Raw genomic sequence first — 72,089 nt, 5'->3', positions numbered from 1 at the left:
CGGTGGATTTTCTTATCTTTCTCTTTTATGAATTTGCAATGTTACTGAATTTTGTATTGTCATTGTGTTTTCATGACGATTGTTATGATCCTTTAATTCTTTTTGTAAGCATCTATTGATTAGATTCTTGATTCTTTTTTAAAGATTTATTTTACTTATTTGAAAGACAGAGTTACAGAGAGAAGTAGAGACATAGAGAGAGGTCCTCCATCTTCTGGTTCACTCCACAGATGGCTGCAATGGCTGGAGCTGCACCTATCCGAAGCCAGAAGCCAGGAGATTCCTCCAGGTCTCCCACATGGGTGCATAGGCCCAAGGACTTCGGCCATTCTCCACTGCTATTCCAGGCCATAGCAGAGAGCTGGATCAGAAGAGCAGCAGCCTACTCCAGAACCAGTGCCCATATGGCATGCTGGCTCTTCAACCCAAGGCAATAACCCACTGGGCCACAGCATCAGCCCTGATCCTTTAATTCTAATGTAGGTCTCCCTTCAGGATTCTTTGTCTGGTAATGATGAATTTTCCCAGTTTAGCTGGTCTGGGAATGATTTTATTTCTTTTTTTTTCAGATTTTCAAGGTTTTATTCAGACTGAAACATTTCATGAGATTTAATATGCTTTAACACATAGGTGAGGTAGTTAGGTAAACAGTACTACCCATTTTAATACATACTAAACAAAAGCTTAAGAATTAGATAAATCATAGAAGCTTGGGGTCTTCTCTCTAGTCCCAAACATGAGGAAATGGAATTTAACTTTTTAATTTTTCTTTTTAAAAAAGTATTACATCATTTAAGTTTTTTTTTTTAAACACTTGTTTTCTGGTAGTATACTTTTCTGAAGTTGGCACCCTTTTCTTCAATATGATTAACTGGGCACAACCCTTAATTCAAACTAAGCCTTGCTTCTAACCTAAATTAGTACAAAATTAAGACTTTTTTAGAAAACTAAAATTGTATTTGACATTTTTGTTTTAGGCTGCAAAAACAAAAACAAGCAAAACAAACAGTAACAAAAAACTTGAAATAGGCTCATCAAATGATGTAAATTCATCCTTTCCAGAGAAGCAGAAGGTAGACCCTACCACAAAGAAAAGATGTTTAGTGGATTTAATGGAGGTTACATTTAAAAGTACAGTAAGATATCAGGCTAACTTGAAAATCCTACGTTTTGTTGACCTCCATATGGGCAACCAATAATCACTATGAATTAGAGGTTTTTGTTAAAAATTATATGCTGCCCAGACTGGCAACAATGTACACGGCACATTATGTTAGGAAGTCAACTTTGAAAAAAATGACATACAAAAATGTGGCAATTTGAGTCCTTGGATCAAAATGGATATTTCTGCAGTTTCTACAGTCTGTTTGTTTTTCCTAAGTAAATTAAGGCTAAAATAAATACATACATACATACATAATTAATAGATTGGAAGGTGAAACCCAATTTAATGGTTTAAAACACTGTTTTATTCTTCCCAAGTGGTCATTCTTATATACTCTAGTACTATTAGCCTAATTTAACAAATGGGTTTAATAGAAAAGACAGGGGCTGGTGCTGTGGCGTGGTGGGTAAGGCCGACACCTGTGGGTAAGGCTGCCACCTGTGGTGCCCAAATCCCCTTCTCCACTTCCCATCCAGCTCTCTGCTATGGCCTGGGAGGGCAGTGGAGGATGGCCCAAGTTCTTGGGCCCTTGCACCTATGTGGGAGACCTGGAAGAAACTCCTGGCTTCAGAATGGCTCAGCTCCTACAGTTGTGGCCAACTGGGGAGTGAACTGGTAGATGGAAGACCTTCTCTCTCTGCCTTTCCTTCTCTCTCTGTGTAACTCTGACTTTTGAATAAATAAATCTTTAAAAATAAAAAAAACAAAAACAAAACCAGAAAACAACTATTTACAAATACAAAGCAATATGGCAAAATATGTTTAAAAGATACTATAACTATATAGTAATGTCAGTGTTGCCTTGGAAAAAAGTCATTTACTTTTTCTGATGAAAGTTCCATTTTCCAAAACATTTTTGAGGATTTTTTGTTTCTAAAAATATTGATAATTATCTGCAGATACAGCTTGTACTCTGACTTGGAAAGCAATTCCAAAATGTGATGACCATATAGTCTGAAAAATAACAGTACTACTGGGAAAAACATATGGGTTGGTAAGGAAATTCATTTAAAGAAAATGAATATTTATTAAACTCCTACTTCATGTGAGGCACTACACTGAAGGCATTTATATTGTTTCATATGCATAGTAACTATACAGAGCCACAGAGCAAACACTTGGCAGTAAAAAATCTGGGATCTTACTGAGACGTGTAACTTGGAATATACTTTGAATTAAAGGAGGTTAAGTACCTAGAGATCTTCTTTGGAAGTACACATCGGAGCAAGTCCTCTATAATTGCATGATACAATTCACCCTAATAACTGCAACTGAGTCAACTAGACCTGCAGTACTGGGGAGAGAACAGAAAGCCTAAACCAGATGAAAGCTGCCATCCTTGGACTGCAAAGGTTCTGCACTGACCTCAATAAGAAAAGTACCTAAAATTTCTTAAGTACTGGAATGGTTAAACCGAAAATTATTTCATAATGAAAAAACAGGAAAAGATTATGGTTTAAACAGCAAGAAGCCAATGTAACCATTATTTTAATGAAGTGAATAAACATATATAATATGGATCAGAAAAAAAAAAAAGTTATATGCTGCCTAAAAATAGAAAAGTCCATTAACGATCTAACAGCTATTGGTTGTGGTCATACTGGAAATTCTTCACCACAAATCTGGTCTCTTTTTTTCTTAAATATGAATTGTTTTAGTATAAATCATTGTATTTCTGTAACAAATTAATGAAAGGCACAGCTAATGCAAGCAGACAAATTCATTCAACTACCAACTGAAGAAACACTTTGGTTCTTCAGGAAAAAAAAATGAGCAAAACAAAAACAGCTGCAATTCAGAATTGTACTCCAAAAGCTACACTTCAAAAAACTTCCAGGAAAACCAAACTATGTAGCAATGAATGAACACGCATGAAAGAATTTGAGCATTCAACATATCTTGCAGGAAAACTATTGTTAAAATGCTAGGTAGAACAAATTGATCTTTAAAGTATGAATTCCTTTCCCTTAAAAAAATTACTGAATCTACCAAGGAAATACAAAAACATAAGGCTCTAAGTAAATAATAGTTGTGTTTAGGCTATTACAGTGCAGGTTATCCTCAAGGCCACATACAACCTGCTTCACTGCCGCTTTCACTCTGCTGGGTTTTGATCCTTCTTTGGGTCATAGTCTGGATCATTTTCCTCATCTCCTTCTTCTCCCCCTTCCTCATCCGCTTCTTCACCTTCTTCATCATAATCATCATCATCATCTTCAGAAATTATGGGTTGTATGGGGTGCCAGATAGATTGGAAAAAAGGAAAGAATGTCACTTTGAAAACCATTAAGAAGAAGCAGAAACACAAGGGACATGGGACAGTTCGTACTGTGACTAAAACAGTTTCCAATGACTCTTTCTTTAATTTTTTTGCCCCTCCTGAAGTTCCTGAGAGCAGAGATTTGGATGATGATGCTGAAGCTATCCTTGCTGCAGACTTTGAAATTGGTCACTTTTTACGTGAACGTATAATCCCAAGATCAGTGTTATACTTTACTGGAGAAGCTATTGAAGATGATGATTTTATTTCTGATTCACTTTTAAAAGGTAGCTTACTGGATAAAGCATTTTTGGTTGGAATTTTGTTTCTCAAGACCTGAACATATCATCCTATTCTCTTCTGGTCAAGAGGTTTTTGCTGAGAAATCTGCTATTAGTCTAAGTGAAACTTGATGTCTATATTTCACTGTCTTTGGGATTCTGTCATTTAACTTTTTTTTTTTCGACAGGCAGAGTGGACAATGAGAGAGAGAGACAGAGAGAAAGGTCTTCCTTTGTCGTTGGTTCACCCTCCAATGGCCGCCGCGGCCGGTGCACTGCGGCCAGCGCACGGCGCGGATCTGAAGGCAGGAGCCAGGTGCTTCTCCTGGTCTCCCATGCGGGTGCAGGGCCCAAGCACTTGAGCTATCCTCCACTGCACTCCCGGGCCATAGCAGAGAGCTGGCCTGGAAGAGGGGCAACTGGGACAGAATCTGGCGCCCCGACCGGGACTAGAACCTGGTGTGCCGGTGCCACTAGGCGGAGGATTAGCCTGTTGAGCCGCGGTGCCGGCCTCTGTCATTTAACTTTGACAATTTGGCTACAACATTCCTTGTAGAAAGTCTTCATTCGTTGAAACTTGTTGAGGTCCTTTGAACTTCCTGTATGTGGTTGCTCATATAAAATACAAGACTGGGGAAATTTTCAATAATTATTTCTTATATATATGTGTGTGTATTTCAAATAATATCTCAATTATTTCATTTAAGAAGTTCTCAATGACTATTCCTATGATTATTCCTGTAACACAAACATTTGTTTACTTAATGATAGCCCATACATCCCCTAGGCTATCTTTTTTTTTTTTTTTAAACTTCTCTCTCTCTATTTTTGCCTGATAGGATGATGGCAAAAATCTTGATCTCAAGGTCAGCAATTTTTTTCTCCTACTGTCCAATTTTATTTTTGTTCATTGTATTTTTATTTCATTGGTGTAATTTCTCAACTCCAAAATTTCTGTTTAATTCTTTCTAATGACTTCTTCTGTTTGCTTATGACATGTTTAATATCATATATTGTTTCCCTAATTGTTTTGAATTGACCATCTGTGTTCCCTGATATCTCATTGAGATTCCTAAGGATCATTATTTTGAATTTATTTTTATTTGTTCATATGTCTCCTTCAACTCAGTATCTATTAATGGAGAACTGTTTCATCCTTTTGGAGCTCTCATGCTTCTAGGCTTCTTCATCTGTACTGTGTTCCTACACTGACATCTGTAAATGCGGTGGGACAGTTCCTCTTTCTTTGTAGAGTAACTTCAGTTGGAAAACTTTTTTGTTTAGATGCAATGTAGGAGGTCAGTTGTGTGGTTACTTGGGTTTTGCTTCTCAGTGAGCCCAGAATTGAAACCTCTAAGTCATCTCTTCATCTATAAACAATGTCATCAGTATCCACGGGTCTAGAGTGGTCTAGTCTGTGGTAATTCATGGGAGCTGGCCCTGACCAGCTTCACTGTGGCTTTCCTAGCCAGGAATCTGCCTGACACATTCAATGAAGCCAAGTTCCTGACATTCAGCATGCTGGTGTTCTGCAGTGTCTGGGTGACTTTCCTGCCTGTCTACCACAGCACGAAGCAGAAGGTCATGGTGGCCGTGGAGGTCTTCTCCATCTTGGCATCCAGTGCAGGGCTCCTAGGCTGCATATTTGTCCCCAAATGCTATGTTATTCTTTTAAGACCTGAGAACAATTTGAAAGACTTAAAGAAAAAAAGCAAGTTGTAAAGGATTCTAAAGTTTTCCACTTGTTTTGCTATCAAATATTTGGAGTTTAGACCCAACAATCTACTCTGAAATATCATTCCAGAAATATGAAGGACTAAAATTAATATTTCCTTTAAAATCTACTTGTGGATTGGACATTTAGCCTAGCAATCTGAGTGCATGCATGGCATCTATTTTTGGCTCTGGCTTTGGCTCTTGACCTGGACTTCTGACTCCTGGGACCCTGGAAGGAAGTGGTGAATCTTCACATTAACTTGATCCTGGCCACCCTTGTGAAAATTTAGGTGTTTGACTACCTGTTATTGGTTGTAGCCTCAGCCCAGGCACAGGCATTGGGGGTGTAGAGGTGTGAGGCATTGAATGGGAGGTCTCTATCTGTCACTAACCTTCTGTTTCTCTCCATCTCAAAATTTGTTATGGAATTTAGAGAAAAATTTTATACTGAGTGAAGATAAATTATGGTGTAAATGCCCATCAGGGCAACAACAACAGTGCTACTTTATTTTAAAAGGCTAGCCCTGAAATGGTAAAGACTGAATTACTTTCTATTTATTTATCAATATACAGACAATGTAAGCATTCATATTTGCTAAGACATCCCATTATACATGCTTTACATTCTGTTTTCCCTGGCTATTGAGTGCTTATCATTTCTTTGTTGACATTGTCATTTAAGTGAGATTTCTTTTCCAGACACAGGAGGTGCTTGGTCATACAGTGTTCCTCTGTAGAGATATTGCGCCTCGCCCCCATGGCCCCAGTATGGCCCCCATCCCTGCTCTCTGCCACTGCGGGCTGCTCACCCTCCTGGGGGTCCCCTTTAAAAGTTCCGCTGCCATGTTCCCACAAGGGTTTTGTGGGGTTGGGGTCTGCCCATGACCAGTGGCAGTGGCAGCACTGGGGTTTTCCCCGTGTGAGGACACGTATTTTGTGGCTGTGGTTGAGATATTGTGTTGCCCAAAAATATCTTAATAAATGCTCATTGCTAAGATTTTTGAAATGGTGCTTTTATCACACATATATGGGATATTCATTTACACATGGCACTGACTTAGTAACTGTACATTCTTCTGTCAATGTATTAGTTTTTGTTTTGTCTTTGTTTTAAGTTTTCTTTTTCCAGTTGCACATGGGACACAAGGCTGGATTAATGTGAAATTCTCATAGCAAAGACAAACCAATTTTAAACTGGACAAGTCAAAAGCATTTAAGTGCATGCACATTCATATTGAACATGCAGATTGTGCACAGTATGTTCACACATTCGTGCAATAGTCTTCTCTATGTGGAGTGAAGTGATTTTCATCACCGTAAAAATTGTATTATGCAGTAAGAAATCACTTTCAAACTCATATCATGGAAGCAATCATCTCCTTCAGTTTCTAATTACCTTTTTGAATAATTCTGACAAGTGGCAGCAGTCAATATGTGGCATAAGAGTCTGGCTTCAAACCCATCCACATTGCAGCAGGCTTTATCAATTCCTTTTTCAAACTCCATCTTACTGATTTTTATCATTTTGTTTTGCAATTTTATTCTCTTTCATTGTTTTTGTTCAACCTAATATTTTATTGTTATTTTTTAGATAACATAGTTTTAGTTTGCATTTGACTCAAAGGCTTAATGCTCCACTAAATAAAGGGTCCAACAAGCACCAAGCAAAAAGACCATAGTACTGTAGGAAAATAGGCAGGGGCTATAAACAATAATCCAATGAAAAGATGTTCAACTTCCCTCATATACTGAAAATTTTAAAATTGCCATAGAATATTAATGCTAGAGTACTGTTTAGTTCTTAATAATTCATTCAACAAAGATTTAAAACAAAGTATTGCAAAAACACTGTATTTGCAGCCCAAATGGTACACACAGACACATTTCTCTCCTAAAATTTCTGTTTTTTTCACAGACAAAATGAATTTTCTTTTATTTCCCCAGAACCTTTTTAATTAAGGTGTCAAAACTTCATGCATTGCAGAAATATAACGTTAGGAACATTGTGATTTTTCCCACCCTACCTGCCCTTCCACCCACACTCCTACACTTCTTCCTCCCTCCTACCCAATTCCCATTCTTATTTTTACTAAGATATATTTTCAATTAACTTTATACACATAAGGTTAATTCTATACTAAGTAAGAGTTCAACAAGTAGTATGAAAAAAAAACAAACCGTTCCTCAACAATTGAGAAAAGGGCTGTTCAATGGCATCACATCTCCAAGTGCTTTATCAAATTTTCATATTGTGATTATTTTAAAATTAGCTCCCACATTTAAGGGAGAATTTGTGTTATTTGTCTTTCTGTCTACCATATTCATTTTATCTAATAGTCCACAGCAGGACATTCATTTTTTTCCACATTGTTACTGATATAAACTGGTGCTCCACACTCTCTTATATAGCAGCTTTACCAGCTCACATTCCCACAAACAGTGGATTAGGGTACCTTTTTCCACACATCTCACCAGCATCTGTTTTTTGTTGATTTCTGTATGAAAGCCATCCTAACTGGGGTGAGATGAACCCTCACTGTGGTTTTGGTTTTCATTTCCCTGATGGCTAGTGATCCTGAGCATTTTTTTTCATATGTCAGTTGGACATTTGATTTCATCTTTTGAAAAATGTCTCGAGTCTTTTGCCACTTCTAAACTGGGTTGTTTATTTTGTTGTTAAATTTCTTGAGCTCTTGGCTGGCGCCGCGGCTCACTAGGCTAATCCTCCGCCTAGCAGCGCCAGCACACTGGGTTCTAGTCCCGGTCGGGGCGCCGGATTCTGTCCCGGTTGCCCCTCTTCCAGGCCAGCCCTCTGCTGTGGCCAGGGAGTGCAGTGGAGGATGGCCCAGGTGCTTGGGCCCTGCACCCCATGGGAGACCAGGAAAAGCACCTGGCTCCTGGCTCCTGCCATCGGATCAGCGCGGTGCGCCGGCCACAACGCGCCGGCCGCGGCGGCCATTGGAGGGTGAACCAACGACAAAGGAAGACCTTTCTCTCTGTCTCTCTCTCTCACTGTCCACTCTGCCTGTCAAAAAAAAAAATTTCTTGAGCTCTTTATGTATTCTGGTTATTAATCCTTTATCAGTTGCATAGTTTGCAAATAATTTCTCCCATTCTGTCAGTTGTCTTTTCATTTTGCTGATTGCTTCTTTCACAGTGCAGAAGCTTCTCGATCTGATGTAATCCCATTTGTCGATTTTGGCTTTTATTGCCTATGCCTCTAGGGTCTTTTACAAGAAATCTTTGTCTATAACAATGGCTGACATAATTTTTAAGACTTATTTATTTATTTGAAAGTCTGAGTCAGAGAGAAAGAGAGAGAGAGAGAGAGAGAGAGAGAGAGAGAGAGAGAGGTCTTTCATCCAATGGCTCACTCCCCAGATAGCTGCAATGGACGGAGCTGTGATGATCTGAAGCCAGAAACCAGGGGCTTCTTCTGGGTCTCCCAAATGGGTGCAGGGGCCCAAGGATTTAGGCCATCTTCTACTTATTTCTCAAACCATGGCAGAGAGCTGGATCAGAAGTGGAGCAGCTGGGTCTCAAACTGGCACCCATATGGGATGCCAGTGCTTCAGGCCAGGGCTTTAAACCACTGCACCGCAGAGGCACACCCTGACATCATTTTAAAATCAGTACTTGATGACTGTATGGTGAAGAAGAGGAATTGATTAGATCAAGGTACATATCCTTCCTTATCTCTGGGAGAGAGCAATGGATTCACTTGTTCTGGCTATAGCCATGCTCACTGTGACTGTGCTTACATCTTTAGTGATATCCCACACAGAAGTTTCTGCTGTCGCATGATCTCTCAGAGCTACTTATCTCAGAACTCTGGTTCTATAAGTAGCAAATGCTATGGAAACCTAGCACCCCAACTGATTTCTCTGTTTTATAACAAAATGGATAGCAGGCATTTTAGCCTAGTGATTATGACCATGTCCTAAATGGAGTTTCTGAGTTCAATCCCTGGCTCCAGCTCCTGACCCCAACTTCTCAGATTCAGACACTGGCAGGCAGTGGTGACAGATCAAGCATTGGTTTCCTGTCATCTATGTGCAAGACTTGGATTTATTTCTTGGCACCTGGTTCTGTCCCAAGCCCAGCCCCAGCTAAGTGGGAGATTTTTCTCTCACTTTCTTTTAATAGGTGATTTCTTTTTTTTATTTTATTTATTTATTTTATTTGACTGGTAGAGTCACAGACAGTGAGAGAAAGAGAGACTGAGAGAAAGATCTTCCTTCTGTTGGCTCACTCCTTTAAATGGTCGCTACGGCCAGCATTGTGCCGAACTGATGCCAGGAACCAGGTGCTTCTTCCTGATCTCCCATGACGGTGGAGGATCCCAAACACTTGGGCCATCCTCCACTGCCCTCCTGGGCCACAACAGAGAGCTAGACTTGAAGAGGAGCAACCGGGACTAGAACCCGGCATCCATATGGGATGCCGGTGTCACAGGCGGAGGATTAACCAAGTGAGCCATGATGCTGGCTCTGAGATTTTTCTCTCTCTTCATAGACTTATTAGGAAATAAACATGACTAGGGAATGTTTGAAATAAAAGAAGAGTAATTATGTGAAGCTATCTTCAGCTGCCTAGCAAGGATACAAACAATAATGTCATTTTATATTGAACAACTAACCCTGAATTTTGGAATATTGAATTAATATCTATTTTCTTAATCAATTTACCTACACTACAATCACTCATACTTGATATGATATCTAAACTACATATGCTTTGTGTTCAGTTTTCTCTGGGTCATTTGAGTTTGCTATGTCATAATTTAAGTGGGGTTTCCTTCCCAGTACCAGAGTCAATTTATGAAGCTATTATCCTGAAATGGATACTGTATTGTACACAATCTCTTGAATAATAATCATTTTCCAATTATGCATGATGGTACTTCAAAGACTTCTTGGTGCTTGTTCTTATCAACAGCACAGTAGATGACTGTGGGTTACTATTTTCTACTCTAACACCCAGCCCCTACCCCAAATTCCTACATACTGTAACAGAGAATATGCTTATGTCAAGAATCTGTTTTAATCATAATTTACAATGCTTTCTTCCTGAAGGTCACCTTCCTAGGATTTCCTGAACCCACAAAGCTGCTAACACAATCTTCAGGTGAAATAGCTGTAGAATCAGTATTTAACTAACAAACTTATCTATAATCATCCTCAAAAAATGAAAATAAGATGGTATCATTATCACACTTATATGTAGTTTTCATGAATACATACAAATTGAATACATACAAATGATTCTGTAATTAAATACATAGGACTAAATCTATCCATTGACTGCTGTTTATTTTTGACTTTGCTTAGAGTTTTTTCTATAATTCCACTTGGAGAGAATGCTGTTTCTATTGACATATAATTCGCATAGCCAATGTGAATCACTTTAAACTGAAAATCTCAGTGGAACTGAAGCACATCCATACTCATACTGTACACTCACATTGTATACAGTGTGTTTACAGATTTGTGAAAACAACATTTCTATGTAGATTCAAAACCACTTCCCTATCCCATAGTCAGTCTCTTCACTAAGCAGTCAACAGCAAGTCCCCAGACCACAGGGCAGGCAACCATCATATCCTTCAGTTTCCTTTTTAAAATTTTTTAAATTTGTATTTATTTATTTGAAAGGCAGCCTGACAGAGAGGCAGAGGCAGAGAAAGAGATAGAGGTCTTCCCTCTGTTGGTTCACTCCCCAAATGGCTGCCATGGCTGAAACTGGCCGATCCCAAGCCAGGAGCCAGGAGCTTCTTCCAGGTCTTCCACATGGGTGCAGGGGCCCAAGCACTTGGTACATCTTCTACTGCTTTCCCAGGCCATAGCAGAGAGCTGGATCAGAAGTGGAGCAGATAGGATGCCGACCAGCCCCCATGTGGGATGCCAGCACTGCAAGTGTTGGCTTTACCCTGTACACCACAGGGCCAGCCCCTTTCCTTCACTTTCTATAGGTTTACATATATTTGACATGCCATAGGAAACATTCTGAGACCATATTATCTATCGCAAAGTGCTTGGACACCACCCTTTAAGCGTGGTCACACATAAAAATGAAAAGGATGTGAGGTAATGGACAAGATAAATAGTTGGATGGAGCCAATCCTCAATGTATGAAGTTGCAAGTCATTCTCATGGAACCATAAATTGTTACGTTTTAATAATCATATAAAAGTATTTAAGGGGGCCGGCGCCGTGGCTCACATGGCTAATCCTCCACCTGCAGCACCAGCATCCCATATGGGCACCGGGTTCTAGTCCTGGTTGCTCCTCTTCCAGTCTAGCTCTCTGCTGTGGCCCGGGAGGGCAGTGGAGGATGGCCCAAGTGCTTGGGCTCCTGCACCCACATGGGAGATCACGAAGAAGCACCTGGCTTCTGGCTTTGGATCGGTGCAGTGCCATCCATGGTGGCCATTTGGGGAGTGAACCAACAGAAGGAGAACCTTTCTCTCTGTCTCTCTCTCTCAGGGTCTGTAACTCTACCTGTCTAATAAATTTTAAAAAAATTTTAAAAGTATTTAAGAAAATTCTACTGAGATGCTTTATATGAAATGTGAGGAAACATAGATATGACCAGGAAATCAATGTTTAATAAAGAATACAGTTCCTGTCACTTGTCACAGGATATGTCACTTATCACAGTTCCTGTGACTTGCCATTTGCCATGGGATGTTGATTCAAGGTTGCTGGTGCAGAATACTGAATTTGAGAAGTATGTTGGGGAAGTGGATTAATTGTTTGGAGTGGTAGATGCAGGGAGATGAGCTCCTACAGTTCTCTGGATGTACCTATTCATTTAGCAATTAGAAACTCATGTTCCTAGCAGAGTTCTGTAGGTCTGAGAGAGATATTAAGATGCAGTAATGAAGACAATGGCTGGGGTGTACACAGAGCCATCAATGAGTGACACCAGCCCTTCACTTCTTTCTAGAGAAACACGTGTAATGATGCAACTTGCTGTTTTGTTTATCTGAACACCAACTCTTTCTAAAGATGCCAAATCCTCCCAAGCAAACTATCGAAATAACCACTCTTGGTCCCTTGTACACACAGGTTTACAGGTCTGCTGTGTAAACCTGGGGTGGTCCCCAAAGCCCTGATCGACCATGATGAAATCATAGAGGACAGGTTGGAGGGACAGTCAAAGACGTGTTTTCTTTTTTTTAACTTTTATTTAATAAATATAAATTTCCAAAGTGCAACTTTTGAATTATAGCTGCTTTTCCCCCCATAACCTTCCTCCCGCCTGCAGCCCTCCCATCTCCCACACCCTCTCCCACCCCATTTTTCATCATGATTCATTTTTAATTATCTTTATATACAGAAGATTAATTTAGTATATACTAAGTGAAGATTTCAACAAACTGCACCCACAAAGACACACAAAGTATAGAGTACAGTTTGGGTAGTAGTTTTACCATTAATTCACATAGTACAACACATTAAGGACAGAGGTCCTACATGGGGAGCAGATGCACAGTGACCCCCATTGTTGATTTAACAATTGACACTCTTATTTATGATATCAATAATCACCCAAAGTTCTTGTTATGAACTGCCAAGGCTATGGAAGCCTCTTGAGTTCACCAACTCCGATCTTGTTTAGACAAGGCCATAATCAAAGTGGAATTTCTCTCCTCCCTTCAGAGAAAGGTACTGCATTCTGTGATGACCTGTTCTTTCCACTGGGATCTCACTCACAGAGATCTTTCATTTAGGTCATCTTTTTTGACAGAGTGTCTTGGCTTTCCATGCCTCAAATACTCTGGTGGGCTTTTTAGCCAGATCTGAATGCCCTAAGGGTCGATTCTGAGGCCAGAGTGCTGTTTAAGGACATCTGCCATTCTAAGAGTTTGCTCTGTTTCCCACTTCCCATGTTGCATTGTTCCCTCCTTTTTAATTCTATCAATTTATTATTTGCAGACACTGGTCTTATTTATTTGGTCCCTTTGACACTTAATCCCATCTTTTTGATCAATTATGAACTTAAACTGATCACTTTGACAAGTAAGATGGCATTGGTACTTGCCACCTTAATGGGATTGAATTGGAATCCCCTGGCACGTTTCTAGCTCTACTATTAGATGTAAGTCCAAATGAGCATGTGCAGAACTATACATCTTCACACTCCCTTATTCCCATTCTTATATTTAACAGGGATCACTTTTAAGTTAAATGACTAAGAATAATCGTGTTGTTTTCCAAAGTGATTTTTCCACGGAATGGAGGGTTATAGGTGCAGAGCTTCCTTGCAGAATGCTTCCTTGTGTTTCCAGAATGGACACAGATAAAAGAATAAAAAGACTCAGAGGTATGATCTGCTCTGACCACAGTGACACACAATCTAGGTCTCTGTACTATGACTGACTTAGAAATATCTCCCTTTGGCTTCTAGCCATGTCCTTGTCTGGATCATCAGACTGTCATGCACATTATATAGGCTGAGGACACAGCAATCCCAAGACTTGGCTGTGCCCTACACAGAGACAAGTTCTGCCTGCAGAGGTCTGACCCTGCAGGCAGTATCTGCCCATGTTCTTCCCATTTCAGCTAAGACTCTGGTCTCTGACTCTATGCTGAGGAGATACTGGATGTCACCATTTCTGATTTTTCTCTTCCTACTCCCACACCCTTTACACACTTGATTGAACATGTCGGTCAGCAGCTGCCAAGTTTATCTGAAGATAGATGTCCACAGAGATGGAGACTTGGAGCTAGGTGGATTCCTCCCACTTTACTACATGGAACCAGAATGTGAGATGATCCAATTATCTTTTATGGTCAAGCCATGGCATAAAGTGTCAGCATCTCGGTAAGTTCAAGGTTGTGACTGAGTGTGAGTACATGCTTGTGCCCGTGTGTGTCCTATCCTTATTGGCAATTTTGAGAAGTATACAGAGAAGTGACAGAAATGCAGTCCAATGAAAGTTGAGTTCTCTTCAATTGTTTTCCTTTCCACAGCAGTCACTTCCTTTTTCTGTTTGCTCCCTGGTCCCTCAGAACAGAAGAGAGGTGTCAACATAGTTAAACCTACCAATTTGGACACGTCCCTCTGATCCAATTTTTGGGGTATTGGAATGGGTGAGACTGTTGGGACCCACAGTTGAGTCCTGCTGGAGTCCATGGAGATGGTTCAAGTTGTCCTGAGACACTGATAACCAGGCATAAGGTCATGGTTAGTTCCCAAGAGGCTCAAGCTGGATATCACAGTCAACAAGGGCATAGTTGAAATGTGCCTGAACTAGAAACCGTGAGACCCTGAGAACCACCACTCTAAATGGACTCTGTCCCACCATCAATCAATAATTCAGTTCTACCAGAGAGGAAGCATTGGTGTTCCTGATCATCAAAATAAAAAGGAAAAGAAATCATGTTTCCTAAGGAGTCAATGTTTTTTTTCTCTAGGATGCTGATGGTTCTTTTCCAGGAACAATACAGAAACTGCATGAATTCTGGGATTTGCACACCTGGTTTGTGCATGCTTCTAGTAACTGGGTTGCTACTTTGCTGCTTAACAAGGGGGTTTAACACCTTGTTGGTCACAACAGTGCGGCATGCTTCTCAGACATTCAAGAGATCCACAGGCTCATGTGTTCAGAACATGGTGAGGAACACACAAGTTGTTTAATTGGAGTCAGTCTGTCCTTGTGAGTTTCTTTTGGAATTTAACACCTGTCCCCTCAGCAGGTCACCTTGCATAAGAGAGAGCTCATGGTGGGTCTCCTCACTTTGGGGGCAGAATTGCAGCCTTGCAATTTGCCTAACCAGTGCCTTCACATAACCTATCCCTTCTCACTGTTTCATTTTGATGTCCTAATCTCTTTTAGTGACTCCATTTCTAGCCAAAACTTGAATGAGACATTTTTTTGGGAGGTTGTTCATGTGTGTGAATTTCTTGGTTAAGTGACAGCTACTGACTGTTTGCATTGAGTGACAGATGTGGAGGTGGAATGTGATCTGAAGATGAAGGAATCCCTACCTTCAGAGTGAGAGCCTTTATTCCAGGTACCAAAGCTGGAGGTGCACTCTGCCTTCTGTCCTGCAGCTAGGGAAGTATCTCTCTCCACCCTCATTCTGTGCATAAGGGGCCAGCCATCATGTGCTTGTCACATCCTGGAATCTTCGATGCCTAGACCTGGGTAATCTTAAAATGGGCACCAGTTTTCAGTTCTGTCTTGATATCTTATTAAGAATATTTCAAAATTATTTAAAGATTTAACACAAAATAAAATTTTATGTAATTAATTACAACAAAATAATCATGGGAAAAAAACTAAGTAATTTAATGGACTAAGATTGTTAGCCTATCATAATTTATTAACAAGGAAGCATTTTTATGTTCAAATTATGGAGGAAACTTGAGTAGTCAGAAAAGAAGAGAATAATGCCAATGGAAGAAGAAAAAAAATGAGAAAATGACACTAATTCCCATATAAAAATGATATGTGGGAGTTATTTTATTTTTTTTTTGGACAGGCAGAGTTAGACAGTGAGAGAGAGAGACAGAGAGAAAGGTCTTCCTTCCATCGGTTCAACCCCCAAATGCCCACTATGGCAGGTGCTGTGCTGATCTGAAGGCAAGAACCAGGTGCTTTCTTCTGGTCTCCCATGCGGGTTCAGGGCCCAAGCACTTGGGCCATCCTCTACTGCCTTCCTGGGCCACAACAGAGAGCTAGACTGGAAGAGGAGCAACTGGGACAGAATCTGGCACCCCAACCGGGACTAAAACCCAATGTGCCAGCACTGCAGGCAGAGGATTAGCCTACTGAGCCACGGTGCTGGCAGTGGGAGTTATTTTTAAATTCCAAGAACTAATTTAGATGGCTAAGCTACTTATAAACAGCAGAAAATATTCAGGTGCAAAATGTAAATGAAGAGAGGAGAATTCATTACCAACACTGAAAATAAAGACACTTGAGGGACTAGCTTGGATTCTATCACAATAAGACATAAGTTCTGAAGTAAATGCTCATCTTTCAAAGGAAATATATTTTAACAAAGCTGCTTTCATAAGGGTTGACATATTAGAGTGGAAAATATACAAAGGGCCCAAAAATTTCCTCAGGTGAATATGGATAAAGAGACAAATGCATCCCATAGCTGGAAAAACTGTCAGGTCGGGTGGTTATTTAAAATATTCAAAACCTTCGCGGCAAGATGGCGGAATAGGAAGGGAGCACACTGATAGTCTGGGGATAGTTTAATAAAAGTGGAGATACTGCAGGTTCAATGAAGAGTAGGGGAGGAAACAGCAGAAGAAACTCTTCCGGAACGCGTGACTCACAGCGGACCTGCGTGGAGAGCGTGGGAGCCCACAGTTCGGGACATCAGCGGCAGACTCAACACACCAGCGCTGGAACGCGAGGTGAGCCGAACCTCAATAGCCCGAGACACCGGCAGGCAAGCGGAGAGAGGAGACTAGAGGGAACGACCCCCGGGGGGGGAAGTTCACAAGGCTAACTGGAAGAGAGAGAGAGAGAGAAAAAAGGGTGACTAGTACGGACACGGGTTTCTCTCTCTCCGCTCACCTCTCAAGGGCGAGCAAGACAAAGAGCAGGCGCCATCTTGGACATACGTCATAAGCAGAGCGACCTCAGGTGTGCACCGGCCCTGAGCCTAGCAGAAAAACCCGACTCTGGGCGGGGCGAATTAACAGGAGATTAGGACCTAGTAAATTTGTGGTGCTACTGAACTGAGACTGTGAAAAAAGAGACGGTGGGGGAGAGAACTCACGGAATTCACGTGAGCACTCTCCAGAGACGCTACAATTCCGTAACTTTGGCAACCCAGTGGGAGGCTGAAGGAGAATTTGAGCCCACTCTGAGGGCCGAACAGATTCCCTGTGGGGATCTTGGGAAAGAGCTTCCGATCTCTGGCTCCTGTGGGTATATCATTTGCCTGCTAACTACCTCCAACTTCGTTCAGCTGTGCGGAATGACTTCCCTTTTGAATCAAAAAAAAAGAGAGAGAGAGATTTACCACGCCTAACCTGGGAGTGTCACCTTTGGCACACCAAACAGAGCTCTCAGGCCACACCCATCTCAAGCCCTAAGGCTCCATCAAAAACAGATAGTCCACTTAATCTAGAGTCATAGTATAACAAGAAAAAGCACCACAGTGAAGAAACCAAATATCTCCAATATGCCAAATAACAAACGCAAAAACCGAGGTAATAAAAACAAGGAAGTCACCATGACGCCCTCAAATGAAAAAGACACCCCAATTCAAGATTATGAAGATGATGACATAGAAGAAATGCAAGAAGCAGATCTCAAAAAATTGATAAGAACATTAAGAAGTTCTCAAAAACAAATTCTGGAACTACACAAATCCTTAATGGACAAGATAGAAAATCTCTCTCGTGAAAATGAAATATAAAGGAGGAATCAAAATGAAAAGAAACAACTAGTACAACAGGAAACTGGGATAGTGACTGAAGTGAAGAATTCAATAGATCAAATGAAAAACACAATAGAGAGCCTTACAAACAGAATGGGTGAAGCAGAAGAGAGAATATCGGACTTAGAAGACAGAGAACAGGAAAGGATACAGTCAGACCAAAGAAAAGAAGAGGAAATTAGAAATCTGAAACATATTGTCGGGAATCTTCAGGATACTATTAAAAAACCCAACATTCGGGTTCTAGGAGTTCCTGAAGGCATGGAGAGGGAGAAAGGATTAGAAGGCCTTTTTAGTGAGATATTAGCAGAAAATTTCCCAGGTTTGGAGAAGGACAGAGAAATCCTAGTACAGGAAGCCCACAGAACCCCTAATAAACACGACCAAAAGAGATCCTCACCACGACACGTTGTAATTAAACTCTCCACAGTGAAACATAAAGAAAAGATCCTAAAATGTGCAAGAGAGAAACGTCAGATTACTCTCAGAGGATCTCCAATCAGACTCACAGCTGACTTCTCATCAGAAACTCTACAAGCTAGGAGGGAATGGCGAGATATAGCCCAGGTACTAAGAGAGAACAACTGCCAGCCCAGAATATTATATCCTGCAAAGCTATCATTTGTGAATGAAGGTGAAATAAAGACTTTTCATTGCAAACAGAAATTGAAAGCATTTGTGGCCACTCGTCCAGCCCTGCAAAAGATGCTTAAAGATGTGTTACACACAGAAACACAGAAACACGGTCATCAATATGAAAGAAGGTAAAGGAAGGAAACCAAGGAAGGAAACCTCACAGCAAAAGATCACAGGGAATTCAAAGCATATATTAGAACTTGTCTTTGGCAAATGGCAGGGCAAAGTTACCACTTATCATTAGTCACTTTGAACGTGAATGGCCTGAACTGTCCAGTTAAAAGACACCGATTGGCTGATTGGGTTAAGGAACAAAACCCATCTATTTGCTGCTTACAAGAAACACATCTTTCCAACAAAGATCCATACAGACTGAAAGTGAAAGGCTGGAAAAAGATATACCATGCCAACAGAAATGAAAAAAGAGCGGGCGTAGCCATCTTAATATCACACAACATAAACTTTACCACAAAAACCGTTAAGAGAGACAAAGAGGGACACTATATCATGATTAAGGGATCAATTCAACAGGAAGATATAACAATTATCAATGTATATGCACCTAACTACAGGGCACCAGTTTATCTAAAAGATTTATTAACGGACTTAAAGGGAGACTTAGACCCCAATACAGTAGTACTGGGGGACTTCAATACTCCACTCTCAGAAATAGACAGATCATCCGGTCAGAAGATCAACAAGGATACAGTAGATTTAAACGACACTATAGCCCAAATGGATCTAACAGATATATACAGAACTTTCAATCCTACAGCTAAAGATTTTACATTCTTCTCAGCAGTACATGGAAGCTTCTCTAGGATTGACCACATACTAGGCCATAAAGCGAGTCTCAGCAAATTCAAAAGAATTAGAATCATACCATGCAGCTTCTCAGACCATAAAGGAATGAAGTTGGAAATTACCAACTCAGGAATCCCTAGAGCATACGCAAACACATGGAGATTGAACAACATGCTCCTGAATGAACAATGGGTCATAGAAAAAATCAAAAGAGAAATCAAAAACTTTCTGGAAGTAAATGAGGATAACAGCACAACATACCAAAACTTATGGGACACAGCAAAAGCAGTGTTAAGAGGAAAGTTTATATCAATAGGTGCCTACATCAAGAAATTGGAAAGACACCAGATAGATGAGCTTTCAATTCACCTCAAGGATCTAGAAAACCTACAGCAAATCAGACCCAAATCTAGTAGGAGAAGAGAAATAATTAAAATCAGAGAAGAAATCAACAGGATTGAATCAAGAAAAACATTACAAAAAGTCAGCCAAACGAAGAGCTGGTTTTTTGAAAAAATAAACAAAATTGACACCCCATTGGCCCAACTAACTAAAAAAAGAAGAGAAAAGACCCAAATCAATAAAATCAGAGATGAAAAAGGAAATGTAACAACAGACACCACAGAAATAAAAAGAATCATCAGAAATTACTACAAGGACTTGTATGCCAGCAAACAGGGAAACCTATCAGAAATGGATAGATTCCTGGACACATGCAACCTGCCTAAATTGAACCAGGAAGACATCGAAAACCTAAACAGACCCATAACTGAGACAGAAATTGAAACAGTAATAAAGGCCCTCCCAACAAAGAAAAGCCCAGGACCAGATGGATTCACTGCTGAATTCTACCAGACGTTTAAAGAAGAACTAACTCCAATTCTTCTCAAACTATTCAGAACAATCGAAGAAGAGGGAGTCCTTCCAAATTCTTTCTATGAAGCCAGCATCACCTTAATTCCTAAACCTGAAAAAGATGCAGCACTGAAAGAGAATTACAGACCAATATCCCTGATGAACATAGATGCAAAAATCCTCAATAAAATTCTCGCCAATAGAATGCAACAACACATCAGAAAGATCATCCACCCAGACCAAGTGGGATTCATCCCTGGTATGCAGGGATGGTTTAATGTGCGCAAGACAATCAATGTGATACACCACATTAATAGACTGCAGAAGAAAAACCATATGATTATCTCAATAGATGCCGAGAAAGCATTTGATAAAATACAACACCCATTCATGATGAAAACTCTAAGCAAACTGGGTTTGGAAGGAACATTCCTCAATACAATCAAAGCAATCTATGAAAAACCCACAGCCAACATCCTATTGAATGGGGAAAAGTTGGAAGCATTTCCACTGAGATCTGGAACCAGACAGGGATGCCCACTCTCACCACTGCTATTCAATATAGTTCTGGAGGTTCTAGCTAGAGCTATTAGGCAAGAAAAAGAAATTAAAGGGATACAAATTGGGAAGGAAGAGCTCAAACTATCCCTCTTTGCAGATGACATGATTCTTTATTTAGAGGACCCAAAGAACTCTACTAAGAGACTATTGGAACTCATAGAAGAGTTTGGCAAAGTAGCAGGGTATAAAATCAATGCACAAAAATCAACAGCCTTTGTATACACAGACAATGCCATGGCTGAGGAAGAACTTCTAAGATCAATCCCATTCACAATAGCTACAAAAACAATCAAATACCTTGGAATAAACTTAACCAAAGACGTTAAAGATCTCTACGATGAAAATTACAAAACCTTAAAGAAAGAAATAGAAGAGGATACCAAGAAATGGAAAAATCTTCCATGCTCATGGATTGGAAGAATCAATATCATAAAAATGTCCATTCTCCCAAAAGCAATTTATAAATTCAATGCAATACCAATCAAGATACCGAAGACCTTCTTCTCAGATCTGGAAAAAATGGTGCTGAAATTTATATGGAGGCACAAGAGACCTCGAATAGCTAAAGCAATCTTGTACAACAAAAACAAAGCCGGAGGCATCACAATACCAGATTTCAGGACATACTACAGGGCAGTTGTAATTAAAACAGCATGGTACTGGTACAGAAACAGATGGATAGACCAATGGAACAGAATTGAAACACCAGAAATCAACCCAAACATCTACAGCCAACTTATATTTGATCAAGGATCTAAAACCAATTCCTGGAGCAAGGACAGTCTATTCAATAAATGGTGCTGGGAAAATTGGATTTCCACGTGCAGAATCATGAAGCAAGACCCCTACCTTACACCTTACACAAAAATCCACTCCACATGGATTAAAGAACTAAATCTACGACCTGACACCATCAAGTTACTAGAGAACATTGGAAAAACCCTTCAAGATATTGGCACAGGCAAAGAATTTCTGGAAAAGACCCGGGAGGCACAGGCAGTCAAAGCCAAAATCAACTATTGGGATTGCATCAAATTGAGAAGTTTCTGTACTGCAAAAGAAACAGTGAGGAGAGTGAAAAGACAACTGACAGAATGGGAAAAAATATTTGCAAACTATGCAACAGACAAAGGGTTAATAACCAGAATCTACAAAGAGATCAAGAAACTCCACAAAAACAAAACCAACAACCCACTTAAGAGATGGGCCAAGGACCTCAATAGACATTTTTCAAAAGAGGAAATCCAAATGGCCAACAGGCACATGAAAAAATGTTCAAGGTCATTAGCAATCAGGGAAATGCAAATCAAAACCACAATGAGGTTTCACCTCACCCCGGTTAGAATGGCTCACATACAGAAATCTACCAACAACAGATGCTGGCGAGGATGTGGGGAAAAAGGGACACTAACCCACTGTTGGTGGGAATGCAAACTGGTCAAGCCACTATGGAAGTCAGTCTGGAGATTCCTCAGAAACCTTAAGATAACCCTACCGTTCGACCCAGCCATCCCACTCCTTGGAATTTACCCAAAGGAATTTAAATTGTCAAACAAAAAAGAGGTCTGCAGCCTAATGTTTATTGCAGCTCAATTCACAATAGCTAAGACCTGGAACCAACCTAAATGCCCATCAACGATAGACTGGATAAAGAAATTATGGGATATGTACTCTTTAGAATACTATACCGCAGTAAGAAACAACGAAATCCAGTCATTTGCAACAAAATGGAGGAATCTGGAACACATCATGCTGAGTGAAATAAGCCAGTCCCAAAGGGACAAATACCATATGTTCTCCCTGATCGGTGACGACTGACTGAACACCAAGAGGGAAACCTGTTGGAGTGAGGTGGACACTATGGGAAATGGTGGCTTGATCAGCATAGCCCTGACTGTTAATGAACAACTTAATACATTATCCCTCTTAGTAGTTTTTTTTATCTGTTCTACTTAATATGACTGGTTTAGATCTGTAATTGATGCACAGTTATTCTTAAGTGTTGAAAATTAACTGAAATGTGATCCCTGTTGAACATGGTGGTGGGAATGGGAGAGGGAAGAGATGTATAATTTGGGACATGCTCAGGCTGACTTGCCCCAAGTGGTGGAGTTGGAAGCATACCAGGGGATTCCAATTCAATCCCATCGAGGTGGCATGTACCAATGCCATCTCACTGTTCCAGGTGATCAGTTTCAGTTCACAGTTGGTCATGGTGAAGGGACTGGGAGTCAAAGGGAGCACATAGACACGTCTAGTACCTGCTAACGCTAACTGATGGAGTAAATAAAGGGGAGAGTGATCCAACATGGGAAGTGAGAATCTCAGCAGACTCATAGAATGGCAGATGTCCTAAATAGCACTCTGGCCTCAGAATCAGCCCTAAAGGCATTCGGAGCTGGCTGAAAAGCTCATGAGAGTATTTCAGGCATGGAAAGCCAAGACACTCTGGCAAAAGATCTCTGCGAGTGAGATCCCAGTGGAAAGAACAGGCCATCAAAGAAGGAGGTACCTTTCTCTGAAGGGAGGAGAGAACCTCCACTTTGACTATGAGCTTGTCTAAACAAGATAAGAGTCGGAGAACTCAGAGGGCTTCCATAGCCTTGGAAACTCATGACTGGAGCATAGGGAGATTACTGATGCCATAGACAGGAGTGTCAATTGGTAAAGTCAACAACAGGAGTCACTGTGCACTTACTCCTCATGTAGGATCTCTATCCTTAATGTGCTGTACATTGAGATTTAATGCTATAACGAGTACTCAAACAATATATTTCACTTTGTGTTTCTATGGGGGTGCAAACTGTTGAAATCCTTACTTAATGCATACTAAACTGATCCTCTGTAAAAAAAAAAAAATAAATAAATTATCAATTCCCAACTTGACTCTCACTGGGATTAAACATGACAATAGGTCTGCTCTGATTTCATCATCATTTTAAAAAATCATCTATTATTTTTCACTTTATGTTTCTGTGTGGGAGCAAACTGTTGAAATCCATACTTAATGTATACTAAGCTGATCTTCTGTATATTAAGATAATCGAAAATGAATCTTGATGTGAATGGAAGGGGAGAGGGAGTGGGAAAGGGGAGGGTTGTGGGTGGGAGGGACGGTACGGGGGGAAAGCCATTGTAATCCATAAGTCGTACTTTGGAAATTTATATGCATTAAATAAAAGTTTAAAAAAAAAAAGAAATTTAAAAAAAAAATAAATAAAATAAAATATTCAAAACCTTATGGGAAACAGAAATGCCTGAATGTTTGTGTCTGCCTCTGAGCAGAAACTGGATTGCACACTGGATACACCAAGTCCTTTCCAGAAAAGTCCATGAGGCTGTTTGTGTGCACAACTTTTTCACACCACTAGAGGGCAACATCTTGCTGTCTAGTCCATACATGGAGACACACCCCTACTATTTGTAGGACCTTCAAATATCTGTCCAGGAAACAGGGGTATTCTACTTCACCCCAGTTACAAAGCCTGAACATCCCTCACAGTGGTTTGGAAACACTTTGCTTCATAGGAGTCAAAGAGACATCCCCAGATCTTCCATGTCCCTGTTAATGTTACCTACCCTGGTTCCCTGTGCCAGGGCTGGCACATCACTAAGTGGCAGGCTGAGTCTGACTGAGAAGTTGTTCTGAATTCCATGGTCTGACCCTTCTCCCTGATGCTGCCCCTCTCTTTAAGTGGCTGTGGAAGAACTATCAATATGTGCTGGCCTTCCATTTTGCCATCCAGGAGATCAATAAGGAATCTCAGCTACTCCCCAATCTGTCCTTGGGTTTCTATCTCTACAATTCCTTTGACAGTGATCAGTCTACCCTGTGGAGCACTCTACACTGGCTGACCAGAGAGCATCATTTCATCCCTTACTACCCCTGCCAGACACAGAACAATTCAGTTGCCATCATTGCAGGGACCAAGTCTACATTTTTCAATGAGAGCAAAGAACCCTTTTGGAGCTCTACAAGATCCCCCAGATGAATAGGCCATGAATTCTGGAAAGAAATGTTGGAGCTTTTCCCACTTCTGGTGCTCCCACATGATACAGAATAGATCCCAGGGATTTTCCCATGTTGTGAGACTATTAACGGGGGAAGGAGAAGGAAGAAAGGGAAGGAGCAGTGGAAGCTTAGAGCCTCCACCAGATTCCTGTGCAGCCATCTTGCCACCGACTAGGAGTAGTGACAGCTGACTACTCACAGACTTGTGCCTTACTGGAAATACCCACAGCACAGAAAACTTTCCCTTTCTACTCTCTTAGGAGGTATCCAGAGGCCAATGACTGTCAGATGGATGCAGTTATCAATCTGCTGAGCATTGAGTTCCATCTGAGACAAAACTGAGGGCCAGCCAAGTTCTGAAGACCTCCAAGGAGCAACAAGGCTAATTCACAGTTGTGTTGTGGTTCAGCTGTGCTCTATGCCTTATTCTCAACAACCATAGTGGATCGTATCACAGATCTCCCAGTGAATGTTCATGCTTACAACTCTGTGTCTCAGAGATTAAAAATTAAAATATAGTATTTGTATGGGATAAGAAGGAGAGGGAGGGACAGAAGGAGGGAAAAGGGGATGGAGAGAGCATCTCTTCAAATTTGAATCAGCCCAAAAGATGGGAGCCAGGAACTCAATTCAGATCCAAATGGGTGGCAGGCGCCTAACTACTGGAGCCATCACCTGCTGCCTCCCAGGTGTGCATTAGCAGGAAGGTAGAATCAGGAACCAGAGCCCAGGAGCAGACCTAGAAACCTCCCTGTGGGACATTAGCATATGACCTAGTATCCTAAATGTTGGCTCCTCATCTCAAGGATTATTATTCACAGAGGGCTGCCCTTCACACTAGCAGCAATGAGGTCATTACTGTCAAGTACATTAGCTGATATGAATTTTGTGCTTGAAAATTCATTTTGAAGAAAATCAGAGATGGTAAAGTATTGTCTTCTTTAAAACAACCTAAGTTATGCCCTGGTAATAAATAAGTTCCAAATTATCAAGAGATCCATGCAGTAAAGATTTATTTATCTCTCAAATATTAAATTTCACGGAGGGTGGGATTTACTGGAGGTGGGAACTCTGCTCCAGAAATCACACAGGTCTCACTGCTACTAAGAGTATGTATGTGGCCGGCTCCGTGGCTCACTAGGCTAATCCCCCGCCTTGCGGCGCCCGCACACCAGGTTCTAGTCCTGGGCGGGGCGCCGGATTCTATCCTGGTTGCCCCTCTTCCAGGCCAGCTCTCTGCTGTGGCCCGGGAGTGCAGTGGAGGATGGCCCAAGTACTTGGGCCCTGCACCCCATGGGAGACCAGGATAAGTACCTGGCTTCTGCCATTGGACCAGCGCGGTGAGCCAGCTGCAGCACGCTGGCTGCGATGGCCATTGGAGGGTGAACCAATGGCAAAGGAAAACCTTTCTCTCTGTCTCTCTCTCTCACTGTCCACTCTGCCTGTCAAAAAAAGAGAGTATGTATGTACCACTGATATAATATTATGACTAGGATTACCTTTTCATCTGCAAAGATACACATGCTCTATGGTGATGTCAAGAGTCTCATGACTGTGGACATAATGAGATTTATTTCTAACCCTGGGGAAGATGTGGATTATGGTAGTAAAGACAGATATTGTTGTGTATGAGATGAACCACATGCTGCACTCCTTCCATGGAGAGTTCTCATTTTCACACCACAGAAGGGAAATCCCTGGCCTCAAACACTTTCTCAAGACAGTGACCCCCTCCAGGTACCAAGAAGACTTTTACTTCAATAAACTGTGGTTTCACATTTTTGGCTGTTTACCTGTTGGGTCCTTTTGTGGAAAAATTGGAGTCTGCCCTCTCAATACTTTCTTAGAGTTTCTGCCAGGAAATGTTGATATAATGACCATCTCTGACACCAGCTACCTCATCTACAATGCTGTGCATTCATTAGCACGTGCCCTTCATGAAATCCTTCTGGAGAAAATGGAAAAGACATCTTTACAGGCTGCCAACCAGACCCTGCTCCTTCCTAGGCAGGTAAGTCTCCTCAAAAAGCAGGGCTTTGAACACCTGATGATATACATAGGTGCTTTATTATGGTCAACATATGATGCTGTTTTCTTTACTTGATCAATAAGATCTGTCAGAATGGAAGATGAGCTCCTTGACATGGGCTATTGGAAAGCCTGTAATTGCCTTCTTGTTGGGGATAATTCTACTGTTGAAAAATCTCAAATTTGTTCCCTTAAATTAGGTATTATTTTGGAAAAGATAAATCATAATGTAGCATGAAAACTATGATATATTCTAACTCAAATCATGAGAAAACATGGTAATATTTTAAAAATCACATCTATATCTGTTTTTGGAATTTTCTCAAAATCAGAATATATGGACAGAATGACTACATCTGACAGCTGCTATTTAATCTAGAATGTTGTAGAGCAATCCTCCTTGAGACAATTTTGGTGAAAAGTGAAATGGGTTCTAAGTCATATTTTAAAATGACTCTGAGAAATGAACTTGCATTAGCATAACTACTATTACAAAATCTGCAACTATCAGGCAGCAGGAACTGTGGGTCCATTGTTGAATATGAGACCACTCCCGATACACCTAAGCATAAGAAATGCCTCCTGAGGTACAGATAGATTTTTCATCCTAGCTTCTCTGGATCCATTCCCTGTATACAGAATATGTTTATTAGCCCTTGTTTGAATGCACCAGGCATAAATGAATTAATCCAATTTGTTGAATAAATTAAATAAACCTAATATCTAGGAAAGCTAAATATGTATATTTAGAAGTTAATAATTACACCTTTCCTCCAGCTTCATCCAATCTGGAAGAAAATCGAGTTTATCAATAGTGCTGGGGATGATGTATCTCCATGAATCAAGACACCATATGACACACTATGATATCCACAACATTGTGAATTTTCCTGTGGGTCTTGGGTTGATGGTTAAAATTGCAGAGTTTTCCTCCAAGAGTGCACATGTTTATGAGCTTTTGTTTGAATGTTCCCTGGATAAATAAATTAATTTAATTTGTTGAAAAAATTAAATAAACCTAATATCTAGGAAAAGGTAAATATGTAGATATAGAAAATAATAATTATAACTTTCCTCCAGCTTCATAAATTCCTGAGGAACATCCAGGTTGTTTTAAAGATTTATTTGTTTATTTGAAAGTCAGAGTTTCACAGAGAGAGGAGAGGCAGAGAGAGAGAGAGAGAGAGGTCTTCCATTTGATAATTCACTCCCCAATTGGCCACAACAGCCAGAGCTATGCCAATCCAAATCAAGGATCCAGGAGCTTCTTTTGGGTCTCCCGTGTGGGTGCAGGGGTCCAAAGAATTGAGCCATCTTCCACTGCTTTCTCAGGCCAAAGCAGAGAGCTGGATAGTAAATGGAGCAGCAAGGTCTCAAACTGGCAGCCATATGGAATGCTGGTACTTCAGGCCAAGGTGTTAACCTGCTGTGCCACAGCACCAGCCCAGAAAATACAGTTTACCAATAGTTCTGCACATGATATATCCTTCCACAAATCAAGACACCATACGGTGCACTATGATATCCATAACATTGTGAATTTTCCTGTGGGTCTTGGGTTGATGGTTAAAATTGCAGAGTTTTCCTAGAAGAGTGCACATGACCAATGCTTGGTCCTCAATGAAGAAATGATATAATGGCCTACTGACTTCAAGCAGGTGTGGTTCCATTTCAATAGGGTTACACACAGATGGACCTGATATCCTTCTGAGATGAAATTGTGAACCTCTGAAATAAATATCAAACTTTAATTTCACTTCTTGACTATACATAATGTAGTCTTACTTACACATATTCTACGTTGATGTCTATAGAAAATGAAAGTTTGTAGAAGTCATCATACTCTTAGATTGAGCATATTTGCTCCTGTAGCAGTTGAGTGAATAAAATAAATGCAGCTAATGAATATGTTTTTCTTTTTATCATGAAATGTACACAGCATTGACATTACCTGTAGCTACCTGACTGTGCCATAGAACTCCATAGCATCTAACTCCCATTGAGTGAGGGAGGGAGAGAGGAAGGGAAGAGAGAGAGAGAGAGAGAGAGAGGGAATTTTCTAAACACCAATGTCCTTTCTCCAGAGATTGATTTTTAGCTTGTTTGTCAAAGATTAGTTCATTGTGTCTATACGGATTAATTTCTGGGGTTTCCGTTCTGTTCCATTGATCTACATACATATTAATATGACAATATTAGGCTGTTTTGATTTTAGTTTCTCTGTAGTATATCTTGAAATGTGGTATTGTGGGGTCTTCAGCTTAATTTCTATTGTTGAGTATTTCTTTAGCTATTTGAGTCTCTTGTGTTTCCCTCTAAATTTTAAGATTTATTTATTTGAAAGGCAGAGTTACAGAGAGAGATGGAGAGACAGAGAGGAGGAGAAAGAATCCATCTGTTGTTTCACACCCAAGATGGCCACAATTTTGCTCAACAGGGAAATATGAAGAATTTCAAACAAGGAAACATGGAGTCTTTTGCCCCTACAGATGCAGAACAGCACATCCATGTGCAGATCATGAGTACTCAAACCAGGAGAGAAGTCACTGCCTCCCCAGGCTGGTGATCTTCTTAGCCTTTGAGGAATACCTGGGGATGTCTCTGGCCTGCATGGCTCTGTGCTTCTCAAAACAGTGACCATTTCCACCATGCTGGCCAACACCATCTCTGTGATTCTGGCCTTCTGAAAACCTAGGAGAACAATGAGGTGATTGCTGGTATCAGCTTTTAACTTCATCATTCCCATCTGCTCCTTGATCCAACTGGCTCTATGTGGCATCTGGTTGCGAACCTCTCCTCCATTTATTGAGTTAGATGCACACTCTGAGCAGGGTGTCTGGCTATTTGAAAGAATTATTAAGGGATTCAAAGGGAGATATAGACTCAAATACAATAATAACAGGGGACTTCAATACCCCACTTTCAGCAATGGACAGATCAAGCAGACAGAAAACCAACAAGAAAACAACAGAGATAATTGACACTATACACCAAATAGACCTAGTAGATATCTACAGAGCCTTCTACCCCACAGATACAGAGTGTGCATATTTCTGCCTGGTGCACAGAACTCTCTCTATGATAGACCATCTGCTAAGTCATAAAGGTAGCCTCAGCAAATTCAAAAAAGTGAAATTATACCATGCATCTTCTCAGAACACAATGCAATGAAGCTCAAAATCAACAACTCAAGAACCTCTGTATCATATGCAAACATGGAGAATGAACAACATGATTCTGAATGACCAGTGTGCTGTAGAAGAAATCAAAAAATCTCTAAAAACAAATGAAAATGACAATACAACCTATCAAAATTTATGGGATACAGCAAAAGGAGTATTAAGAGGAAAGCTTATCGGAGAACTCTAAGATGGTGGAATAGGGAGGAAGCACACTGATAGTCCGGGAAAAGATAGTTTAATAAAAGTGGAGATACTATAGTCTCAGGGAAAAAACTGAGAGAAAACTCAGGGAAAAAAAACTGAGAGAAAACTCATCCAGAACTAGTGGGACATGGTGGACCTACATGGAGGGCTTGGGACCCCAGCCACCTCATCTATGCACCAGCACTGGAAAGGGAGGTGAGGTGAAACCACAGTAGCCTGAGACACTGGCAAAAAAGCAGCAGGAAGTGCCTAGAGGGGAGGAGGCTTGAAGCCCCATGGGGGAAAGTTCACCAGCCTAACTAGAGGAGAGAAAATAAGTAAATAAAAGGGACAAGTACAGACACGATTCTCTCCACTTACCTTTAAAAGGCAGGGAAAAATACAGCTGGCACCATTTTGGACATACATAAAAGCTGTGCCAGCTCAGGGCTGTGCCCACCCTCAACCAAGCAGAAAAACCTGACTCTGGTGGGGAGAAATGACAGGAGACTAAGATCCAGTGACTATGTGGAGCTTATGAACTGGGACTGTGAAAAAAAAACTGAGGGTGTGTGGGAGAATTCACAGTGTGCCTGAGATGTGAGTACTCTCAGTGGGAGAAGCCAAAAACTCAGTAACCTTGGCAACCCGGTGGGAGACATTGCAGGGGAATCTGATTACACTGAGGACTGCACAGATCCTTTGTGAGGTTTTTGGGACAGAGCAGATGAATATTATACCTGCTGGATCTAGCGCTCAAGTATTGATTGTCATCAAGGAGAAGAGCTAAGCTGAGCAGAATTATTTCCCTTCTGAAAATAAAGAGAGAGAGAGAGAGAGAGAGAGAGAGAGAGAGAGAGAGAGAGGATTTACCACGCCAAACATGGGTGTGTCACATTTGGCACACCTTTAACTCTGAAGAACTGAACAGAGCTCTCTGGCCACACCTACCACAAGCCTCTAGAGATTCACCAAAAGCAGACAGTCCACTTAATCTAGAGTCATAGTGTAACCAGAGAAGCCACCACAACAAGGGAAGAAAAGAAGAAACCAAAGAATATTTATACAATGCCAAAAAAACAAATGCAGAAACAGAGGAAACAAGAACAAGGAAGACATTATGATGCTCCCAAATGGACATGAAACTCCAATACAAGATTATGAAGACAATGAGATAGAAGAAATGCAAGATACGAATTTCAAAAAATTTATGATAAGAACATATAGAAGTTATCAAAAACAAATGCATGAACTACCGAAATCCATACTGGAAGTACAGAAAAATCTCTCTCCTGAAAATGAAATCTTAAGGACGAATCAAAATGAAATGAGGAATTTAATAGAACATGAAATTGAGATATTGAAGAGACATCAAAATGAAATGAAGAATTCAATAGAACAAATGACAAACACATTGGAGAGCATTAAAAACAGAATCAGTGAGATAGAAGAGAGAATATCAGACTTAGAAGACAGAGCACAGGAAAGTATACAGCCAAACCAAAGACAAGAAGAGTAATTAGAAATCTAAAAAATATTGTTGGGAATCTACAGGATACTATTAAAAAACCCAACATTCGGATTCTAGGAGTTCCTGAAGCATGGAGAGAGAAACTATTAGAAGGCCATTTTAGTGAAATACTGTACTTACAGTATGGACTTCTGTAGTTCATGCATTTGTTTTTGATAACTTCAAGATGTTCTATTATAAATTTTTTAAAATTCATATCTTGCATTTCTTCTATCTCATCGTCTTCATAATCTTGTTCATTTAGGAATGTCATGATGTTTTCCTTGTTCTTGTTTCCTTGATTTCAGAATTTGTTTTTTGGCATTGTGGAGATATCTTTGGTTTCTTCTTCTTTTTTTCCTCACTGTTGTGGCTTTTGTGGTTATACAATGACTCGATTAAGTGTACTGTCTGTTTTTGGTGAGTCTCTAGAGGCTTGTGTTGGGTGTGGCCAGAGAGCTCTGTTCAGTTCTGCAGGGTTAAGGGTGTATCAAAGGTGACACACCCAGGTTTGGCGTGGTAAATCTTCTCTCCCTTTTTTTATTCAAAAGGGAAATAATTCCACTCAGCTGAGTTCTTCTCCTTGATGGCAATCAGTGTCTGGGCACTAGCCCCAGTGGGTATAATATTTGTCTGCTCTATCCCAAGGACCACACACAGGATCTGTGCAGTCCTCAGTGTAAGCTCAGATTCCCCTGCAATGTCTCTCACTACATAGCCAAAGTTGCCCAAGTTTGTGGCATCTCCCAATGAGACTACTCAAGTCTCAGCCACACCATGATTTCTCCCACACTCAGTTTATTTCTTTCACAGTTGCAATTAATAAGCTCCATATAGTCACTAGGTCTTAGTCTCCTGTTATTACTCCCAACCAGAGTCAAGTTTTTCTATTTGGCGGAGAGGGGCGTGGCCCTGAGCTGTCACAGCTGTTACGGATGTCCAAAATGGCACCTGCTCTATTCTCTCACATGTCTCTGTAAGGTGAGTGGAGAGAAAGAATAGTGTCTGTACCAGTCCCTTTTATTTTTTTCTCTCCTCTAGTTAGGTAGTGCACTTTCTTCCATAGGACTTCAAGCCTCAATCCCTCTAGGCTCTCCCTGCCACTTTTCCACCAGTGTCTCAGGCTACTGTGGTTTCACCTCACCTCCCTTTCCAGTGCTGGTGCATAGATGAGGTGGCTGGGGTCCTAAGCCCTGGGTGCCTGTGCCCTCCATGTAGGTCCACCGTGTCCCACTAATTCCAGAAGAGTTTCCTCTCAGTTTTTTTCCCTAACTCTTCCCTGAGACTACAGTATCTCCACTTTGATTAACTATCTTTTCCCAAACTGTCTGTGAGCTCCTTCCCTATTCCACCATTTGGAGCCTTCCATCTGCAATGCATCATCTACTACTCAAATATACAAAATACTTAGATATAAATATGTTCAGTGTTGAAATTCTAGGCAAATATAACTTATACAGGTAAAGCCAGTATAGTAGTATTTCACGTGATATGACTTCATGATGACATTTCTTAATGGTTTGCTTTTTAATGAATATTTTCTTAAATATCCATTTCATAATTCATTTATTTTATATTAATTTTTAAAAAAGAAATATTTTTTAAGAATAGGTAATTATGTTCTTTAATAATACTGAATGAGGGTGGAGCCAAGATGGCGGAATAGTGAGGGCGCGCACCAATAGTCCGGGAAAATTTAGTTTAATAAAAGGGGAGGTACGGTAGCCTCAGAAAAAGGAACCAGGAAAATATTGCAGAGGAAACTCTTCTGGATCGAGTGGCCATGAATCGGAGAACCTAATGGGAGAACAAGGTCGCCCACCACGTGGAAGCCAAGCCACGAGACCGAGCCGCGGAAGCCACAGGGTCTACGCGCCAGTGCTCGAAGGGGAGTGCATGCCACACAGACAACAGCGGGGAGACTTCGGACGTCCAGGGCTCCGAGTCCACACATTGGCACTGGAAGGGGAGCGGACCTGCGTGGAGAGCATGGGAGCCCACAGTTCGGGACACCAGCGGCAGACTCAACACACCAGCGCTGGAACGTGAGGTGAGCCGAACCTCAATAGCCCGAGACACTGGCAGGCAAGCGGAGAGAGGAGACTAGAGGGAACGACCCCTGGGGGGGGCGGAAAGTTCACCAGGCTAACTGGAAGAGAGAGAGAGGAAAAAAAAAGGTGACTGGTACGGACACGGGTTTCTCTCTCTCCGCTCACCTCTCAAGGGCGAGCAAGACAAAGAGCAGGCGCCATCTTGGACATACGTCATAAGCAGAGCAACCTCAGGTCTGCACCGGCCCTGAGCCTAGCAGAAAAACCTGACTCTGGGCGGGGCGAATTAACAGGAGATTAGGACCTAGTAAATTTGTGGTGCTACTGAACTGAGACTGTGAAAAAAGAGACGGTGGGGGAGAGAAATCACGGAATTCACATGAGCACTCTCCAGAGATGCTACAATTCTGTAACTTTGGCAACCCAGTGGGAGACTGAAGGAGAATTTGAGCCCACTCTGAGGGCCAAACAGATTCCCTGTGTGGTCCTTGGGAAACAGCTTCCAATCTCTGGCTCCTGTGGGTATATCATTTGCCTGCTAACTACCTCCAACTTCGTTCAGCTGTGCAGAATGACTTCCCCTTTGAATCAAAAAAAAAGAGAGAGAGAGGTTTACCACGCCTAACCTGGGAGTGTCACCTTTGGCACACCAAACAGAGCTCTCAGGCCACACCCATCTCAAGCCCTAAGGCTCCATCAAAAACAGAGAGTCCACTTAATCTAGAGTCATAGTATAACAAGAAAAAGCACCACAGTGAAGAAACCAAATATCTCCAATATGCCAAATAACAAACACAAAAACCAAGGTAATAAAAACAAGGAAGTCACCATGATGCCCTCAAATGAAAAAGACACCCCAATTCAAGATTATGAAGATGATGAGATAGAAGAAATGCAAGAAGCAGATCTCAAAAAATTGATAAGAACATTAAGAAGTTCTCAAAAACAAATTCTTGAACTACAGAAATCCTTAATGGACAAGATAGAAAATCTCTCTCGTGAAAATGAAATATTAAGGAGGAATCAAAATGAAATGAAACAACTAGTACAACAGGAAACTGTGATAGTGACTGAAGTGAAGAATTCAATAGATCAAATGAAAAACACAATAGAGAGCCTTAAAAACAGAATGGGTGAAGCAGAAGTGAGAATATCGGACTTAGAAGACAGAGAACAGGAAAGGATACAGTCAGACCAAAGAAAAGAAGAGGAAATTAGAAATCTAAAACATATTGTCGGGAATCTTCAGGATACTATTAAGAAAACCAACATTCGGGTTCTAGGAGTTCCTGAAGGCATGGAGAGGGAGAAAGGATTAGAAGGCCTTTTTAGTGAGATACTAGCAGAAAATTTCCCAGGTTTGGAGAAGGACAGAGACATCCTAGTACAGGAAGCTCACAGAACCCCTAATAAACACGACCAAAAGAGATCCTCACCACGACACGTTGTAATTAAACTCTCCACAGTGAAACATAAAGAAAAGATCCTAAAATGTGCAAGAGAGAAACGTCAGATTACTCTCAGAGGATCTCCAATCAGACTCACAGCAGACTTCTCATCAGAAACTCTACAAGCTAGGAGGGAATGGCAAGATATAGCCCAGGTACTAAGAGAGAACAATTGCCAGCCCAGAATATTATATCCTGCCAAGCTATCATTTGTGAATGAAGGTGAAATAAAGACTTTTCATAGCAAACAGAAATTGAAAGAATTTGTGGCCACTCGTCCAGCCCTGCAAAAGATGCTTAAAGATGTGTTACACACAGAAACAAAGAAACACGGTCATCAATATGAAAGAAGGTAAAGGAAGGAAACCAAGGAAGGAAAGCTCACAGCAAAAGATCACAGGGAATTCAAAGCATATATTAGAACTTACCTTTGGCAAATAGCAGGGCAAAGTTACCACTTATCATTAGTCACATAGAAGGTGAATGGCCTGAACTGTCCAGTTAAAAGACACCGATTGGCTGATTGGGTTAAGGAACAAAACCCATCTATTTGCTGCTTACAAGAAACACATCTTTCCAACAAAGATCCATACAGACTGAAAGTGAAAGGCTGGAAAAAGATATACCATGCCAACAGAAATGAAAAAAAGAGCGGGAGTAGCCATCTTAATATCAGACAAAATAAACTTTACCACAAAAACCATTAAGAGAGACAAAGAGGGACACAACAGAATGATTAAGGGATCAATTCAACAGGAAGATATAACAATTATCAATGTATGTGCACCTAACTACAGGGCACAGGTTTATCTAAAAGATTTATTAACGGACTTAAAGGGAGACTTAGACCCCAATATAATAGTACTGGGGGACTTCAATACTCCACTCTCAAAAATAGACAGATCATCCAGACAGAAGATCAACAAGGATACAGTAGATTTAAATGACACTATTGCCCAAATGGATCTAACAGATATATACAGAACTTTCAATCCTACAGCTAAAGATTTTACATTCTTCTCAGCAGTACATGGAAGCTTCTCTAGGATTGACCACATACTAGGCCATAAAGCAAGTCTCAGCAAATTCAAAAGAATTAGAATCATACCATGCAGCTTCTCAGACCATAAAGGAATGAAGTTGGAAATTAGCAACTCAGGAATCCCTAGAGCATACGCAAACACATGGAGATTGAACAACAGGCTCCTGAAGGAACAATAGGTCATAGAAGAAATCAAAAGAGAAATCAAAAACTTTCTGGAAGTAAATGAGGATAACAGCACAACATACCAAAACTTATGGGACGCAGCAAAAGCAGTGTTAAGAGGAAAGTTTATATCAATAGGTGCCTACATCAAGAAATTGGAAAGGCACCAAATAGATGAGCTTTCAATTCACCTCAAGTATCTAGAAAACCTACAGCAAACCAGACCCAAATCTAGTAGAAGAAGAGAAATAATTAAAATCAGAGAAGAAATCAACAGGATTGAATCAAGAAAAACATTACAAAAAATCAGCCAAACGAGGAGCTGGTTTTTTGAAAAAATAAACAAAATTGACACCCCATTGGCCCAACTAACTAAAAAAGAAGAGAACAGACCCAAATCAATAAAATCAGAGATGAAAAAGGAAACATAACAACAGACACCACAGAAATAAAAAGAATCATCAGAAATTACTACAAGGACTTGTATGCCAGCAAACAGGGAAACCTATCAGAAATGGATAGATTCCTGGACATATGCAACCTACCTAAATTGAACCAGGAAGACATCAAAAACCTAAACAGACCCATAACTGAGACAGAAATTGAAACAGTAATAAAGGCCCTCCCAACAAAGAAAAGCCCAGGACCAGATGGATTCACGGCAGAATTCTACCAGACATTTAAAGAAGAACTAACTCCAATTCTTCTCAAACTATTCAGAACAATCGAAGAAGAGGGAATCCTCCCAAATTCTTTCTATGAAGCCAGCATCACCTTAATTCCTAAGCCAGAAAATGATGCAGCATTGAAGGAGAATTACAGACCAATATCCCTGATGAACATAGAAACAAAAATCCTCAATAAAATACTGGCCAATAGAATGCAACAACACATCAGAAAGATCATCCACCCAGACCAAGTGGGATTTATCCCTGGTATGCAGGGATGGTTTAATGTGTGTAAGAGAATCAATGTGATACACCACATTAACAGACTGCAGAAGAAGAAAAACCATATGATTATCTCAGTAGATGCCGAGAAAGCATTTGATAAAATACAACACCCGTTCATGATGAAAACTCTAAGCAAACTGGGTTTGGAAGGAACATTCCTCAATACAATCAAAGCAATCTATGAAAAACCCACAGCCAACATCCTATTGAATGGGGAAAAGTTGGAAGCATTTCCACTGAGATCTGGAACCAGACAGGGATGCCCACTCTCACCACTGCTATTCAATATAGTTCTGGAGGTTCTAGCCAGAGCTATTAGGCAAGAAAAAGAAATTAAAGGGATACAAATTGGGAAGGAAGAACTCAAACTATCCCTCTTTGCAGATGACATGATTCTTTATTTAGAGGACCCAAAGAACACTAGTAAAAGACTATTGGAACTCATAGAAGAGTTTGGCAAAGTAGCAGGGTATAAAATCAATGCACAAAAATCAACAGCCTTTGTATACACAGACAATGCCATGGCTGAGGAAGAACTTCTAAGATCAATCCCATTCACAATAGCTACAAAAACAATCAAATACCTTGGAATAAACTTAACCAAGGACGTTAAAGATCTCTACGATGAAAATTACAAAACCTTAAAGAAATAGAAGAGGATACCAAGAAATGGAAAAATCTTCCATGCTCATGGATTGGAAGAATCAATATCATAAAAATGTCCATTCTCCCAAAAGCAATTTATAAATTCACTGCAATACCAATCAAGATACCGAGGACCTTCTTCTCAGATCTGGAAAAATTGGTGCTGAAATTTATATGGAGGCACAAGAGACCTCGAATAGCTAAAGCAATCTTGTACAACAAAAACAAAGCCGGAGGCATCACAATACCAGATTTCAGGACATACTACAGGGCAGTTGTAATCAAAACAGCATGGTACTGGTACAGAAACAGATGGATAGACCAATGGAACAGAATTGAAACACAAGAAATCAACCCAAACATCTACAGCCAACTCATATTTGATCAAGGATCTAAAACCAATTCCTGGAGCAAGGACAGTCTATTCAATAAATGGTGCTGGGAAAACTGGATTTCCACGTGCAGAAGCATGAAGCAAGACCCCTACCTTACACCTTACACAAAAATCCACTCAACATGGATTAAAGAACTAAATCTATGACCTGACACCATCAAGTTACTAGAGAACATTGGAGAAACCCTTCAAGATATTGGCACAGGCAAAGAATTTCTGGAAAAGACCCAGGAGGCACAGGCAGTCAAAGCCAAAATCAACTATTGGGATTGCATCAAATTGAGAAGTTTCTGTACTGCAAAAGAAACAGTCAGGAGAGTGAAGAGACAACCGACAGAATGGGAAAAACTATTTGCAAACTATGCAACAGATAAAGGGTTAATAACCAGAATCTACAAAGAGATCAAGAAACTCCACAAAAACAAAACCAACAACCCACTTAAGAGATGGGCCAAGGACCTCAATAGACATTTTTCAAAAGAGGAAATCAAAATGGCCAACAGGCACATGAAAAAGTGTTCAAGATCACTAGCAATCAGGGAAATGCAAATCAAAAGCACAATAAGGTTTCACCTCACCCCAGTTAGAACGGCTCACATACAGAAATCTAGCAACAACAGATGCTGGCGAGGATGTGGGGAAAAAGGGACACTAACCCACTGTTGGTGGGAATGCAAACTGGTCAAGCCACTATGGAAGTCAGTCTGGAGATTCCTCAGAAACCTGAAGATAACCCTACCGTTCGACCCAGCCATCACACTCCTTGGAATTTACCCAAAGGAATTTTAATTGACAAACAAAAAAGCAGTCTGCACCCTAATGTTTATTGCAGCTCAATTCACAATAGCTAAGACCTGGAACCAACCTAAATGCCCATCAACGATAGACTGGATAAAGAAATTATGGGATATGTATTCTTTAGAATACTATACCGCAGTAAGAAACAACGAAATCCAGTCAGTTGCAACAAAATGGAGGAATCTGGAACACATCATGCTGAGTGAAGTAAGCCAGTCCCAAAGGGACAAATACCATATGTTCTCCCTGATCGGTGACAACTGACTGAACACCAAAAAGGAAACCTGTTGAAGTGAAATGGACACTATGGGAAACGGTGACTTGATCAGCATAGCCCTGACTGTTAATGAACAAATTAATACATTATCCCTCTTAGTAGCTTTTTTGTCTGTTCTACTTAATATGACTGGTTTAATTCTGTAATTAATACACAGTTATTCTTAAGTGTTGAAAATTAACTGAAATGTGATCCCTGTTAAACATAAGAGTGGGAATAAGAGAGGGAAGAGATGTATAATTGGGGACATGTTCAATCTGACTTGCCCCAAATGGTAGAGTTAGAAACATACCAGGGGATTCCAATTCAATCCCATCAAGGTGGCATGTACCAATGCCATCTCACTAGTCCAAGTGATCAATTTCAGTTCACAATTGATCATAATGAAAGGACTAAGAGTCAAAGGGAGCACATAAACAAGTCTAGTACCTGCTAACACTAACCGATAGAAAAAATAAAGGGGAGAGTGATCCAACATGGGAAGTGAGATACTCAGCAGACTTATAGAATGGCAGATGTCCTAAATAGCACTCTGGCCTCAGAATCAGCCCTAAAGGCATTCGGATCTGGCTGAAAAGCCCATGACAGTATTTCAGGCATGGAAAGCCAAGACACTCTGGCAAAAGATCTCTGTGAGTGAGATCCCAGTGGAAAGAACAGGTCTTCAAAGAAGGAGGTACCTTTCTCTGAAGGGAGGAGAGAACCTCCACTTTGACTATGACCTTGTCTAAACAAGATAAGAGTCGGAGAACTCAGAGGGCTTCCATAGCCTTGGAAACTCATGACTGGAGCATAGGGAGATTACTGATGCCATAGACAGGAGTGTCAATTGGTAAAGTCAACAACAGGAGTCACTGTGCACTTACTCCTCATGTAGGATCTCTGTCCTTAATGTTCTGTGCATTGAGATTTAATGCTATAATGAGTACTCAAACAATATATTTCACTTTGTGTTTCTATGGGGGTGCAAACTGTTGAAATCTTTACTTAATGTATACTAAACTGATCCTCTGCAAAAAAAAAAAAAAAGAAGAAGAAGAAATTATCAACTCCCAACTTGACTCTCACTGGGATTAAACATGACAATAGGTCTGATCTGATTTCATCATCATTTAAAAAAATCATCTATTATTTTTCACTTTATGTTTCTGTGTGGGAGCAAACTGTTGAAATCCTTACTTAATATATACTAAGCTGATCTTCTGTATATTAAGATAATCGAAAATGAATCTTGATGTGAATGGAAGGGGAGAGGGAGTGGGAAAGGGGAGGGTTGTGGGTGGGAGGGACGGTATGGGGGGGAAGCCATTGTAATCCATAAATCGTACTTTGGAAATTTATATTCATTAAATGAAAGTTAAAAAAATAATAATACTGAATGATGATAAAATACTCAAGCGATCTAAGGGCTTTGCTAATGAGTACACCCATCCCAGATTCTTTCACACATATCACTGCCAAACATAGAACACAGTAGCTTTGGAGGATTCTGGGCTGGAAATTGATTGTATTTCCTAGGTAACTCAGGTTATGCTATGGTAAAATATGAACCCCAAAATTGGGAGAGATCAAAGCAGTAAAGATTTACATTAGTTTCAGAGTGAACATATAACAGCGGTTTTAAGAGAGGGGGTTGTGTCCAGCGCCATGGCTCAATAGGCTAATCCTCTGCCTGTGGCACAGGCACACTGCGTTCTAGTCCTGATCGGGATGCCGGATTCTGTCCTGGTTGGCCCTCTTCCAGGCCAGCTCTCTGCTGTGGCCAGGGAGTGCAGTGGAGGATGGCCCAAGTCCTTGGGACCTGCACCCGCATGGGAGACCAGGAGAAGCACCTGGCTCCTGGCTTCAGATCAGCATGATGCGCCGGCTGCGGCGGCCATTGGAGGGTGAGCCAATGGCAAAGGAACACCTTTCTCTCTGTCTCTCTCTCTCTCCCTTATTGTCCACTCTTCCTGTCAAAAAAAAAAAAAAAGAGTGGGGGGTTGTGCTCCCAGAGACTTGGAGAAAAGATGAGGGGAAGACCACTGTCCTGATGATGCTATGTGCAAAGTTCATGCCTTCTCAGTTGGAATCGCAAAACTTATACAGCCTGTGGGAATCTTGCATGTTTTCTTCCATGCTCTTAGCAAGGAGTAACTCTCCTTAAAGCAAGGGGCATGTGAAATGTGATCTTATCTGTACTCACAACAATGGAATGCAGCATGGGGATGGCCTCATCCACAACAATGTTCCATGTTGTTGCCATGATCCACACTGTACCCCTGTGAAGAAGCATTTTTCCACAATGTGTACATTGACAAGACTCTACATCATCATGTAATAAGCGCGCATTTGCAGAGGAAACTGATGCTCCTCTTGAAAACAATAACACTAGTTACTGGGGAAGCCTTTTCTTCACACATTATAGATGTATTTGTCTGGATTTTATCCCTTTATTATCTGAATACATCACTAACATGTACAATATATTTAGGACTCGTATATGCATGTACATAGCACAAACTCATTAATTAAGCTAGTTGGAAAAATTAAAGTCTAGGAAAAAGGCAAATAACCATATGTAAAAATTAACCTCAGAAATTTATTTCACCCTGTAATTTTTTCTATTTTTATTTATAGTAATAGGACTTGAAAATATCTGTGTCCCTACTTATAGACAGTCCTTAGAAAACAAGTGAATTTTTCAAGGGATTCCAAAGATATATTCCTCATATATCCTAAATTAGAAATCATATGACCCAGAAGGCAAGAGTTAGATCAAACTATAAATAATTTAAATATAGTCAGAAGATTTGGAAGTTTTATTTTTGGTCATACCCAGATTCTCATAATATCAAAGAAAATCACACTCTCATTAAATAGTCCAAGGGTAGAGATGTAAAATAATATAAGTAAATATACATACAATTGCATTTATAAACTGTATACATTTTTGTAAGTTTTGACCTACCAGATAACACAAGGTGTCTTTAAACAGAAATTGTGAACTCTGATAATCTGTGGATTGACTTGTATTTGTTGTATCAAAAATTAACCTTGAATTTCATTTATTCAACTTAAAAACAATTTTTAAAAAACCTACACAAAAATCACAGTAACCTATCCATCCATGTTTTGCTTATGTTATTGAAGAACTACGATTAGCTTCCATAAAGATGCATCCAACCATTGCCACTCTTGCAACTACATTTATTGATCGAGTTAAATCAATCACCAATTTGTTGTAAGGGTGCATGGACAAATGTTTTTCATCATTTGAGCTCATGTCACAGTGGCTACCATACTACAAACACAAAAACTCAGCTTCTACCAAAAAGAAACCTTGACGATAGGGAGATTGAGGGAAAATAAGGACTGCTGAGTACACTTGCATCCCCCACATCTCATTGAGTGCTCTCTCTCTTTCCAGTTATGACTGTCCTACAGCTTCAGCACTTCCAAGGAAAATCCAATTTACAAATAGTGTTTGGGACGATATATCCTTCCATGATCAAGACACCTTGTGGCAAACCATGATATCCAGAGTGTGTGGATTTTCCTCTGGGTCTTGGGTAGTTGGCTAAAACTGGAGTTTCTCTGCAAGAGTGCATATGACCAAAGCTTGTTCATCAGTGCAGAGATGATAGAATGGCCTACTGCATTTAAGGAGGTGTCGTTCCGTAAGAAGAACCAGAAACAGAGGGAGGTGAGAAGAGATGAAGTATGAACCTTTACTGTATTTTGATGCACTATGAACACAATTAGTTTACACAAGATGATGTATAATGGTAAGTTCAGGGATGACCTACTGCCCTTCTCTGGGTGTGTTGACTTATTAGCAATTCATGAAGCCCGTTTCTCTGTTAAAGTACTATGGGCTGAGAGATATTAGGCAGAGCCATGAAGAGACTTTTGTGGTGCACATATGGTCATCAGTGGCAAATGTGACCTTTCACCTTCTTGGTGAATGGTCATGTGGAATGATGAAACTGAGTGTGTTTTTTTAATTCCAATGTTAATTCTTTCTACAGTTGCCAAATGCCTCAAAACAGTTGAGTGGCCTAACAACTCTTGGCCCCTGTGCACACAGGTTTACAGAGCTCTGTCCCAGCAATGCCCTAGGGAGCAATGAGAGTCCAAAGCATGTTTTCCAAAGCTGTTTTTCCCCATAATGGAGAGTGGCAGGTGCATAGCCTCAGGGCAGGGTGATGCCATGAGTTCCTGGATGGGACAGAAATGAAGCAATAAAATATATAAAAGCCAGAGCTCTTCTTATCAAAGGGACATTATGGCAAGGCCTCAGCCTTGAGACTCTTTTGATATTTCTTCCTTGTGATTCTGGTTGTGTCCCTGTGTGACTCAGTAGTTAGCACATATTGTCTACAGCTTGAGGGCATACAGAAATACTAGCATCAGTTGTGCCCTACATAAAAATCTGGTCTCCCTACAGGGGTTGAGGCAACAGACATAATCAAAACAATTTTCTCTTAATATGAGCAAAGACTTCAGCCTTTAACTTTATGTTGGGTTCACTTGACATGTTGTTTTCTGTGATTTTTCTCAACATACTCCTGAATTCCTTATACAGTTCACAGGACATACCTCCCAGGAACTGTTATAATTCCATGAGACCAAGTGTCTACAGAGATGGAGTCCTGGTACTGGGTGGGTTTTTCCCCCTTTACTTCCTAGAACCAGAATCAAACATGATCCAGTTATCTTTTTTATCCAGGCCAATGGATAAAATGGAGACAAACAGGTAAGTCCAACATTGATTTATGTGTCAACTGTGGTTCAGACTGTGAGAGAGTGTTTCCTTCTATCTGTGAGTGGTTGATTGCACTTAAGAATTTTGAAAAAAAAATCATATACAGAAGCGGCAGGAATGCAAATCAATGAATCAATGAAAGCTGAGTTCCTTCCCTTCTTTTGCTTTTTGCAACCTTCCCTTTCCATTTTCTGCTTTCTCTCCACTACTGCAGAGAGTGAGAAACAGACATTTTGTATTCACTCTATTGATCTCACCTCCTGATCAGCCTCCAAGAGTCTTGAAATTAATGTGCAGGGACTTAACTTAAGACCCGGCAGCCTTCTATATGGGGAAAGAAGAAGTAAACTCATCAGCTTGCAGCTGACAGCAAGTGCTATGAGTGAATAAAAATCACCTTATAGGGGAATTAATTGCAATTAAGCAAAATGATAAAAGTAAGAAACACTTCAAAATGTTTCAAAATGTAATGTTCTTATTTTTCATTCAGATAAGTTAAACTAAGTATGGAACAGTTTTCAGTAGCATATTTTTTGATGGTTCTACTTAGTGTATTATAAGTAAACACTGTTTCTATATAAAAAGCTTTTGAAATCAACCATTTACTGAATGGAACAAAATTTGACTATTTTTAGGTAAAAAAGCAAAGTTTCAAATTCTGTAAGAATAATACAAAATTGTGTGAAACTTGAGAAAAATGCACTTGCCCTAAAATCAAACACTGCCATTTGCAAAATATGTAGACATAGTGCATGAATGTAAATCATCTCGAAATGACAATCTAACAACTTCAACATTCAAACACATGAATCAATGCACCTAAACAGCAGATAATCGCATAAATTTATTTAATCCCACATAATCTATTGACAAATATGTATTTTATTGACACTCAAATTACATTTGAAATATAGAAGTAAGGAAAAATTTCAAAGAAGAGTCAAAAAGCTATCCACTGTGTGAAAACAAAACATCTACACTCTTGTTCAGGTAACATTTGAGAGCCATTACTAATACCAACAAATTATAATTCTGCATAAGTCATGCAGAAAATGTTAAAGAATAAAAAAATGAAATGATAAAATAGAATTCAGTGATGTGGAAAACAGTGTATAAAACTAAGGTGAACATTGTAAATATTCTGAAATTTCACATTCTGAAAAAAAATGCTCTTTTTCAAGGCAAATATATTTGAACAAAATTGCTTCTGTGAATGATGATACAGGGAAATTACAGAAAGGGCTCATGAAAATGGCTTTGGTGAATAGATTAGAGATGTTCCCAAATGATAAAATGACTGATAAGCCAGATGGTATTCAACTATTTCAGAAGGTACTGAAAATAGAGATGTTTGCCTCTTGGGTTCCACCCCTAAGTAGAAGTGAAATCCCATGTTGGGACACATCAAGGCTTTTTTTTAAGGGATTGAGTAGGTGAATGTGATCATTACAAAATTTGCTTCAGAGGAGTCCAAAGGGGAATCCCACAATTTCCTAGAGCCCTTGGAACCTCACTCACATCTCCTCCAGTTGCCAGAGCTGAGACACCACTCAGTAACAGTCTGAGTCTGACCATTGCTGCTTCACGGCATGGCTGTGGTGTTGCTCTGAATTCCTTGGCCTCACCCATCTCCCTGATGTTGCTCCTCTCTTTAGGTGGCTGTGGAAGAACTACCAATACGTGCTGGCCTTCCGCTTTGCTATCCAGGAGATCAATAAGGACCCCCAGCTCCTCCCCAACCTGACCCTGGGTTTCCAACTCTACAATTCTGTTACCAGTGGCCAGTTCACCCTGAGGAGCACTCTGCACTGGCTGACTGGAAAGCACCATCTCATCCCTAACTGCACCTGCCAGACACAAGGCAAGACGGTTGCCATAATTGCTGGAACCACATCAGCATTTTCGGCTGAAATTGGGACAATGTTGGAGCTATACAAAACCCCACAGGTAAATGGGTTGTGAATTCTTGTGAGAAATGCTTCCATCTCCCACCAGACCTGTGACATCTAAGGCAAGGTCCTGTGGAAGCCAAGTGACATAATCCAGTATTAGTTGAAACAGACTTTGGGGAATTCCTTGGATTGTGAGAAAGGGAAGGAGCAGTGGAAGGTGAGAGCCTCAGCCCAGATCCACATCTAGGGCCAATGTATCCATCCCCACCTGCTGGGAATGTTGATTGTTGACTTTCAGAGAAAATACACACAGCAAAGAGATATCCTAGGATGACTGCATGTTAGATATGCATATATAAAGACCTAGGACAGTACTGTCCATTTGGAACCCACTTAGGACAATGGCAGTTCCAAAGATCATCAAAGAGTGTTTGGGGCTGAGCTAGATTTAGATATTTCACTCTCTCCCTACGCTCAGTCCTTCCTTCCTCACATTCAGCAGATTCCTTCACAGGGCCTCCAGTTCACTTTCCATGTTCTACTCAGACATTTCAATCTTAGTGTGAGTTTCATGGATGGAGAAACAAAGACGTAGGTAGACAGTGTACACCCCTTCACTAGTTTAATCACCAAATACTGACTATGGTGCTGGTGCTGATTGTCCTTTGAAAACCGAGGGGCCTGGGACTCAATTCAAATCTCCCAAGTAGGTGTCAGGAACCCAGTTACATAAGCCAATTAATCTTCTACCAAGGGTCTGCATTCACATTCCCAGGACTTTTAAAGGAGACCCACTTCAAACAAGTAGCAATCTACACACATCACCAGCAAGCTCAGACAGGAACGGTATAGAAAAATTCTTTGTGAAAAGCAATTTTAACAAAACTCTGAGATCATAGGTGAGTGTATTCTTCAAGGCAATTTAGGTTATGCAAGCAAAATTAATGAAATTCAAACTATCAAGAAATCAACACAGTAAAAATTGTCTCAGAGGTAACATATAACACCAGTTTCAAAGGGAAATTTTCCACATACGACATGGGGTGAGAAGTGCGAAGGACCAATGTCCTGGTCCAAAATCCATGCACTCTTCTTCCCTCAAATGAATATGAAGATTTACAGGTATCTTACACATTTTTGCATGCTGTGAATGAGGATATCCATTCTCATCCTGAAAGCAATAAGCATTGAAGCATGGATTTCTCTGAACTCAGATGATAGAACGTGGTCTTCTCTACCCACAAACCTCAGATCATCATGGTTTTCTTTCCATTCAGATCACATACGGTCCTTTTGATCCCATGCTAAGTGAGAGAGACAAGTTTCCATCACTCTATCAGATGGCCACTAGTGACAGCTCTCTGGCCTATGGAATGCTCTCCTTGCTGCTACATTTTGGCTGGATTTGGGTGGCGATCTTTGTATCTAATGACATGAAAGGAGAGCAGTTCCTCCAGGATATTGAAGCTGAGATGGTAAAGAAAGGTGTCTGCTTGGCCTATTCAGTAAAGCTACCTGACACTAAGTCAAGGTATGAAGAAACTGAAATCTCTTTCCTAGAGGGGATCCGAATTGCATCAGCAAATGTGCATATTCTATATGGTGATGTGAGGGGCCTCTATGTCGTGGAATTTCTAAGCAAATACTATTTAACCCTGGGGAAGGTGTGGATCATGGCTACAAAGTGGAAGATAGTTGTGAAGGAGACAGACCACATGCTGCACTCTTTTCATGGAGGCTTCTCATTTTCACACCACAAGGGGGAAATCCCTGGCCTCAACCACTTTGTCAAGACAGTGGACCCTTCCCACTACCCAGAAGATTTCTTCCTCAGTCAACTATGGCTTCATGCTTTTCACTGCTTACCTCCTGGGTCACTTTGTGGAACAATTGGAGTCTGCCCACCAAATGCTTCCTTTGAGTTTTTCCCAGGACGCATTGACATGCTGACCATATCTGACTCCAGCTATTTCATCTACAATGCTGTGTATGCAGTGGCCCATGCCCTCCATAAGATGCTTTCAGAACAAATAGAAAAGAGTTCTCCAGGAGACGCATCTCAACCCAGGATTCTTCCATGGCAGGTAAATGTCTCTCAAAACAGGATATGCATTGCACTTCTGATGGCATTCTCGGGTATTTCTATTGTAGTACCACATGACCATGTTTTCATGCTGAGATTGGCATGATGATTAGTGGGCTCTTTCACACCACACCAGGCATAGATACACCTTTAATTGTTGTCTGTGTGTGGAGGAATTTTTATCTGCTATCGAACACTTAAAAAACATTTCTGCTATGGAACTTGTTGAAAATATTTAAAAACAGTATACATACTTAGAAATGCACTTAAGTCTACAGATAAATAGTTTTGGTCATCTGATCACACTGATAACCAACACCCAAATATACAACATAGTATTTCTAGTACCCAAATGAGCTCCGTATCCCCCCCCACTCAATTTCTTTTTTTACATGTGAAAGAGGAGCATATTGTCATTAACAAGATATGATCCAGTGAAGCAATATTAAAATTACATAGCCAATGATCTGACACCACAGAATTTTATACTCTATATATTAACTAGGACAAATAAGAGAAACATGATATTTTTGTAGTTCAGGCTTATATAATTTACTGTAATGACCTCCAGTTTTAAATGTCAAGATTTCATTCTGAATCATGTCTGAGTAATATTCAAATATATATCACAATTCCTTCACCCAGTCATCAGTTGATGGACATCTAGATGGTTGCACTTCTAAGGTATTGCACATTGAGCTGCTATAGAATTCTGAGTGCAGGCGACTCTTTCATGTGTTGATGTCATTTCCTTTGAATACATTCTCAGGTGTGAGACTACTGGGCCATGTGGTAGAACTAGTATTGGTTTTCTGAAAAACTCCTCTCCTGTCTTCCATTATGGTTGTACCAGCTTACAATCATTCCCATAAAATGTATTGGGGTATTTTTTCCAGACCCTCAGCAGAATTTATTTTTCAAATTTTGGATAATATTCATTCAAAGTGGGGCAAGTGAAATCTCACTTTAGTTTTTATTGGCACTTCCCTGATGGTTACTGGTCCTGAGCATCTTTTCATGTTTCTCTTGACCATTTGTATTTCATCCTTTGAAAAATGCCTGTTCATATCTTTAGTTCACTTCTTAACTAGATTGTTGGTTATGTCGTTGTTAAGTTTTTTGAACTCCTTATACAATCTGGACATTAATACTTTCTTGGATCCATTTTTTGCAAATATTTCCCCCATTCTGTAAGTAGTGTCTTCACTTGGATGAGTGTGTCTTTTGCTGAGCAGAAGTTACTTAGCTTAATGTATATTGTTGCCTTTATTGCCTTTATTTCTTGGATTTTATCCAAGAAATTGTTGCCTAGGTAAATATCTTGCAGTGTTTCCCCAATGTTTTCCTCTTGTAATTTGATGGTTTTGGTTTAAAGCTTAAATCCTTGATAAATTTTAAATTGATATTTGTATAGGGTGTAAGGTAGCAGTCTGATTTCATATCTCTAGATGTGGAAATCCAAATTTCCCAACACCACTTGTTGAAGAACTGTCTTTTTCTTGGGAATCAATTTAGCTCCATGTAAAATTTTCAATTCATACTCAATAATGACAGATCATAGAAGAATAATGTTATTCACTGTAGGATGAAATGCTATAAAATACCTTAATAAAGCTCATTACAAAGACTTGGAAGAAGGAAATGATTAAAACTACTCTTTTGTTTGGAAGGATTGCAAAGCTAGGAAATATGGACTATCATGTATCCCACAGCAGCTAAAAATCTATTTGGTTATAATATAAATATTCCCTGTAATCTCAAAAGGTAGCTGTATTCTCAACAAAAAATAGTCAAAGTGCAAAGAGAGAAATAAAAGCCATGGAACAATAAACTCTACTGAGGTAAAAAATGTTATACAAATAAACTACACATACACAGCATACACATTTTTGTAAGTTAAGAACTACCAGCGGCAGCCAGAGATGTACAAGCAGATTTGGTAAAATGTTTATTTAGAAAAATTATGCTTGGATTTCTAATTCATTGAATTTAATTCAACTGATATTATTTTCAGTTTTCTTAAACTTTTAAAAAATTATTTCAAAATCAGAATTACTATGAGAAAGAGAGAGGCAGAGAAAAGAGGAGACAGATCTAGCATCTGCTGATTCACTCCACAATGGCTGCATGTACCAGGATTAGGCCAGGTCAAGCCAGGATGCAGGAGCATCAGTTGCTCTCCTACATGAGTGCAGGGGCCCAAGCACTTGGAACCTCAAGTGCTGCTTTCCCAGGCACATTAGCAGAAAGCTGAATCAGGAGTAGAGCAGTTGGGGTTTCCATCGGCACTCACAGGGGTGCTGGGAATTGTGGAAAGTGGCTTGACCTGCTGCACCACAAGATCAGCCCAAATGTTGTTAAATTAAAACAAAATTTACTGATATAAAAGAACAGATTTCATGTATTTCATTGATACAATTTTAAGAAGATAACCATCCTTTCTTCCTTTCCCTTCTCAGTCCCCCCTTCTTCCATTCCTTTTTTCCTTTTAATTTTTGCAACAATGTAATTTCAATTTACTTTAAATCACAGAGTTAATGCCTCACTAATCATAATGTTCCTCAAATGAAAAGTAGAAAGATAACTGCTCCAAGGAATTTACACAAGGGTGATAAACACAAATCAAAGCCTGAGATGTCAGTTTCATTTTTATATATTGTGTTTTTTTTCTTCTATTCTATATTATATAGTACCCATCACCAAAACACACTTATATATTCTATTTAAGGAACTGGTATATTTCACTATGCATAATGGTATCCATGTGAATCTATTTTTTGCTAAAGAGAAAATTTCACTTTTTGGTGGGGAGACAGGGTCAAAATTTTAAAAGTGCACACAAGTGCACTCACAATAATCAAGATATTTTGCATATAAAGTCATGCTATAAAAAAGTCATGCTATTCTCATGTGGAAGAACTAAGATGAGCTTTCCTAAAACAATAACCAATCTTTCATGGTCAGCAACCCTGTGGGACTCATCCTGTGATTTCTCTGTTTAGAATCAGATGCTCCCCATCACTTTAATAGGGGGGAGGCAGAATTCCCCACACTTGAACCCATGATTTTTTTTAATGTATTTCACAGGTAGAGTTATAGACAGTGAGGAGACAGACAGAGAGAAAGCTCTTCCTTCCATTGGTTCACTCTCCAAATGGCCGCTATGGCCGGCATTGCATAGATCCAAAGCCAAGAGCCAGGTGATTCTTCCTGGTCTCCCATGAGGATGCAGAAGCCCAAGCACTTGGGCCTCCTCCACTGCTTTCCCGGGCCACAGAAGAGAGCTGGACTGGAAGAGGAGCAACTGGCACTAGAACCCAGTGCCTATATTGGATGCTGACACTGCAGGAGGATGATTAACCAAGTGAGCCATGGCGCCAGCCCCAAACCCATGATATTTTGATCAGTCAGAAAAAACAGCCTCCGCCCAATAGAAACCCTGAGGATACACAGGAGGCAAAAGAAGGATTTCTAAGTCGTGTGCACCTCCACCTCTAATCTGAATGTTCTCTCTCTTTCCAATTGTGCCTCCCCTCCAGCTTCATCCACTTCTGAGGAAAATCCAATTTACCAACAGTGCTGGGGAGGATGTTTCCTTCCATGAAACGAGACACCATATGCCACACTACGATATCCACAACATTGTGAATTTTCCTGCTGGATTTCGTTTGCTGATTAAAATCGGGGAGTTTTCCCCTGAGTGTGCACGTGGAGAATCCTTGGTCCTCAATGAAGAGATGATAGAATGGCCAGTTGCATTCAAGGAGGTGTGGATCCATGGGAATATTGGATACATACAGAGGGCTTGATGAAAGTGTGGGAGGATATTATGTGTGAGAATTTACATAAGCATTCAATTCTCAATTCACATATTGGCTTCAAAAGATATGGTGTTCCTTACACATATATGAACCAGTGTGTATTAGAAGTGCATGTTTGGATTAGATATTGTTGTTTTTCTCTGGGCATGTTAATGCATTCCTAGGTTGAGTGACTAGAAAAAATGTTAAGAAATAGAGATAGAGATCAATACTTAGACATAAAATTACTAAATGTATGTCACTACAAATTCTAAAATTTTATTTCAACTTTTTATTTATATAATGTGAAAAACTGCATGTATTACATGTATATTTATAAAGATAGTGATATTTTCATCATTTAGTGAGTCATTATTATGTTTTGATGCAGTACGAACACAGTAAATTATGAATTGACCATTTGTAGAAAAATTTCTGATTTTCCTTTGTCATTGTGGGTGCTAATCAGTTCAGTTTTTTTTTTTTTTTCTGAATACTACCTCACAGCTGTGATCAAAAATTTTATCATCATTGTGCTGTTGAAATATCCCAGACAGTTTTGCGGGTAATATTTATAACTATTGTGTGTTATATAACAAATGCATTGGCAGTATCAGGAATTGATGCCCTCCCTGGGTATAGAAGTCCAGAAGTAGATAGATGCACAATCAATGGATTATTACATTTGTTCACCTTTTCTTTGCAGGCTTGTCTTTTTCTTAGTAGTTACTATCAGAAGTGTATCTAGTCATCAGGCTTTTTGAATATTTTTCTGGCATGTAAAATCTTCTACTCAATCAAAGAAAGAGGCGTGTAAAATAGTATCAGACATACACATTCTAGAAGAATTACCACATAAAAAGCTAAACTGAAATTATTTCAGAGGAAGCAATTCAATAAAGAGACAAATGCCCAGAAGCATAGATCCAGTGATGAGCAAAATTAAACCCATCAGGTGGCCTCATAATATTTGGTAGGCAGTTGACAAACCTGGAATGAGCATCTTAGAAACTCCAATTGGATGTCTAAATAAAATCAATAAGATACAGCCTGAGGAAGACATAGTGATGACCTTGGGGTGAAAAGGCAATTAGAGACATCCTATCACAGTGCCTAATGTCATGCAAAGCAATGACCATCACTTCTCTTTCCCCATCAGACTCCTCAGTCTTTGTGTAGCCAAAGGTGTGGTCCAGGATTCAGGAAAATGCCACAGGAAGGAAAACATGTCTGCTGCTATACTTGCGTTGTTTGTCCAGAGAGAGACATTTCCAATCATACAGGTAGAATACATATAACTTACCTTGAGAACTCTACCATCTTAACTATTTCTTGATAAAAAGGAAACCAAGAATATTTGCGATGAGATAATAGTTTTCACTCACTATTTCCATACCCTTGTTGTATGCTCACTATTGCCATCTCATTATGTGTAAGCTGTTTTCTGGAGGTGCTAATCATCTCAAGCTCAACTGTGACACTGATTTGATCTGGTATCCTTCTTTTCGATCCAGTACTGAATGAGACTCTCTCAATCTGAAATCTAAACAAGAAATATAATATTTGTATTTGTATTTGTTAAGGCTCTGTATGGTTATCTAGAAGTCTTGAATTCAAAACTTTTTCATAGACAACTGAAAAACAGGGAGCTAATCCACATGAATTGTGATGGGAATATTGTATTACTTTCTGTGCTACATCTTTGACATGGTGCATGCTGTTCAGTACACAGAATGAATGACACCACTTGTCCTTTATGGATATACAAGAAGAAGAGAAAAAATAAGCTGAAATATAGACACAAATATCAAATTATATATCAAAGCCAAATGTTTGAGAAATGTAAAAGTGTACTAAGACTCATTGGTAAATAGTTCCACTGTTCAATGTATAATAAATATGTTTATGCTAATTTGAATTCTTCCAAAATAATGTTTCAATTCACATCATCTTAGCTCTAGAGATATTTTGATTTCAGTATCTTCAAACATTCTATACAGAGTTTCCAGTGTGAAGAAAACAGAAAAATGACTTCAAGTTTCAGTGAAAATATTCAACATGCAGTAATTTAGTGAAAGAAAGAAAACTAAAGTATCATGCACTGACCCATTGTACAATATACACTTGCCTATATATTCCTGGTTTATCTCCAAGATAGGTACCAGATGTACCTACAGATTCTATGAAAAGTAAAGGGAACACATTGAAAAGAATTGGAGGAGAAAATTCCTCTAAATTTTTGCAAATATTTATATTCTATTTTTTTTACAAAATAATTTATTTATTTGTTTGAAAGTCAGAGTTGAAGAGAGGGGGAGAGCATAATAGAGAGGGAGAGAGGATACAGTGAGGATCTTCCATCAGGTAGATTCACTCTCCAGATAGCTCCAATGGCCTAGACTGGGCCAGGCCAAAGTCAGAAACCAGGAGCTTCTTCCAGGTCTTGCAGAGGCCCAAGCATTTGGGCCTTCCTCTGCTGGTTTCCTAGGCACATATGCATGGAGATCGTTTGGAAGTGCAGCAGTCAAGACATGAGCAGGCACCTGTTCAGATGCCATCATTGCAGGCAGTGGCTTTAACCACTACATCACAACTCCACTCCCTGAAGCTTGTACTCTTGCATGAGTACCAAGGATAAAAACAGAGTAGGACTCTTACTGCAAGTATAGCTCAACTAACACCATTTTCTTTCTTTCTTTCTTTCTTTCTTTCTTTCTTTCTTTCTTTCTTTCTTTCTTTCTTTTTTTTACAGGCAGAGTGGACAGTGAGAGAGAGACAGAGAGAAAGGTCTTCCTTTGCCGTTGGTTCACCCTCCAATGGCCGCTGAGGCTGGCATGCAGCGGCCTATGCACCGCGCTGATCCGATGGCAGGAGCCAGGTACTTCTCCTGGTCTCCCATGGGGTGCAGGGCCCAAGGACCTGGGCCATCCTCCACTGCACTCCCGGGCCATAGCAGAGAGCTGGCCTGGAAGAGGGGCAACTGGGACAGAATCCAGCGCCCTGACCGGGACTAGAACCCGGTGTGCCAGCGCCGTTAGGTGGAGGGTTAGCCTAGTGAGCCACAGTGCCAGCCCACCATTTTCTTTCTTTTTAAAAAAGATTATTTTATTTGAAAATCAGAGAATCAGTGAATGAGAGAGAGAGAGAGAGAGAGAGAGAGAGAGAGAATCTAATTGTTCACTCCTCAGATGGAACAATGGCCTGGTATGGGCCAGCAGGTACTGGGAGCCAGGAGCTTCCTTTTGGGTCTCCCACATGGGTGTTGGTGTCACAAGTGCTTGTGGAATTTTCTGCTGCTCGTTCTAGGTGATTAGCAGGGAGCTGGATTGGAAATTCATCAACTTAAACACAAAACAATGTCCATAAGGGATCTGGCATTGCAGTTGGTGGCTTTACCTACCATGCGACAACACCAACCCTATTTTGGTTTGTACAATTGAAATTTGATTGAAAGAAAGAAATATTTTCCAACTGGCCTGTTCTTAATGACTTCTTTCATGCTGTAGCAGTAGAAGTGCATTATTTCAAGTGAGACAATGTGGTGTCCTACATGCTGTTCACATGAGCTATAATGGTGAACAAGCCATAATTTGAAGTTAAGAAGAATGCCTAGTTGTCTTTGAGTAACATGATGAAAATACCACTTATTTCCATAGAACCACAGAATGACAATCAGCTACAGTTCCCATCTATTCAACCTCAGTATCACAACATTTATATGGAAACATGGACAAGATGAATCCATGTAGGAAATTAGGAATGGAGGTCCCAGGAATGAAAGATCATTTATATAGGTCATTTCCATTTGAGGATAAGGAAGAAAATCCTTAAACCTGATGATCCCAGATAAATATTCTAACCCATGTGAACAAAGGATTTCTCCAGAAATGACACTGAGGACTGTAGAGAGGAGGGCTGGGAAGAATCCAAGCCCATATGAAATATAGAAAATTCCTCATTGTTTAGAAATTAAACACTGAAAAAAATCTCTGACAGATAGGATGAGAACACAGAGCCCCATGTGCTAAGGAGCTAGTTTGAATGAGTTTCCTCCACCTGCAGATGAGCATTCTGCCTTGGTTAGGTGCACAGAAATACTTTAGTGTTTCTTGGTATACATCACCCCAGGCTGAATTCACCATGAAATTGCAAAGGTGAGCTTTTTCCCTAACAGGGAAAAAGGAGCAAATTGTTAAATGGAAACACAGAGTCTTCCTTTTCCCCACAGATGCAGAGCAGTGCATCCCATGTGCAGATCACGAGTACCCAAACATGGAGAGAAACCGCTGCCTCCCCAAGCTGGTGACCTTCTTAGCCTTTGAGGAATTCCTGGGGATGGCCCTGGCCTGCATGGCTCTGTGTTTCTCTGTCCTAACAGCTGCCTTCCTCTGGGTCTTTGTGAAGCACCGAGACACTCCCATCGTCAAGGCCAATAACAGGACCCTCAGCTACATCCTGCTCATTGCCCTCCTCCTGTGCTTCCTCTGCTCCTTACTCTTCCTTGGCCGTCCCAACACAGCCACTTGCCTCCTCCAGCAAATAACATTTGGTCTTGTGTTCACAGTGGCTGTTTCCGCTGTGCTGGCCAAGACCATCACTGTGATTCTGGCCTTCAAAGCTCTGAAACCTGGAAGAATGATAAGGCGGTTATTGGTATCAGGCACTTCTAACTTCATCATTCCCATCTGCTCCATGATCCAACTGGTTCTCTGTGGCATCTGGTTGGGAACCTCTCCTCCCTTTATTGAGGTAGATAAACATTCTGAGCACGACTACATCATCCTGGTGTGCAATAAGGGCTCAGTCACTGCCTTCTACTGTGTCCTGGGCTACCTGGGTTCCTTGGCCCTGGCCAGCTTCATTGTGGCTTTCCTAGCCAGGAATCTGCCTGACACATTCAATGAAGCCAAGTTTCTGACGTTCAGCATGCTGGTGTTCTGCAGTGTCTGGGTGACCTTCCTGCCTGTCTACCACAGCACCAAGGGGAAGGTCATGGTGGCCGTGGAAGTCTTCTCCATTTTGGCCTCCAGTGCCGGGCTCCTGGGCTGCATATTTGCCCCCAAGTGCTATGTTATTCTCATAAAACCTGATAAAAATTCTTTGAAAGCTTTAAGGAACCAACGCAGTTGTAGGAGACCCTAAAATATTTTTCTCAATGGTTTCTCTACATTTTCAAATTTTGTAAACAAAAACCAAATTGGTAGTAGATTTCCAACATTGTAAAATAAGCAAAACTAAAAAAACATTTTTGTTTAGGTATTTGGCCTAGCAATTTATTAATCTTGTCCCACATGACAGTAGCTAGGTTTGTGATTTGGTTCTGACCCCTGATATCAGATTGCTAGGATATTAAACACTTTGTGTCCCTGTCAATTTTTTTCCTGGCTCCTGGCTTCTGGACTCAATCCAAGATAAACCACTATGGGAAATGAGACGTGAAGTAGTGAAAGGTTGGACTCTCAACCATCTCTCTCTTTCTCTCTGCTTCTCTCTCTCCCTCTCAAAAATGCAAAGCAGGCTAGAAATATTTTCATATAAAGTAAAAGGAATCACTGTTTAAAACTGAAACAAAGCTGAGCATCAATGTATAAATAGCAATTGCATTTCATATGATAGGGCTATCCCTGAAAATATGCAGAGTAATTAATTTCATCTTTGTTTATTACTTAGATACCATATATGTTCTTATTTGTTGTTTTAACTTTTCTTTAATTAATAGAAATTTCCAAAGTACAGCTTTTGGATTACAGTGGCTTTTCCCCCCATAACTTCCCTCACATCCGCAACCCTCCAATTCCCAGCACCTCTCCCATTCCATTCACATCAAGATGCATTTTCAGTTATCTTTATATACAGAAGATCAATTTAGTATATAATAAGTAAAGATTGCAACAGTTTGCACCCACACAGAAACACAAAGTATAAAGTACAGTTTGAGTACTAGTTATAACATTAATTCACAGTGTACAACACATTAAGGACAGAGATTCTACATGAGGAGTAAGTGCACAGTGACTTATTGTTGTCTTAATAATTCACACTCTTATTTATGGCGTCAGTATTCACCCTAGGCACTTGTCATGAGCTGCCAAGGATATGGAAGCCTTTTGAGTTCACCAATTCAATCTTATTTAGACAAGATCATAGTCAAAGCGGAAGTTCTCTCCTCCATTCAGAGAAAGGTACCTCCTTCTTTGATGGCCCATTCTTTCCACTGGGATCTCATTCACAGAGATCTTTCATTTAGGTCTTTTTTTTTTGCCAGAGTGTCTTGGCTTTCATGCCTAAAATACTCTCATGGTCTCTTCAGCCAGAACCAAATGTCTTAAGGGCTGATTCTGAGGCCAGAGTGCTGTTTAGGACATCTGCCATTCTATGAGTCTGCTGTGTATCCTGGTTCCCATGTTGGATCGTTCTCTCCCTTTTTGATGATATTAGTTAGTATTAGCAGACACTAGTCTTGTTTATGTGATCCCTTTGACTCTTAATCCTTTCAATTTGATCCATTGTGAACAGAAACTGACCACTTGGACTAGTGAGATGGCATTGGTACTTGCCACCTTGATGGGATTGAATTGGAATTCCCTGGCACGTTTCTAACGCTACCATTTGGGGCAAGTCAGCTTGAGCATGTCCCAGTTGTACATCTCCTGCCTTTCTTATTCCCACTCTTATATTTAACAGGGATCACTTTTCAGTTAAATTTAAACACCTAAGAATAATTTTGTGTTAATTAAAGAGTTCAACTTATAGCATTAAGTTGAACAAAAAACACTAAAAGGGATAAAGTATTAAGTTTTTTTATGTTCATACTTGAAAACATGTCTCAGTTATAACTGCTTTATGTTGTTTCTCTAAATGTCATGGAAAATTTGTCATTTTGTGGTTATAAAGTGGAATTTGTTTCCAAATACAAGAGTCAACTACTCCATGAGCATTCTTCTCTTTGAACACTGTATTGTTCACAAACATCTTAGTTACTAAGTATTTTCTAGCTATTTGGAAATGGCATTTTTATTTTTACCACATCTAGAGGTGTTTTTCATGATTACATAGGAGTGATTCTATAACTGTCTCATCTACCATTGGACTGCTATCATTTTGGCCTTTGCTTAGAGTTCTTATTCCAGGAGACAATGATGCTATTATTGAGGTGAAATTCACATACCCAGTAAGAACCACTGTAGTATTTGACAAGGATGTGGTATTACAGTACTTTCACATTCAAATTCTACATTGATTTTCTATAAAGTATGTTCAAAAGTTTGAGCAATAATCATGTCTGTAGATTGAGCCTTTTGCATCACCCTGTAATCAAAGCCTTTCTGCATTAAGCAGCCACTTGCAAGTTTCCATGAATGTTGTTTATGCAACCATTCATCTCCTTTAGTTGCTATGTGTTTACCTACTCTGAACAGTTGCTGGCAATGGAGTGAGATAATATGAGACCTCTTAGATCTAGCTTCTTTCCCATGGCATTACATTTTTGATTCACCCAATTATAGCAGGTACCCTTCATTATTTTTATAGCTGTATAAGATTCAATCTTATGGCTTTTCCACATTCAATGTATTCAATCATTCAAAGATGATGATTTGGGTTGTCTGCAAACTTTCATGTTATGAACAGATTCTTCTGAGCATTCTTGTAAAAATATATATTTGATACGCACCTTCAGCTCTTCTGAGTGCACAGGATATTTCCAATGGTTCTGAGAAAAATGCAGTGAATATATATGTTTATTTCAGTAAAAACTTTTAGTTTTTATTTATTCATGTTTTAGACAAGTATCTAAAGCTGAAAGCAATTAAAAACACACACCCCAAAATAATTGACTTACAAGTGAAAAGTTTTAGAAAGTAATGAAGATACTGAAGAAACAAAACTTTCTATTATCCAAATATATGAAATACTTAGATATAAATATGTTGAGTGTTAAAATTTTAGACTAATATAACTTATAAAAGTATAGTCAGTATGGTAGTATTTTCTATCATATGACTTCTTCATGACATTTCTTAATGGCTTGCTTTTTAATGAATATTTCTTAAATATCCATTTCATAATTCATTTATTTATTTTATATTAATTTTTTAAAAAGGAAATATTTTCTAAAACTAGCTAATTATGTTCTTTTTTGTAGGCTCTGAAGATTTTATACTCGAATATATCAACTCTTGTCAAATTAGGATTCTTAAGTTAGATTTTCTTTTTTTTAAGATCTATTTATTAATTTGAAAGAGTTACACAGAGAATGAAGGACAGAAAGGGAGAGAGAGAGAGAGAGAGAGAGGTCTTCAATCCACTGGTCCACTCCTCTATGAGCCACAACAGCCAGAGCTACACCTATCAGAAGCCAGTAGTCAGGAGCTTCTTCCAGATCTCCCATGCAGGTGCAGGGGCCCAAGGACTTGGACCTTCTTCCACTGCTTTGCCAGGCCATAGCAGAGAGCTGGATCAGAAGTGGAGCAACTGGGACTTGAACCAGCAATCTTTTGGGATGCCAGCACTGCAGGCATTGGCTTTACCCGCTATGCCACAGTGCCAGCCCCAAATTTAGATTTTCAGTGAAATAAATGCATCCAATTCAGGGCTTCAAGCAGTCAGATAATTCACAATGTTCACTTCATCTTCATTTATTGATTTCCTGGGTACTGAGTTTATCTATGTCTTTTCACATTTTACAATGGAACCTTCACTATAGATTGCCATATTTCTTAGGCAAAAATATGAATTTTTGCAATTTAAAATGTGTTTATGTTATTGTGAAGAAGAGAACAGATGTTCTGTTTTCTCTCTATGAATTTCTTTGTTCCCCTTTCCTTGGAAATCTGGACTTTTCTAATTTCCCACATTTCATCCATAATTTGAATGTCAAGTAAACTGTTACTTGTTCACTATGCAGGGAGAATACATTTATCCAATCATTTTTCAGTTGGAGTACATTGATTCTTAGTTTTCAGTGTTGAATTAAATAATAAAGTGCCATAGCACTTTTGCTCCATCATATGAAAATTTTTACAGTATCAAGATGACAGTGTTTCCTTTTTAGCATAAAGATACTTTCCTATTTTGTCATATTATGTTGCACATAGTATCATTACATATCTATTAAAAAATTTTTTCTGTGTTCTAAACAAATATTGCTTTCCCATACACACCTGAACCAAAATTGGTGTTCTGTTCACAAGGAGCAATTACTTGTTGGACACTAAATAAATGTGGTACCAAAATTATGCTATGGGCTGGTGCCACGGCTCACTAGGCTAATCCTCTGCCTGCGGTGCCAGCACCCCAGGTTCTAGTCCCGGTTGGGGCGCCGGATTCTGTCCCGGTTGCTCCTCTTCCAGTCCAGCTCTCTGCTGTGGCCCAGGAGTGCAGTGGGGGATGGACCATGTCCTTGGGCTCTGCAACCATGTGGGAGACCAGGGTGAAGCACCTGGCTCCTGGCTTCGGATTGGTGCAGCATACTGGCCACAACGTGCTGACCATTGCAGCCGCTTGGGGGGTGAACCAATGGAAAAAGGAAGACCTTTCTCTCTGTCTCTCTCTCTCTCACTGTCTAACTCTGCCTGTCAAAAAAAATAATTATGCAACGGAGTCTTCCAATATGTCATTATATTTATTTTAATGATAGGAGTGATGAATTAAATTTTTCTTTAATCATTTTACCTTAGTGATACACTTTTTTATTATGGAGGATACATTTGTTCACCCCAGGGTTACTTTTAGCTCTTGCTATCAGCTGAATATTGAATAACTTAATCTGCTTTCCCCAAATGGGAAGTTGTCAGCTATTCTATACCATGCATAAAGTTAGTAGAAAACCTGAAGACTGAAGAATATACACTCATTAAATTCCTGTCTTATTAAGAGCAAACAGAAATATACTAATACAAAAAGTAGGCCTAAGTGTTATGAGAAAAACATCAACACAATGATACAAGCTACAACCTTGGTAAACAGGGAAATATTGGGCAGTGAAAGAAGCTCATTCCAAAGGGTAACAAAGTGAAATAGAGGTTCTAGATTGTCAGGCATTAGGTGGAACAATGATGAGAAAGGCAACAACATTTAATGAGGTAGTGCATATATCAGAATAGATAGGCACCTCTCCTGGCAGATCTGGACAGTGGCAGTAGTGGTTCTGGGTCCCAACAGTCTCACCAATGCCAAGACCCCAAGAGTTGGATCAAAGGGATGTGCTCATGGGGTGGACACAAAAATCTTGATACCTGCCCTATGCTTCTAAAAGGCTGGAGAGCAAATGGGAAATTCTATAGAAGCACAACAAGGGTGAGGACCTCTGATTTCATTGGTCTGCCTTCCTCCAATACATTTTTCAGAATTACCAATAGGGACAGAACACACAGGCACAAAAATACACTCACATGCAGTCACAATGATACCTAACACATACACACGATCTTCAATTTGCCAAAATGCTGACACTGTATTTCCTGGCTTGAATATAAGCATCGAGTTGTGCCTCTTCCTACAGACCATCTTTGTAGACATTTATTTTCAGAGAATTTTGGCAGCTGCTGACCTTCAGATCCACTGAAGTGTGCAAGTGGTAGAGCTGTAGGTAGAGAAAAATCAGAGATGATGACATGTCAAGATATCTCCAGCATTGAGTCAGAGACCAGAGTGTCAGCTGAAATAGGGAGAACATGGGGTAGATACTGTCTGCAGGGTCAGCCCTCTGCAGGGAGAACTGGTCTCTGTGTAGGGCACAACCAAGTCCCAGAATAGCTGTGTCCTCAGCCTATTTAATGTGTGTGACAGTCTAGTGATTCAAAGACACAGCTAGTAGCAAAATTGAGACATTTCTAAGTCAGTCACTTTGCCAAGAACTCGCCTTTGTGTCTCTGTTGTCAGGAAAGGTCAGACCTCTGGTCATTTTATTGCTTTATCCCTCTCCATCCCAGGAAATCAGGAAAGCACCCTGCCCTGATGCTCTGTGCCTGTGACTGGGAAATAGATTATAAAGGATGCGTGGAGATGGACATCTGTGAATTATCTCTCCTGATGCCAGGATTTGAATCATCCTTGTGCATGATTCTGAGTTTCTTCCCCAGGATGTGTGAGGACCTGACTGCATCCCAGGTCCAAGGGTATTCTTTCTCTCCAATTAAACTTACCTGATTATTGCAGTCCCTCTTTCTATAAATTGACATTTAAAAATTATTTAGATAAGCAGGTTTTCTTAATAGATTTTAAACAAATCCAAAGTTTCTATGATTCAACAGGGGAAATACATTTCCTTAATGTTTAGAATGCTTACTTCAGGCTGGCTGCGGCTGCTCTCCCAAGATGGCAGCTCCTTGGGGCGAGTACTTCAGCGATGGGAGCCAGGTGTTGTGCCAGACGTGCCAGGAGCAGCGGTTGCAGGGCGAGGTGGTAGCCTTCGACTACCAGTCCAAAATGCTGGCTTTAAAATGTCCCTCTTCCAGCGGAAAGCCCAACCACACAGACATCTTGCTCATAAACTTACAGTATGTTTCAGAAGTGGAAATTATGAACGACCGCACAGAAACCCCTCCTCCCTTAGCTTCACTCAATATCAGTAAGCTTGCCAGCAAAGCGTGGATGGAGAAGGACAAGAAGCTGAGCCAGGCCTATGCCATCAGTGCTGGTGTCTGCCTAGAGGGCCAGCAGCTCTTCCAGACCATCCACAAGACCAATAAAGACTGTAAGTGGCAAGAAAAAAACATTGTAGTTATGGAAGAAGTTGTTATTACACCCCCATATCAAGTGGAAAACTGTAAAGGCAAAGAGGGGAGTGCACTGAGCCATGTACGCAAAATAGTTGAAAAGCATTTTAGAGACGTGGAAAGCCAAAAGATCCTGCAGTGTTCACAAGCCCAGCAACCACAGAAGGAGGCTGCCCTGTCCTGAGTCCACACACACCCAGGACTCTTCCAGCATCCTGCCCCACAGGGCGGTGGCTTCGGCGGAGGCAGGCCGGGAGGGAAGGGATCCTGTATTTCCTGTTGGCTCTTGTTAACAGAGGGTCTGTTAGAGTTTAAAAAAAAGTCTGCCACCCCCAAGAATGACTCCAAGAAACTCTCTCATGCAATAAGCAAAGGGTTAAGGGTTTATTGATCCAGCATGCTGGGGCTCTCTGAACGTGCAAGAACAGAGGAGCCCCGAGGAACTAAAGCACAGGGTTTATAAAGGCAAAAACCACAGAATTAGGAGGGGGGATACACGGTTGCTAAAATCAAAAGAGAGTACATAGTTACTGGGGTCAACATAAAAAAAGTGCTAAGTGAAATTAATATCCATTATAATCTTGACAATACCAGTTACAATCGTACAATTATCAATTATGATCTTGACATTAATCCAAATTATAGGTAAGACATAGACAAATCACATATTCATCATTAACCCAGGTGCAACCTTTCTACTTTCAAGCTTGAGCAATCATGCTAGGGGGTTTTTGTGCTCTGCCAAGGGTGATGTAGTGTACTGCTATTGTCCGAATATTTGAGATCATAGTTTCAGACCAGAGTCTCACAGTGGGGGGGAGGGGTGCTTTCCCAGAATGGAGTCTCAAGTGCTACAAAATGGAGTGCCTACTGTCAAGGTGCTACTACAGGTCACTTGAGAGATGGGCCAAGGACCTCAACAGACATTTTTCAACAGAGGAAATCCAAATGGCTAACAGGCACATGAAAAAATGTTCAGGATCATTAGCAAACAGGGAAAATCAAAGCAAAACCACAATGAGATTTCACAACACTCCGGTGAGATTGGATCACATACAGAAATCTTCCAACAACACATGCAGGCGAGGATGTGGGGAAAAAGGAATTCTAACCCACTGTTGGTGGGAATGCAAACTGGTAAAGTCACTATGCAAGTCAGACAGGGGATTCCTCAGAAACATGAGTAAAACCCTAGCATACAACCCAGCTTTCCAAACCTTGGAATTTAACCAAAGGAAATTAAATTGGCAAACAAAAAAGCCGTCTGCACCTTAATGTTTATTGCAGTTCAATTCACAATAGCTAAGACCTGGAATCAGCCTAAATGCCCATCAACAGTAAAATGGATAAAGAAATAATGGGACATGTACGCCATAGAATACTACACAGCAGTCAAAAACAATGAAATCCGGTCATTTGCAACAAAATGAAGGAATATGGAAAACATTATGCTCAGTGAATTAAGCCAGAAGCAGAGGGACAAATATCATATGTTCTCCCTGATCGGTGACAACTAACTGAGAACCAAACAGGAAACATGTTGAAGTGAAATGGACTCTATGAGAAATGGTGACTTGATCAGCCATATTCCCGACTGTTGATGTACAATGTAATACATTACCCATTTTAGTATTTTTTGGTTCAAGTACTATTGGTGAACTCTGTAATTAACACACAATTATTCTTCGGTGTTAAAATTTTAACTGAAAAGTGATCCCTGTTAGGAATTTGTAAAACATTATGCTGAGTGAAATAAGCCAGTCCCAAAGGGACAAATACCATATGTTCTCCCTGATTGGTGACAACTAACTGAGCACGAAAAAGGAAACCTGTTAAAGTGAAATGAACACTATGAGAAACGGTGACTTGATCAGTCTTTGCCCTGACTGTTAATGAACAACGTAATACGTTATCCCTCTTAGTATATTTTTGGTTTGTTCTACTTAATACTTTTGGTTGAATAATGTAATCAATACACAATTATTCTTAAGTGTTTAAACTTAATGAAAAGTGATCACTGTTAAATATAAGAGCAGGAATATGAGAGGGAAGAGATGTGCAATTTGGGACATGCTCAAGCTGACTTGCCCCAACCGGTAGAGTTAGAAACATACCAGGGGATTCCAATTCAATCCCATCAAGGTGGCATGTACCAATGCCACCTCACTAGACCCAGAGATGAATTTCTGTTCACAATTGACCATAATGATAGGACTAAGAGCCAAAGGGATCACATAAACAAGACTAGTGTCTGCGAATACTAACTGATAGAATAAAAAAGGGAGGGGACGATCCAACATGGGAAGCGAGATACACAGCAGACTCATAGAATGGCAGAAGCAGAAACAGCACTCTGGCCTCAGAATCAGCCCTTAAGGCATGCGGATCCTGCTGAAAAGCCTATGAGAGTATTTCAGGCATGTAAAGCCAAGATACTATGGCAAAAAAAAATGAGCTAAATGAAAGAACTCCGCGAGTGAGATCCAGTGGAAAGAATAGGTTGGCCAGTGATGAGGCTCAACAGGCTAATCCTCAACCTAGCAGCACCAGCATCCAGGTGCTAGTCCCAGTTGGGATGCCGGATTCTGTCCCCGTTGCCCCTCTTCCAGGCCAGCTCTCTGCTATGGCCCGGGAGTGCAGTGGAGGATGGCCCAAGTGCTTGGGCCCTGCACCCCTTGGGAGACCAGAAGAAGCACCTGGCTCCTGCCTTCGGATTAGCATGGTGCACCGGCCACAGCACGCCAGCCACGGCGGCCATTGGAGGGTGAACAAACGGCAAAGGAAGACCTTTCTTTCTGTCTCTCTCTCTCCCTGTCCACTCTGTCAAAAAAAAAAAAAAAAAGAACAGGTCATCAAAGAAGGAGGTACCTTTCTCTGAAGGGAGGAGAGAACTTCCATTTTGACTATGAGCTTGTCTACATATAAGATAAGAGTCGGTGACCCAAAAGGCTTCCATAGCCTTGGCAGCTCATGACAAGAGCCTAGGGTTATTACTGATGCCATAAACGAGAGTGTCAACTTGTTTAGTCAACAACAGGAGTCACTGTGCACTTACTCCTCATGTAGGATCTCTGTCCTTAATGTGCTATAATTGCAATTCAATGCTATAACTAGTACTCAAAGAGTATTTTTCACTTTGTGTTTCTACGTGGGTACAAACTGTTGAAATCTTTACTTAATATATGCTAAAGTGATCTTCTGTATATAAAGAGAATTGAAAATGAATCTTGATATGAATGGAAGAGGAGAGGGAGCGGGAAAGGGAAGGGTTGTGGGTTGAGGGGAGTTATGGGGGGGAAGCCATTGTAATCCATAAGCTGTACTTTGAAATTTATATTCATTAAATAAAAGTTAAAAAAAAATTAAGTAGAATTTCTTTCCCAAATAGAAGAGTCAACTTGTCCTTGAGCAGTCTTCTCTTTGGACACTGTATTGTTCATAAACCTCTTATTAAATAATTACAGCCTAATTATTTTGAAACGGTATCTTTATCACATATGTAGGTAGTTTCCAGGGTTACATAGGAATGATTCTATAATTGTGTCCCAAATCGTTTGACTACTTTCTCTTTGGCCATTGCTTAGAGTTCTTATTCCAGTTTCACACAGGAAAGAATGATGTTTCTATCTATAGATTCAATGCAATCCCAATCAAGATACTAAAGACATTCTTCTCAGATCTAGAAAAATGATGCTGAAATTCATATGGAGGCACTAGAGACCTCGAATAGCTAAAGCAATCTTGTACAACAAAAACAAAGCTGGAGGCATCACAATACCAGATTTCAGGACATACTATAGGGCAGTTGTAATCAAAACAGCATGGTACTGGTACAGAAACAGATGGATAGACCAATGGAACAGAATTGAAACACCAGAAATCAACCCAAACATCTACAGCCAACTCATATTTGATCAAGGATCTAAAACAATTCCTGGAGCAAGGACAGTCTATTCAATAAATGGTGCTGGGAAAACTGGATTTCCACATGCAGAAGCATGAAGCAAGACTCCAACCTTACACCTTACACAAAAAGCTACTCAACATGCATTAAGACCTAAATCTATGACCTGACACCATCAAGTTATTAGAGAACATTGGAGAAACCCTTCAAGATATTGGCACAGGCAAAGACTTTCTGGAAAAGACCGGGGAGGCACAGGCAGTCAAAGCCAAAATCAACTATTGGGATTGCATCAAATTGAGAAGTTTCTGTACTGCAAAAGAAACAGTCAGGAGAGTGAAGAGACAACCGACAGAATGGGAAAAACTATTTGCAAATTATGCAACAAATAAAGGGTTAATAACCAGAATCTACAAAGAGATCAAGAAACTCCACAAAAACAAAACAAACAACCCACTTAAGAGATGGGCCAAGGACCTCAATAGACATTTTTCAAAAGAGGAAATCCAAATGGCCAACAGGCACATGAAAAAATGTTCCAGATAACTAGCAATCACGGAAATGCAAATCAAAACCACAATCAGGTTTCACCTCACCCCAGTGAGAATGGCTCACATGCAGAAATCTACCAACAACAGATGCTGGCGAGGATGTGGGGAAAAAGGGACACTAACCCACTGTTGGTGGGAATGCAAACTGGTCAAGCCACTATGGAAGTCAGACAGGGGATTCCTCAAAAACCTGAAGATTACCCTACCGTTCGACCCAGCCATCACACTCCTTGGAATTTACCCAAAGGAATTTAAATTGACAAACAAAGAAGCGGTCTGCACCCTAATGTTTATTGCAGCACAATTCACAATAGCCAAGACCTGGAACCAACCTAAATGCCCATCAACGGTAGGCTGGATAAAGAAATTATGGGATATGTACTCTTTAGAATACTATTCTGCAGTAAAAAAAAAAAAAAACCAATGAAATCCAGTCATTTGCAACAAAATGGAGGAATCTGGAACACATCATGCTGAGTGAAGTAAGCCAGTCCCAAAGGGACAAATATCATATGTTCTCCCTGATCGGTGACAACTGACTGAACACCAAAAAGGAAACCTGTTGTGAAATGGACACTATGAGAAACGGTGACTTAATCAGCATAGCCCTGACTGTTAATGAACAACTTAATACATTATCCCTCATAGTATTTTTTTGTCTGTTCTACTTAATATGACTGGTTTAATTCTGCAATTAATACACAATTATACTTAAGTGTTGAAATTTAACTGAAATGTGATCCCTGTGAAACATAAGAGTGGGAATAAGAGAGGGAAGAAACGTACAATTTGGGACATGCTCAAGCTGACTTGCCCCAAATGGTAGTTAGAAACATACCATGGGATTCCAATTCAATCTCATCAAGGTGGCATGTACCAATGCCATCTCACTATTCCAAGTGATCAATTTCAGTTCACAATTGATCATAATGAAAGGACTAAGAGTCAAAGGGATCACATAAACAAGTCTGGTGCCTGCTAATACTAACTGATAAAATAAAAAAGAGAGAGAACAATCCAACATGGGAAGCGAGATACACAGCAGACCCATAGAATGGCAGATGTCCTAAACAGCACTCTGGCCTCAGAATCAGCCCTAAAGGTTTGCGGATCCAGCTGAAAGGCCCATGAGAGTATTTCAGGCATGGAAAGCCAAGACACTCTGGAAAAAAAGGAACGAAATGAAAGATCTCTGTGAGTGAGATCCCAGTGGAAAGAACAGGTCATCAAAGAAGGAGGTACCTTTCTCTGAAGTGAGGAGAGAACTTCCACTTTGACCATGGCCTTGTCTAAATGTGATCAGAGTCAGTGAACTCAGGGGGCTTCCATAGCCTTGGCAGGTCATGACAAGAGCCTAGGGTGATTCCTGAGGCCATAAACAAGAGTGTCAATTTGTAAAGTCAACAACAGGAGTCAATGTGCACTTACTCCTCATGTAGGATCTCTGTCCTTAATGTGCTGTACATTGAGATTTAATGCTATAACGAGTACTCAAACAGTATTTTTCACTTTATGTTTCTGTGTGGGTGCAAACTGTTGAAATCTTTACTTAATGTATACTGAACTCATCTTCTGTATATATAGAAAATTGAAAATGAATTTTGATATGAATGGAAGGGGAGAGAGAGCGGGAAAGGGGAGGATTGTGGGTGGGAGGGAAGTCATTGGCGGGGGAAGCCAATGTAATCCATAAGCTGTACTTTGGAAATCTATATGCATTGAGTAAAAGTTAAAAAAAAGCCCAATAATCACCAAAAAAAAAAGAAAAAGAAAATGATACTTGGTTAGAACTGAGGAAATATAAATAAAGTATGATGTTTATTAATAAAAAAAAAGAATGATGTTTCTATTTTGCTGAAATTCATATACCCAATATGAATCAATGAAGTATTGTACAAGAAAGTGGTATTATCATACTTCCACAATCTCATTCTACAATGATTTTGCATATAATATTTTCACAAGTTTTTGCAATTTTCATGTCTGTGTAGATTGAAGGCCTTTGCATCACCCATTTTCTTTTTTTTTATCTTTTATTTAATGAATATAAATTTCCAAAGTACAACTCATGGGTTACAATGGCTTCCCCACCCCATACCGTCCCTCCCACTCACAACCCTCCCCTTTCCCACTCCCTCTCCCCTTCCATCCACATCAAGATTCATTTTCGATTATCTTAATATACAGAAGATCAGCTTAGTATACCTTAAGTAAGGATTTCAACAGTTTGCTCCCACACAGAAACATAAAGTGAAAAATAATAGATGATTTTTCTTAAATGATGATGAAATCAGATCAGACCTATTGTCATGTTTAATCCCAGTGAGAGTCAAGTTGGGAATTGATAATTTCTTTTTTTTTTTACAGAAGATCAGTTTAGTGTACATTAAGTAAAGATTTCAATCGTTTGCACCCCCATAGAAACACAAAGTGAAATATATTGTTTGAGTACTCGTTACAGCATTAAGCCTCAGTGTACAGCACATTAAGGACAGAGATCCTACATGAGGAGTAAGTGCACAGTGACTCCTGTTGTTGACTTTACAAATTGACACTCCTGTTTATGGCATCAGTAATCTCCCTATGCACCAGTCATAAGTTTCCAAGGCTATGGAAGCCCCTTGAGTTCTCCGACTCTTATCTTGTTTAGACAAGGTCATAGTCAAAGTGGAGGTTCTCTCCTCCCTTCAGAGAAAGGTACCTCCCTCTTTGAAGACCTGTTCTTTCCACTGGGATCTCACTCACAGAGATCTTTTTGCCAGAGTGTCTTGGCTTTCCATGCCTGAAATACTGTCATGGGCTTTTCAGCCAGATCCGAGTGCCTTTAGGGCTGATTCTGAGGCCAGAGTGCTATTTAGGACATCTGCCATTCTATGAGTCTGCTGAGTATCTCACTTCCCATGTTGGATCACTATCCCCTTTATTTATTCTATCGGTTAGTGTTAGCAGGTACTAGACTTGTTTATGTGATCCCTTTGACTCTTAGTCCTTGCATTATGATCAATTGTGAACTGAAATTGATCACTTGGAATTGTGAGATGGCATTGGCACATGCCACCTTGATGGGATTGAATTGGAATCCCCTGGTATGTTTCCAACTCTACCAATTGGGGCAAGTCAGCCCGAGCATGCCCCAAATTATAAATCTCTTCCCTCTCTTATTCCCACTCTTATGTTTAACAGGGATCACATTTCAGTTAATTTTCAACACTTAAGAATAACTGTGTGATAATTACAGAATTAAACCAGTCATATTAAGTAGAACAGACAAAAAAAATACTATGAGGGATAATGTATTAAGTTGTTCATTAACAATCAGGGCTATGAAAATTAACTGACGGTTTCCCATAGTGTCCATTTCACTTCAACAGGTTTCCTTTTTGGTGTTCAGTCAGTTGTCACCGATCAGGGAGAACATATGGTATTTGTCCCTTTGGGACTGGCTTACTTCACTCAGCATGATGTGTTCCAGATTCCTCCATTTTGTTGCAACTGACTGGATTTCGTTTTTTCTTACTGCGGTATAGTATTCTAAAGAATACATATCCCATAATTTCTTTATCCAGTCTATCGTTGATGGGCATTTGGGTTGGTTCCAGGTCTTGGCTATTGTGAATTGTGCTGCAATAAACATTAGGCTGCACACCGCTTTTTTGTTTATAAATTTAAACTCCTTTGGGTGAATTCCAAGGAGTGGGATAGCTGGGTCATACGGTAGGGTTATATTCAGGTTTCTGAGGAATCTCCAGACTGACTTCCATAGTGGCTTGACCAGTTTGCATTCCCACCAACAGTGGGTTAGTGTCCCTTTTTCCCCAAATCCTCGCCAGCATCTGTTGTTGGTAGATTTCTGTATGTGAGCCATTCTAACCGGGGTGAGGTGAAACCTCATTGTGCTTTTGATTTGCATTTCCCTGATTGCTAGTGACCTTGAACATTTTTTCATGTGCCTGTTGGCCATTTGGATTTCCTCTTTTGAAAAATGTCTATTGAAGTCCTTGGCCCATCTCTTA

The 72,089-nt window shown here is 40.2% G+C and overlaps 1 protein-coding gene and 1 pseudogene across 1 annotated transcript; both read left to right on the top strand.

Annotated features, from left to right (window-relative positions):
- The first annotated feature begins 14,090 nt into the window (after nt 1–14,090).
- Nucleotides 14,091–57,046, top strand: LOC138847799 (vomeronasal type-2 receptor 116-like). Its single transcript, XM_070067607.1, has 5 exons — nt 14,091–14,251; nt 45,785–46,076; nt 47,236–48,105; nt 53,064–53,187; nt 56,133–57,046. Exons 1-5 carry the CDS (start codon nt 14,091–14,093, stop codon nt 57,044–57,046), a joined length of 2,361 nt encoding a protein of 786 aa, XP_069923708.1.
- A 6,163-nt stretch (nt 57,047–63,209) lies between these two features.
- LOC138847757 (protein LSM12 pseudogene) lies at nt 63,210–63,805 on the top strand (annotated as a pseudogene).
- Nucleotides 63,806–72,089: the final 8,284 nt, after the last annotated feature.

The sequence above is a fragment of the Oryctolagus cuniculus genome (genome assembly GCF_964237555.1).
Source record: "Oryctolagus cuniculus chromosome 16 unlocalized genomic scaffold, mOryCun1.1 SUPER_16_unloc_1, whole genome shotgun sequence".
Lineage (NCBI taxonomy): Eukaryota > Metazoa > Chordata > Mammalia > Lagomorpha > Leporidae > Oryctolagus > Oryctolagus cuniculus.
This window is presented reverse-complemented; position numbering and strand designations above follow the sequence as displayed.

Bases quoted from the DNA above. Each gene is read 5' to 3' on its own strand.
- LOC138847799 (XM_070067607.1), top strand. From the start codon at position 14,091: ATGTCGGTCAGCAGCTGCCAAGTTTATCTGAAGATAGATGTCCACAGA. The intron at 14,252-45,784 runs GTAAGTTCAAGG...TCCTCTCTTTAG, and splicing joins CATAAAGTGTCAGCATCTCG to GTGGCTGTGGAAGAACTACC. The intron at 46,077-47,235 runs GTAAATGGGTTG...CTCTGAACTCAG, and splicing joins AGCTATACAAAACCCCACAG to ATGATAGAACGTGGTCTTCT.